We start from the raw sequence: 69,625 nt of genomic DNA, 5'->3' as shown, positions 1-69,625 counted from the left end.
TACTAAGAGCTTCCATCTTTGAAACACTAAAGAACTAAAGATACAGTAGGATAAGCTGTAAAGACACAATGCTAGAGGAAGTCAGTGTTTCCCAAATACCTCAAAAGCAATGGGAAAAAAAGTCAGAATGGTTAATTCTTACGCAGCACAGCTGCATAAACACATGCAGCTCTGTAACACAGGAGCTGATGGAGCACAATTCCAGCAGAAACTGATCACATATTTCACATAAGCATGGCAAGCTACAGCATTTTCAAAGCTCTAACAGTTCTTCAGTCAAAACAGCTACAGACTTACAACAGACTTATTCCTGCTGTAATTAGGGCCCCACACTTCTTCTCACCTCATTCTTTGGGCACAGGAGATTAGTTGATGAACACAAACGCTCTTTCTTTCCAAGCCACCAGGCACTCATATAAAGACAACCACAAACAACAGCAATGATGAATTGAGTTTTAATGTTTACAGTAGTCACTTCACAGGGATACCAATTTTATCCTCAATTCTGACATCAAAGTTGCTTTATGGGGAAAGCCGTGAGAAGACAAACAGCTACTCCAAAATATAACTAAAAAGAGGAAAAATAAAGTTGAGATCATACTGTGCTTTATAGGAAGATTACATAGTTTTACTTGCATAGCACAAGCATTCAGAAGTATGAGTTAACAGGCAGGGTACAACCCATCTCAATTCATGTTATTGCTTCTTTTTTCCTCCAAGTAACTGGTTGCTGGTCACTGCTGGAGCCAAGGGAGGTTTACTGGCAGTTACTTTTCAGTAGTTTAATTTCATTTAGCCAAGGAATATTGTACACTACAAAGGTGCATGTGGTAAGCTGAGGAGAGAGAAAAAGAAATCAATTAAGATGAAAAGCATACAACAGTGTCATTGATCATTGTTCCACACAGACCTACTCCATGATCCTTGAATATACATCACTCATACAACTCTGGATTTGGACTTCCCTAGTAGTGTATTCCAGAACCCCACGCTCAGAACCTGCTCAGGACTCATAATTTATCCCAAATTCTAACACTGAAGCCAAGAAGACAACATTTCACAATATCAAGCTACTTCCACACACTAGTTCCCACTGCTGTAAAGCTTAGAGCCTGAGTAATACTCCAGCATAGGTTCTGAGGACACAAGCAGGCAAGCTCACACAGCTAACCAATTTGTTTGTGCATGCCTGCCTCACAGTGACAGCTCAGGCAAGCTTCTAGCCAGGTACTTAGTGGATCACTTCTGTGCCATTGTCAGTTCTCACACATGCAGGCATAAGGAACATGTACAGAGAAGTACTGCCTATTAGTAATTAATACCAGTAACGAAATAACAGGCAAGAAACAGACAAAGACCAAATTAAGGCAGACAACTAGGTGCTCTAACCTGAAAAGCTACTATATTATTTCTTAAGAAAACAGCATGCAGCATGGTATAGGATTGCTGTGTAACTCAAGAAAACCAGGGTAATCCAGTTGTGTCAGCCCTTGCCCAAAGTAAGAGTCACATAAATGGGAGTCTCTCATGAAAAAGTGTTGAATTGAACTTGTTCACATCAGCGTGGGAGGAGCTGAGAAGGGTATGAGGACTTAAGGCACCAGATTGACAGACAGGAGACCTCTAAGCAATCCCTTAATGGCAAAACTTTCTCTGCATATACCTGGAATCAGAGCTATGTGTACTCATAAGACTGAGGCACATGCTCTCCTACTGTGCACCACAGTCTCCACTTAAGCATGCTGAAAGGCCTCCCTTCCTTGGTGAGCATTATCCAGCAGGACAAGTTCTGCAAGGGCAGCATCTTGCAGAGTCCAAAGGCATGATGCATTTGATCTTATTAGAAGCAGACAGAATACTGCCCATGCCTTCCCAGAGAGAAGGAAAGCACCAGGAACCCAGGGAGCATCACATCCTGCTCAGAGCCTACCTTAGCCATCTCTGGCTCCTCGTGTAATTCGCAGTTCTGGAGATCAGCTGATGACTTGGGGCAAGTTGTCCGACCAATCTCAACCTCCAGGATGTACTTGATTCCAGACACGAGCTGCAATAAGACGGCAGGCAGTTAACAGGTGTGTGCTGCAAATAAAGCTAAGAGCTCTACAAAAAGACATCCAATGGGATAAAGAAGGTCCTTTCGCTGCCACATTAGCACAACCAGCCACGAAGCACAGACAGGGCAGCGTGTGGCAGCCTTCAATCAGGAGACACGCAGCATCTCTTACCAAAAAGGAAACAGCATCCGAGTAATCAAACTAATGCAGCTTCCTTAATCGGTAAACAAAGGTGTGTTAGGTCATAAGAGAGACGTCAATATTCCAGCCCCAGCACTCCGAGCCGCCAAGCAACCGAGCCGCCAAGCAACCAAGCCTTCCCCCCCGGCCCCACGCACCTGTCGCTTGGCGCTGATGACCCGCACCAGCCGGCTGGAGTACTTGTCGTTGCTGGCCCTGTTGTACTCGGCCATGGCGAACTGCAGGGCCCGCTGCACGCCCTCGTCATTCTCACTCACAGGCACGGGAGCCCCCAGGAGCCGGGGGCGTTCCCCGCTGCCCAGAACGGCACCGGCGAGCATCAGGGCCGCAGCCAGCAGCATTACCGAGCACCGTGCGCCCGCCATAGCTGCGCACTCTGTGGTGCGCCCCGCAGCCGCCATTTTAAAGCCGGCGGGGCGGGGCGGGGCTGGGCGGCGGTCCGGACTCGCAGCACACAGCCCCCGCCCCTCGACGTGGCTGGCTGCTCCCCGCCAGGCCAAGCGCACGGAGGTGGGGCGGGTTAGGGAAACAACAAGCGCGCTCTCGGGGACGGCGGTGAAGAGCCCGCTGGGAAGCGTTGTTCCTGATGCTCTCCACCCGCTGGGCTTTGGGAGCAGCCCCGCAGCCAGGCTGCGCTCGGGGTGAACTCACTCATGGGACGGCGTGGGTGTGGGATTGGCACCGCAGGAGCGAGGCTGTCCCGTGGGGAATTACACCACCCACAGCTCTCTTTTTGGGTCGGGATGGAGGAGGCTGCTTCCCCACATGGGTCCGGGAAGTTGGAGAACTTTTCCGGGCTCTGCCTCCTCGTGACTTATTCTAGCACTTGTTTCCCTCTACTGTGGGGGGTGGGCAACAAAACCGCAGAGCACATTAAGTTACTAATTTGGCTTTTAGCACAAAACACTGTGTGTCATTTCCTATATCTGCCTCCACAGCACTGGTGTTACCTCATCTACAAGAATTGCTCAAGGTTGGAAGGGGTATCAGTGGCAAGGCTGGCTTCCCAGACAGATGGCTTAACTTCTAGTTTCATCTCATAACCACAAAGCTGTCTTTTTCTACTGTCAGGAATCCTAAGTTTGGCAAGACAGGTCCTAATATAGCACTCCAAAGCTAGTTTGAGCAAGATTTAAGGCCTTGTGCAGTTATTAGATTAAGAGAGTGTGACATTTTATGCCTGAATATCCTCAACACCTCTCATAACGTAAAGGAAAGGGCTTATGCACTGACTGGAAAGGTTGTTTGTAGCCTGCTGAGTGCCAGCAATATCCAGCATGAAAATAATCACAGGAAAGCACCCTGCAGTGGAAACAAGCTGTGCAACTAATGCTGCATCCACAGGACATTATGCTAGCTTTTACTGGTAAGAGAAGGATGTGAGCACCGCTGCAGCACCAGGTGCCATATGTTACATAGAAGGGAGTATCCGTGCTGCTGGGATTAAGGGAGCTCTGTACACTCCTTCGGAGCCAGTCTGGGCAGAAAAAGCATTACGGTCACCCTTTGTCTATCTGACAGGAAAATAACTCTTGGCAAGAGCTAAAAGTTTTGCCTGCAGTACAGGCAAACAAGAAAAGTCTTAGTCCTGCTGAGGTCACCTCCTTGGAGTCAAGGTAGAACATACCATAATCAGCCTACATCCTTCTCTTGAGTTATAGCAGCACACGCTTCAGTGCTCAGCTGCTTTCCCAGGACCACGTCCAGGTGGTCTTTGGAGAACTCAAAAGAGAAGCCTTAACATCTTCTCTGGGTAGCCTGTGCCAGTGCTCTAACACCCAGACAGCACAGGAGGACTTCTTGATGGTCAGGGGGAGCCTGCTGTGTTCAGCTGGCCCTCCAGCTTTCACTTAGAATTCCATTTTCTGCTCAGATGTCAATCTGCCACTAGCCTAATGAATAACTGAACCCACAAAGCCACTCCAAGAGAAAAGACTGAGGAAGCAGAGGAAGCTTGCATCAGTTATGTTGAGAGGTGACAGCTTTCGTGAGGAAAAGGCTTGTTGCCCTCCTTAGGCAGGTAATCATTCATACATAATGGAGTAAGTTCAACACTGGGAGTGACCATCTCACCCCCAAACAGGCCACAGCACAGGTGTTGAAAAGTGTCTTGAGTTTTAGGGAGCACAGCCTTCAGCCAGGGTTCTGTTTCTCCAAGAGAAATTCCCTAAGAACTGCCTCCTCATACTGGGAGATTGGCTCTGTGGCATTTCAGCGAGCTACCTGCAGCTACCCAAAACTGCAGCTGAGACAAAGGAACATCTGAGGAATCACTGCCGACCCTTTCCCACACTGCAGACAGCTTTCCAGAAACACTCTGCCCTCCTGCTCACATTACCAACTTTTGAACCTCTCCCTTCCACAGAAAACAGAAAGATTTGGTCATCCAAACAGCTTTTTAACTGCCTGAAGGGAGTTGCCTGTTGGTCAACATCATTGTCCTCCTCCTTGGACATCGACCATACTCAGTTGAAGACATATAACTGCAGAAAGCAGAGCTGGTCTTTGGTCAGCAGTGTCACAACACATTTCTGTTGTGCCAGGATTTCTCTTCACCTTTCATAACAGATGCACTAATATTTATTCTGCAAAACAGTGGTTTCCAGAGTCCCTCTTTGACACAGTTGATGCCTGGCTTTACTGTGCAGAGCAGCTGCAAGGGAAACTTGCAATTGGGAGTTTAGGAGTTTCCAGCCTGGGCCAAAGGCTTCCAGGATGGCTGTTCTCTTGGCTTTTCCTCATATGCGAGCCAGAAGCAAGCTGCATCTGTTTGCTGTTTCTAATCAAAGCCTTACAAAATCAGGATTTGAACCAAAGAAATTTTGAGAAAAAGAAAAAAAAAAGGGGGAGAAAAAAAAAAAAGAAAAAAAAAGGTTTTTTTTGTAAAAACTGATGCTTTACAACAGGTTAATAAAGGGGACCTGGTTCATGAAATAAAACTCAGTTGTTCTTTTATTTCTGATGGGTACAACCAATTGTCTATATCACAAGCTGCTGTTTCTTTTAATAAACAAAACACAAATTCTCAAATAATCAGACGACCCAGGGATTTAGGTAATACACCAAGCAGCTCTGGAGATAACACTGGAAAAGTCTGTGTTGCAGTTTGCTGTCAGTATTACCAGAAACAGAAAGATAGTTTCAGTGTCTTCTCGTGTCAGACCACACAGTTGGTTCAGCATCATTTGTGAAATATCTGATAGATTTTCAACTATGTTTCAGTTCCAGTCAGGATTGATAAGCTTTTTAAGCCAGCAGGCAGACTCTTTTCTCCAAATAACTGCCACATTCCTTGCCCTTGCTGTTAACTTCCCTCACCTCTTCTTTAATATCTAAAGAAACAATTATAGACATCTCTACTGGGTAGTTAACTGAAGAGCTCAGGGATACTGTGACATGTCTTTCAAAGTACAATTAGAAGAGGATGTTCGAAAAAGCAGCCAATCCTGTAATCAAGAATAGCAGTTTCTCCACAGAACTGAACTTTGAATGACCCTCAAGAGAGAGTAATTACTGTGATAGATACAGGAACAATAAGAAAAGCATGACTGAACACTAAACATCTGGTTTAGATTTCTCATAACCAAGAGATCAGCAAAAAAAAAAGTGCTAAGGCCAAGCCTATGCTGGGGCCAGGCATTTGAATCCCACTCAGTGGACCCAGAGCAGCGATAGATGGGGTGCTGACATGGCTCCCCCTCTCCTCCTGTGCTGTGTAACTCACAAAAGGAGATGGAAGGGAGGTGTTTTGTAAAAGGAGGGCCTTCAAAAACAGAAAGCCCCTTGTACAAGGTGGTCAGCAATTTATGAAACAGAGCAAGAGTGATTCAGTGCCAAAAACAAAGCCACTGCTGTTGAAGAGTGTCTTGTGCTTATGGAAATGCATCCATCCACACCTCTCCCACACCAACTGATATTCCGTGATGCTGGGAGAAATAAAGAGCCTCTGACCTTCTCAGAGACCATGACCACCACTGTCCACACCCCATTCCTGTTTGATTTTTTTCCAGATGCTAATGGAGGGAATTTTCCACACAAGGAAAATCATGGACTTATATTCTCTCTCAGCTCCCAAAGGTTGTTTCTAAAATCTAGGCAGCCAACCTGAAGCTCCCAAGGAGCCAGAACCATGTCACATCTTTTCTGCATTTACACTCCTTCCCATGCTCCCACCACAGACAGCCAAGGGTGGCTTTTATTTTCAAAAACATCTGAACATCTTTCAGAGCTCGTAATATAATATAGAAAATGTATAATATAGAAAAGACTGAAGCTGCCATTTTCCACCACCTAAGGACCATCCCTCCAAGGCACAACCATGCTTTCTTTGCTCTTCACAATTGTCTGGAAAGATCTAATGATTGTCTACTTCTAATAAGCCTAGCATTTTGGACCAAATGCTTCTTTCAGGCAATTCAGTGGGAATAGACTTGCTAGGAAACACAGGCCTAGGTGTTGAATTCAATCAAAAGCACAGCCCTAGATTTCTTGGGAACAGCAAAAACAAATAATAATAATAACCATCAAAATAATAAACCAATGAGCCAATTCGAACCAAACAAAAAGAAGCAAGTACAAGTAGCACAAAGCCCTATTCACTCATAGGCATTCACTTTTAATAATTAAATGATAAACAGCCAACAGGAGTGTTCTCAGACAGGTCAACAGTAGGCTCTGTCCCATGCTTAATCACCCCTCAGAGAGCGATTCCTCGGAGATGGGGGCAAGGTAAGGGAGCTACACACCTCTCTGCTGAGTCCCAGGCTGCTCACATCATTTGAGGATAACAGAACTGCATGATTTGAATCTCTTTCCCATATGCCAGTGCAGAAGATAATCTGCCTCTAAGAAATGGGTATTTGCATACAAACATCTGCTTTAGTAATTACTGATGTTAATCTGCTTTTGTGCCCACAAGGAAGTGCATCACTGTTTTACAGCCAAGCAGTAAATAAAGTAATTGACAACAGAAAAGCTGCATTTCAAGTAACTCCAAGCAATAGTCATAGTCAGATTGTGCAAAAGAAGCAGTGAAGCCACACTTTTGATAGCGAATGATAAAAAGTGAAGTACTGGTGTGTTTGGGATGCTAGCAAAAAATATATATAAAAATAATTAGTTCACAGTGGATAACTTTTCCTTCCCTAGGACCACTTGGTTCAGAGCTTAACAAGAAAATGATTTCTCTCCAATCCAACCAGAAGTATAAAGCATGTGCTTAAGTTAAGCCTCTGAAGAGAACCAGTGACTTCCCAGAGCTAGAAATAAGCCTAAAATTATGTTTGTGTGCTGCACGGAAGCTGGCTCTCCAGCATTCTGCTGGGGTATGTTGCACTGCCCATTCTCATATCTTCCAGCAGCACGTTTTGATGTTGGACTGATATAGACAGATGTTTCAATAAAAGTTTGTATAGTGGAGGGAGAAGCCAAATCATAAAAAAAAAAAGAGTATTTCTTCATGTTGGCCATGGTTGGCACACAACAAAGGAACAACACGTAGCAGAGAAGCCTACAAAGACCAGAGCTCATGCTCTAGGGCTTCACAGGTCCCAGGGTCCCAAAAGAAGAAAGTTTCCTATATAGCAGCACAGTGGCTGTGCAGAGCTCTGCCAGGCTCCCCAGGAGTGGGGAGCCAGAGCACCTGTACTCTATACAGCCTGAATCACACCTGTCTTCCCTTGAAAACACTCAGAACCATAACATCACTGCTACTATGCCCAAGGGCTTTAGGACATACAACAAACGTGGGGATTCAATAAACATGACATCACACCTTAAATATACATGTGTACTTTTCTGAAGTTCTCTTGTAGGGTGCAGAAGTACAACTCCCTAATGCTTGCACAAAGCCACAATTAAAGGGCTATCCACAATGTGAATTTTGTGCTCCTTCCCAGCAGAGCCAACCAGCTGGGAGCCAGAAATCAGACCACGTTTGGGGCTCTTTGGGGTTTTTTTGGGGGAGGGATTTTGTTTTTTTGCCTGCTTTGTTTTGTTTTGTTGGAGGACAAACCAGTGGTGCACAGCTTTCCTGAACTCACAGTTCCCTCTGCACTAGGTTTAAACTAGTTATAACTACTGTTTACTCAGCATTTCAGAGCAGTAAATCCCTCCTGGTTAAGGCTTGTTTATTGGTATGGTGAAGCAAAATTCTGGTCACTGAAAGAAACATTTGAGAGCAGAGAACAGGCTGTTCTCAAGGGGCTGGCTTGCCAGCATAACGCCTGGCTGCTACTCATTAGAAAGGACTTAAGCTCCCTTCTACATTGTGCCTGTTGGATTTGAAATATTGGGGAGGGATGCATAGAATGTTTTAACAATGGCAAGAGAGAAACTTCTAGGAAGTCAGCGCAGCTTGCCAACAAAACCAGTCATCCATACCAGGCAAACAGACATACTCAGTACTGAGGTTTTCCCCAAAGAGGGAAGTGAGGCTGCGAGCAACCCCAAAACTCACCCAACAGCCAGTACACACACTGCTCTATGCACATGCATTCAGCAACCCCTCAGGTTTCAGTAAGCCCAAGCACACAAGCAAAGCCTCGCATTCAGGGCAACGCTTTTATCAAGCAAGACGCTGGGGATTTGTGAGTGAGCCAGGCTGCTTCACAAGGGCTGGCCACTGGTTGGCTCAGTCACCCAGGAGGGAGACAGAAAGCCACATCAGCCCACATCAGCAGCCTATGACACAGCTACAAGCTGCCAACAGCACAATTTGAAGAGGAACTTCAAAAGGGAGCGGGGAATAACACAGGACCATTCTCAGCACCTCAGATGTCCATAATGGTCTGCGAAGCTGCTCACAAACAAAACCACACGCAACCTTTGCCCAGCAATCTGTGTAACATGTACTACTAAAAAAGGGTCCTAACACACCGTCTGGTGAGCTTAGAAGGATTTGCTTTACTGGGAAAAGATAAACTGTGTGGACATATCCCTTCAGCCACAACTAGTGGAGCCCACTTCCAGCCCAGTTGGAGATCTTAGCCTCCTCACAAACCTCAGTGCACAGACTTGACACTGTCACCGTTTTTTTGCTCAGCAAATGCCTCCCACTGAAATATTTAAGGTCAGAATTAAGGGGCTTTGGCATAGCCTTGCAAGGAAACATGCAGAGACATAACAATGCCTCCTGCATTGTCTGTGGCACGCTGCTGGCTTTTTGGCTATTAGATCTTTCAGTAATACATCAGGTAAAATTTTCTTCATTTTTTACCACTCAAAAAATTTCTTGAGCATAGAAGCTTAAGGTAAAATTATACCAAAATATGTTCATATTTTCAGAAAATCTTGCAAATGAATGTTCTTTAGCCTCCAGCCAGACTTATTCCAGTGAATCCTGTAGAATTACATTCCTAGAGACACCAACTATAGAAATGGCAGGTGAAAAGCATCCCCCCTGGAGATGGCACTCATCAACGGGCAGTGTTGCTATGGGCCATGTTCCCAAGTGTGCTTAAAAAGCACGGAAATAAACTCCAGGCCTTTTTCTTTTTTAAAGACTATACTTAACAATGGAGGATTCTGTCATTTGCTCTCAGCTTTGGCAACTTCTAACTTGTATATAGAGCTATTCACTGGGCACAGAGTTTAAGATCTTGGCAATGCTCCCCAGAATAATAATTGATTTTGCACTTGCTTGGAAGTTATCTAACCACCTCTGTTCCAGACCCACTATCTGCATTTATCTAATGAGAATTTCATGTAGCCCAGCCCTGCACTGGTTTCTACAGGTCTGGAAAGCCAACTTTCACAGCTCTAATCTCTGCAAGGCACTCAGGACAGAAACCAGAGCATGCAAAGGGGAACGACACTTTTTTCTGTCACTTAGCAACAAGATAGCAAACCTTAGATGTTGAAAAATGAGCGATAGTGCTTCCCAGCGTTAAGAGATTACTTTTGAAATATCTAATGTTTTAAAGACAACACGATCTAAATGTTTTATCTGCTTTTTAAAAAATCATTTTTCTTAAAATGTATAAATCATACAGCGTGGTTAAAGTTTCAAGTTCTCCTCTGCAAAACTGGCAGCCAGAAACAAATACAATACAACAACTGACAGGATTTGCAAACATTCATATCACTCAGCGGTGATATGAAAAAAATAAACATTCATCCACTCCAGTGGTGAGATTTCTTGAAGGAATCAAAATCCCTAGAAACTGACAAGCTGAACTGCCATGCAGATGTTTGAAGAGCTACTTCCTGCTCAGATAGGTGGTCCTGTTTGGGGAACACTGACATTGTGACTTCAACCCTTCTTCTTTTCAAATGCCAGAGACCACTACGATCAGAGGGAACAGAATAAAAAAGAAGCAAGGCAATAAGGAATTAGTTAACCACACTGATTCTTGGTATTTTCTTTCTAGGCATCCTGAATCATTTTGTGTCAGGACAAAAGTATTACACTAGACACTTGGATTCTGGCTGCTAAACTTCAGGACTCCAGCTAAACAGATTTACAGCTACTAAAAATCACTCTTCAACAAGGCCTTATTTACCATGGTTACAAAAAATAGAGAGTGGCTGAGCATGCCTTGAGGCAGTCGTTAGAAGCATGCCACAGCCACTTCAGCATCAAGTGGCACTATCCACCCAGGAGTCCCTCTGCACTGAGCACAGTTTGTACTCAGCAAGAAGCCTAAAGGCACTGCAGTCCAGCATTCCAGCTTTGGGAATGAAAACACAGGCAGTCAAACAATGTCAATCTGCACTGTGAGATGATGTTTTCTTTGATGCCAACAGCAGAACAAGGCTTTACTCCTTAAAGTTCTCCACAACATTCAAATATGAGGATATGTCCCCTCATACACTGTTGGCTCCCCAGGGGAAAAAGAAAAAATCACTTCTCCTCCAAAAGTATTCATTGAAACTATTCCCAAAGCCTACTCCCTAATTTCCTTCTAATTCCAGGACAAAATATTGCTTTGCTTTGATAAGGTGGGGGGAAAAAAGTACTGAGTAGGAAATGAGTGCATTAAAGCTCTGCCTTCCTGCTGCTCACCACCATCTCTCTCTCCCCAGGTCTAGTTATTCGTGTTATACAGCAATTTGAAGCTCTCTGAGTGCTGGATGTTGTTTCAAATGTTACAGCATCTGTAGACAGGTGATGAGTTCAGCGTTTAGCTGCCACAAACTATCTGGAGTTCACTGGACTGAAGTCAGATGGCACTGAGTGAAGACCTGTCCTGTGTGATCCTTCTGCACCTTTTTTGAAGATTAGATCTTCCCTAATCAAGAACATTTTGAATTCAGGGAGCCATCAACGTTCCTATTTATTGAAATTCTAGTTCAACTGATTGCTTGCAAAACCAAGCTGAACACATCAAGTGATTTTTGAATCAGGAGAGGGAGATCAGAAATAAGCCTTAATACCGTACATTTAATTCCATTATTATTTCCATTATTATTTCTTTCTTTCTGCCCTCAGCATATTTCCCTCCTTTCATAGAGAGAAAGTCTCTCCAGGAAGCCATTGCTAATGAAGAAAAAGGCATATTACTTGTAATTCTGATTGATTAGCATTAACAACTCACGGCATGCCATGCACTAATCCACCTGCACACACAATTAATGTCCATTTTAATAACATTAGGAATGCAGGCTCTCTTCCCCCCACCCTGAAGGATTTGGGCCACAAAAAGATCCAACATTTCAAGGTCACCCCAGAGTCGGTTTTGGAAATTATTTACCCTTTTGCTTACACAGATTTGCAAAAGGAAAATGAGCAGTTCTAACTTTGAGCAAGACCAGGACACCTTCTTCCCCCTGCCAGATGAAGGCACTTGCTATGGTTTTGGTTTCCAGAACCACAAGAGAAACTAAAACAGCCTCCTATTTTCTGTTATGAATACCAGTCTTCTGTAGGAGGGAAAAAGCAGACATTAGACAGAAAAGATGGAGACAACATCTACACAGCACCTTGGCTGCTAGAACCCTAGGGCCGCCAAAACCTGAATAACTGTCCCGTTCACCAACCACACCAGTCCTCTTGGAGGAAGCTCAAGAAGGAAAAATGAAATTGAAGAACTTATTGTAGAATATATAAAGCAGGGAGAGGCATGCATCTTGCAACAACCCCTAACTGGGCAGGGAGAAGGAAGAAGTGAGCACAGAAAGAATTGGATCTATAAGAAACTTCTTTCAGAACAGATCACAGCTCATAGATAAGGGCTCTAATGACCAAACTGCCACATACAGTGGAGTCTGAGGAGAAGATGAGAAAGCGTGTGAAGAGAAATAAAAATCTGGCTATTTCATTTGTTCTGCTACTGAAGGTACATCTTGCTCCAGCAAGCTCTCCAAGTCCCACCAGCCCCACTCTAGTCATGCTATCTGCTAAGTCTTTGCTTAGGAATTTTAAGCAGCAGTTCAGCAATGAGTGTTTTACTAAGTGGGTAGCCAGTTGCTCTGGAGACCAGCAGTTCCACAGTAACTTCATAGCCTGGCCATGCCACCTCTAGCTCTCTATGTCTCTTGCTGCCCTCTCAAGTTTTTCTAATCACTATTTGCCACGCAGCAGTTACCTCTGTAACGTGCATGCACAGCACTTACTAAAGGCTGGCAAACACAGATAAGCAAGTCCATGCTATGAGGCTTGACCTGAGGTGTGGCTCAAAGGAATGCCTCTCTCCTCTTCTCACAGCCCTTCCACTCTGATTTGTTGGCTAGGCAGATGCTGGCAGAGCTGGGATTGCTCTTAGGAACTTCCATGGCCTCACCTGCTAGCAGGATGCAGCGTCTGTTTCCACCTCTAGCAAGCACCCGACAATATAATGCTATTACATTTATCAGAGGATAATACATGTTTTGGAAGAGATTTCTGGAGGTCATCAAGTCCAACTCCTTGCTCCAAGCAGATACAGTCCAATCAGGTTCCTTGGGATCTTGTTCCATCAGCTAAAATGGAACAACAAACATAAGATTGTGCCTTAGCTAAACCTAGGAGGAACCTCTCTGTTGGCTTAAAATGGGAGTAAAGTTAACTCTACTCTGACCTGCTGGCAGCCTGTCCCATACATTGCTTAATGCAAGGTTTGGTGATTGACTCATGTATATACACTACCTGGTGCATACAGGGCCTTTTGAGGTTATTAAATCAGGAAAGGCCTAAACTGAAGAGTTTAACTACTGTCTATATGGCCCCAAATGTCCTGTACAGCCACAGAAACCCAAGTACGGTAATAACAAACTGTAATACAGGTAATGACATTCAATCATCATCCCCATGCCATACAAATAGGGGATAAAAGAGACAAAGATCTCCTTGCTTTTCATCTTCCAACTTTTTTTACACCATCCAACAGTTCTGTTGGCAGTACAGCCCCCTACAGGCCCTCTGGTCTACTTGGAGGACACAAATTCCATCCCCCTAAATTTCTGCATTGTGCATGCCTTCCACCAAAAATTTAGTCATCTCTGGAAAAACAAAACAGAACAGCAACTTCCCCAGTCACGAGAAGATGAACTCAAACGAGACTTCGAGTGACTGCACTGAGCCACTCGGAAACTATGTGCACGCAGCCAAGGCAAGGCAAATCTCCAGGTGCACCACTGCCTACCCAAAGTGGAACTTTCCAGCACCAGCTGAAACCAAAGCTGGAAAGTAACAGATCAGATGAAGAAGATACAGTGAGGAAAGGAAGAAAGCACCAAAGCTGAGGTCTACGTCAAAACCAAACCAAACTGAAGTGTCCAAGCAGAAACATTAAAGCCAAAGAGGAAAGAAGCGTGAATGAAAAGAGATTCAGAATGAAATTCTTAACTCAGAAGAAAATGTGATAAGAAGCAAAACAAGAGGAAAAGTGAGATGGAAACAATGTTAAAAAAAAAAAAAGTTGAAAAAGAGGTGTTCTAACTAAAAATATATACATATATTCACAGAAATGATGACTTTTGATAAAAATCAGTATTGTCTAACCAAAGAGAGGCTAAAATGATTCTGAAACCATATGTGCCCTCATGCCAGCAGCCAGGACCAAAAAGTGAGATACTGATACATTTCCAAATGGCAGTCTAAATCAGTCTGTTTATTTGCTATCTAGATTTTAAAGCTATGAACTAAGTTTTCCGTTGTGTTTGGGTTTGATTTCAACATCCTATCTGGAACATTCAGCTCATGTTTTCATGTTTTTCTAAGCAACCAGGAGGCTTAGAAATTTACTTTTTTTTGAATGAGAAAATGGGGATTTTTATGTAATATCTTCCTTCCAGCAAATGAGAATTCAAGAAAAGATAAATACAATATCTCAAGACTGCTGACACAACCATAATGCTTCATAACAATATGCCATAAAAAAATGCTGTCCATTTCCTCTCCACACATAACTCTTATTTTTATAATTCATTCTCTCTGCCAAAGAATTTACTGCAGTGCTTACTGAACCAACGCACTAAAATGAACTATTTGTAACTTCTTTAAAGAATTTCCATCAAAGCACAACTTGGATGGCTCAACAAGGAAATATCAGCGATACTACACCTGTCACAGACAAACAACATCTGTGCTTGGATGTGATCAACACGTTGCTTTAAGAAGCAGTGCTCCCAAGACCGTCACAAATCCACATGGTGCCTGCAAGTGCCAGATTTTATGTTCACATCTCAAAGTCAGCTCAAGCAAGTGGAAAATCACAAGTAGACACCGAGTCCCTTAATGATTTCATCAATTGCTTAGAAGAGTCCTGGACTGTGTTTGTTCTGGCAAGTACATGAAATATCTAAGCCTCAGGAAAATGCAACTGTGTTGGAGCTTGTAAATAAATGATGAAGCAAGTTCTCCCACTCTAGAAGAGCCCTGGGTCTTTTTTTGCGTGTGAATATTCACACCTGATTGCGTGGTGGCATATGTTGATCTTGCAGTATGTATGCCCCCAAATGCACTCTTAACTTCTGAAATATTTCCCCAGACCCTCACCAAGTTTACAACTGCAGGTGTTCTACTGTTTGGAATTACCTTTTGGAGCAGAATTCCTTCCACAATGCCTGTCTCACCAGTGCTTTGGTGCTGTGATGAGGTTATGTTGCAGCTTTGTTGCAACAACAGGACTCCTCCAAGCTAAGACCCTGTTCTGGTGATCTCTGACAGTACATATTCCTTAGGGATAAGTTTTTAGTGGAAATCTGAACAACAATGCTTCACAAAAATGCAAGCTATTTCAGCTTAACGTTGAACGAGATTAGCTCACAACTGCTGCAGCATTAGAACCAATTCTCATCTATGCTAATGATCTTTTATGCTGTTCAGGATCCTCCAAGAGGCACCAGCATAATTTGCACCCCATTTAAAATCCCAGCATACTGGTGAGAATCAGGTGCTACACCCAGAGCAGGTCAGTGGGGACAAAGAGCACTTTGCCTTAGTAATTCTGCCCAGCCCTGAGTTCCTGAGAATGTACCCATCCCAGGATCTCTCATACACGGTTCTTGATGGATGCTGCCTCTTAAGAACCTCCAAGAAAGAACATTCAACTTTCAAAGAATCTACTTCACTTGTTTTCTATTATCACCTGCAGAAACATCTTTCTAATCCCACACGTCTCTTTCTGTGTCCTAGGACTAATACAGCTTGCCTTCAGCTAGCATGAATGCAAAGAACACACTACTTTCTCCCAGCTGACCTCACTTCTGTTTGGAGATTGCCATAAACTCTTGACTCCTCCCTTCCTTAAACTAAGCAACCTTCCAGCTCCCTGTATATTCCCTTGAAGATCATGCTTTTTAGATTAACACGAGCTTTTATCTTTAACTGCTGACCCCATTTCCTCCACAGTGTGGCTGCAGGCCATTGTTCCATGGAAGATGCAGGCAGCCCACCTCCCAAGACCAGATGTGGGACTCTGACAAGATGCGCAGTGAGGAACAGCCCTAAGTCTTCACCAGACTCTTTTCAGGGCACAATCAATTACTATGAAAACTCCCAGCAGACTGAGCTGTGGCACAACATGCTGCTCCAGGAAGCATGAAGCTTGGTGGTTCCACACCATCTTCTCCAGCAAAGAAGAGGAATGATGTATATGTGAATGAGACAGACAGAAATGGGGATGGAAACCAGGTGCTGGCAGGGAGGAGAGCAGCAGGTAATAAAGGGGAGAAATAGATTGTCCTGGTGAGTTAACGTAGTAATCAAACAGGTGTTATGTGATTACAAAGTCACATTAGTATCGACCAAAACCTACTTCATGTGATAACACTGTTTTTATAAGCACAAGCCACAAATGCAAGTGCCATGTTCCTCTATGGGATGACTTACAGTGGGGGTGTGCTTCAGACAAAGCCACTCATGTCCTGCTGTCCCATCAGCGAGGCTGTGCAAAACCATCAGAGAGAAAAGCTCTCTGCTGCCACCAGTTTTCCACCACTCACTTTGTTTCCTCTGATTAGCCAGTCTCAACACTCCCAATCTAAAAATCTCCCTTCTCATAAGAAGCCTGCATTGAAAGGAGAAAGTTCATCCAAGCACTACAATCTTATAATAAGAGCAACAACAGTAATAATAATGAGGCAGAGCAAACACGAAGTCCAGCCCTTACTATGAGTGCTGTTTGTGGTGGAGACCATATTCTCACGTTGGCCAGCACTTCCTCACCCTTGGACTGGTGAAGGATGGGAGCTCTCTGGTGGCAACATGTGAATTTGCAAAGATTGATTTTCAATGGCCTCACTGCTTTTCCCTGCCCATGGGGAAGGCACACGAGCACAGTGGAAAAACAGTCCTGCGCTGCCCTCTCCTAAAAGAACTCAACCAAAGCACGTCTCCGCAGAGAGCAGCTTAAAGTAGAAGATGCTTTTGTCTGCAAGGCTGCATTTGGTTACCTAACAAAACCACACACAGGTCAGATGGGTGTTTCTAGGAGCTGCAGCAGCTCAAGTCCAAGGAAAATGGGGGACAATGCCACTCTGGGAATCTGAGCTGCTAGTGAGAGAGCAGGAAAGCTGATGGGATGTCTCATGGGAAGGCAAGAGCAAAGTGAAAAGGAAGGGGGTAAAATCAGTCTGCTGTATTACCTGTCAGCTGAGGGCAAAAACGCTTCAGTTATCCCCATCCAGATTTTACAGAACCCACAAGACCCAGACAACGAACATGACAATCTATACAAGAAATAGCTTGGACTGTCATTACTTCCACAAAATAACAGGCATCCGCTTTTCCCTACCTGACTTTTGGTACTGCTTTCTTAAGAAACAATGAAGATCAAGTGTCCAGCAGCCCTCATACTGCTGTGGCCTCAGGGGATCTGGAGGAGACAAACCACCCCATCTTGTACAGATGGCTCACACACAAAGTTCACTGCTGGAGGTCCATGTTGACACCCAGTTCACAGCTGTGTACCACTGATCCTCCTTGGCTGGGAGGAGCAGATCCACAATTGGGACACATCTGGAGTATCTGCTTGCTCTCGAAAGGACCTGGAAAAGAAAAACACTGACATGCTGCCAGTCCTTTGTGGCACAAGGCCCAGCACACAGATGAATGATACCCACCTCCTGGTCCTTGCAACTGTCCCTCTGCAAGGTGTCATGAATGCCTGGAGTCCTCCTAAGTTCAAATAGTGATTAATCTAACCAAGTGAGAATGAAATCCCTGAAAAGTTATTCAAACATCACAAGAGGCATTACATCAGTCAAGATGTTTCTGATCTGCACATTTGGAGGCTGAAGACAGTTCAGCAGATCTGCTGCTGGCTCATTGCCTTCATCCATCCTTCTCAAGCCACACTAGCTTGGATGGCCTCCCAATGAGACCTTAGGCAGCTCTGATGGAAGCGGAGCTGTCACACACCTGACCCTAGCAAAGCCTGTCCTTGGAGAGTTCTCTCTGCAGCCTCATAATGTTTCTTTTCTCTCTGAGAAACCATGTCAGGATCCACCTAGAGCTTGCCAAGCCAGCTAGCCTAAGCCTCTCTGGAAGAGGCTATCCCAGCAGACAGAGAAACAAGCATGTTGTACAGGTAGGGAAAGCCACAGGGGGAGTAAAGGCAACAAAAAAGAGAGTTGGCAACTTCCTTGTTGCATCTGGCTAAGAAAGTCTGCTCCCCTACAGATGTGCAGAGAAATTACGTTCATGCCACAAGATGGTGCCCTGCCTTCACGACTGGCCTGCACCTCCTGCTCTGTTCCACCTGCGCTTGGTGGGCAGTGTCCTGCAAACCACGGCAGGAAAAGAACCTCAGCCCCATTTTGCCTGCCAAGCAGGCAGTCTCAGGTGGTCTGGGACCCTCTGTACTCCGAACAGGCTGAGCTGGATTTGGGTCCAGAGCCAAGAAGCTAGAGAACCATGACAGGAAGGGCAAATGAATGCCAGGCTGGAGGCACAGCCAAGCTGAGAAGCACCTTTCTGAGCACTGTGAAAGTGCTGTGTGTTTGGAGTAAGATTTCAGAGACAGGAGGAGCACGGTCCGAGGACTGGGTTTTGGTTACATTCGATCCTTATAATTGCTGGGGATGGATGGCATGAGAGCCTGCCCGAGGGAGAAGCTGCTCCAGCAGGCCAAACTGCCCACACAACACCGATGGGCTGCCTGTGCTTCCTGATCTCTGGCAGTGCAGCCACAGCCATGCTTGTGCCAGCAGCCACATATGGCAGCCATGACTGTCTGCCTGAGCCCTGAGCTGCCTCTGCAGCAATGCTCACTGCTGGCTGACGAAGGCTACAAACACAGCAACACTGAGCAGGCCATCTCGACAGACCTCCAGCCAGCACACCAAGCGTGGGCCTCAACCACGAGGCCAGAATAGACCTAAGAGTGGAGTGGGAAAGGCTTGTTGCATTCACTGATTCTGTCTGCCAGCAGAGGCTGTTGCACAGCCACTTCCTTGGGCAAGGCCAACCACAGCAGGACAACACAGCTCATCACAGCCCAACCATCAGCTCAGCTGGCTGGTAGAATAGCTACCAAGCCACTCGTGACCCCATTCTTGACCTACCCATAAAGACCACATCCTGCAGGCCAACCATGCCCACAACAGAGAGAAAGAGAAAGCTCAAGGGACAGCCAGAGCTCCCTACCCAAGGATGGCTGTTCCATGAGGAAGCACAACTGGCCCTCCTCTTTCTCAGAGCCCATGCCCACAAAGTCCTTGCATTCCTCTGACGAGTACCACCTCGCCTCACTCAGTCCACGTGGCAGGAGCAGTGGGAGTGTTGTCTGTACACACCTGAGGTCAGTTCACCAGGAAGGTAACACCCTTTTTTACATTACCCAGTGTATCAGAAGCCAAACAGAATAAGCAAGCACAAGTGGTGGGCAGATGTGTCCTGCTGGCCTCCCCACTGCGCTCCGCAGGCACTGGCAATGCTGCTCAGCCTGCAGCCAGGGCTGGGCTTTGGGAATGAATAAGTGCCTCTGCATACCTGCCCCAAGTAACCACCCTGCACTCCCAGATCAGCACCTTCACACAACACTTTCCCAAAAAATCACACGCAGTGTTATCATATTATCTTTGAAGGGGACCTCATTAACCCCTGGCAAACCTCCCCCACGACCTTCCCAGCTCTCAGGCTGCTGCTGATGAACACCCTTGATGCTGACAAATATGGTCTTGTTGCTTCCTTTTTCATTACACCATGCTCTTCTTATCTTATGGTTAGACAGTAAGCCGATTAGGGCAGGGATCTGCCAGTTGGTGACTGTGCAGCACCTCACACGATTGACAATACTCATGGTGGCTAATTCTCATGCCACCACATCTTACTTTCAGAAGCCCTTCTGATAATGAACTCCTGATTCTAGCCCCCATCATGCTCCCCCCATTCCCAGACAGGTTCAACAAGTGGCCCCAGCCCCGAGGAACACAAACAATATCTGCTAGCCCTGGAGTTCCCAAGTCATAAGAAACAGTTGCTCTGCAGAAGCAACGCACCGCCAAGAGGTTCTGTCATTATTCTGACGCTGCCAAGTGCAAAGCCTATCACGAAACACAACCTGATGCAACACATTTCTTCCTGGGTTGCTGCATGAGAGTAGTGGGAGTTAATTTAGTCAGGAAAAAATATATATATTAATGACACTGCAGATAGATGTCAGCGGGAACCACCTCCACCCTGGAACTAAGCCCACATAAGCCACAAGTGCTTATTCTCTAAGAAACTCTTGCAGCTGTGCTGCTTTCAACAGTATTATCCTTACATGCTCAGAGAAGAAATGGCCTAAAGGTCAGGGTGTTACCCCATAAATGGCAACGAAGGCTGCATCAGCTTCACCACGGATCTCCTGCCCAGGGCTGGGAGCCCTGCCCCTCAATAAAATGGGTGACGAATACAGCCCTGTGTCACAGCAAAAGCTCAGGAGCGTAACCACACTCAGCACAGCAAATCATTGAGATAGTACAGCCAGAGATACTGCTTAAACCTTTACCCACTGGCTAAGAACAGTTCAAGGCCTCAGTGTGCTTAACATGCACTCCACATCTCAGTCAGAGCAGAATTTAATATGCAGTTCATGCCTGTGCAGGAAGCCAACACATCATTTTAAGTTTTGCTTGTTGCCTATTTTGATTATTTAAACGAGACTGGAGCAGTGGTTAGTCTGAAAAGTGATTCTGGGGCAGGATGTATTTCATTCTCAGCATACATAGCTACTCTGTTGGCAACAACAGGAAAAAAGAAATAAATAAGTGAGGTAGGAGAGTAGCTCATTCTTGCATTTTTAAATTAACACAGGGCTATTCTATTTCCGAGCTGCTTTCTCATTTTATTCCCTCCTTTGTCCTTCTGGTGGTGAAAATGCCACTAGGTGCTAATGAAGGACCCAGACACCTTCCCCATCACACTTGATCCAGAGTGGTTCTGATGAGGTTGATAAAACCGGCTGGGATTCACAGCAGTAAGCAGGGTCAGATTCTGCTCCAATTGTTCACAGCCTTCAGTTTTCACCCTATGGAATTTAAAAGGACCACAACCTGCAGCAACTGTGGAACTTGAGAGCAAATTAAAAATTAATACGAGTTGTGGAATTTATCTGTAGCAAATTACGACAGCCTTTTACCAACTGTAAAAATAAGCAACATCTAGCTCTGATCTCCACTAGAGGAACATCAGCACTTCACAGATAGGAAACTAAGAGGTAAGACAGCTTGCTAGCCTCACCCCAGAGGCCAGGGCAAGGGCTCAGGCCAGACTCCAGGCTCCTGTACACTGCTGGCTGTGCATCATCTCCTCAGAAAGGGAATGAAGCATCACAGCAGCTTTGGAAAACACCTTTAGGAGCACCTCCTCCCATGAAATTTCCCCACACATTTTGATTCTGTTGCATCTAAGCTCAATACTTCAGCAATGCACCGCAGTGGGTTTCTCCCTGCTTTGTTTCAGCCAGTGAAAGAGCTATGACTGTAAGGTTTACAGAGACTTTCTGTTCCTGTCTAAAATTATCTTTGCTGAGCCTTACGATGCCAAGAGCACAGAGCCAATATTCCATAAAACCTATGAAAAAAACGGACTCGTGAATTTCAGGCAGATAGAGCAAATTCAGTTACAGCAGCATCCATCAGGCATGAGCAGAGCTCACAGCCCCCGCTTTGCACAATGGGACCACCCTGTTTCTTTGCTGCATGAGAGCACACAAAGGCAGGGCCTGACTCTGCCTGCCAGGAGGGCTGTCCAAGCCAAGAGGAGTCTTCACGATCCCCACTGGAAGAGTGGCAAACTGGGGGAGCAGGGCAAAAAGGTATGAAAAGGCAGCAGGTGGGGACAGACAGATGGGGAAGCAGGGGGCTAAGGGCGAGACAACAGTAATTAGCATAAGCAGCAGCAGCCTCAGCTCACCAGCTGCTTCACCAATTGCATGCCTCCTGATTTCCAACAGCAAACAAGCAAATTGCCTAAGAGTAGCTTAAACTGCCCCACTGAACTGAAAGTACTGGGGAAAAAAAAAAACAAAACCTGATTTCTGTGGTACAAAAAGCAAGGCTCGCAGGGCTGTCATGTAGAGGTTTGACTAAGTAAGGCATGGAACAGGCAGCTCAAAACAGCCACCAAATACTTGAGAGCGAAAGGCTAAAAAAGGAAGGTTTCAGAGGAGGAAATGAGTCAGTAGCTTGGAGACAGAAGGGGGTGTACACATAGCCTAAGGCATACAAAGTAAGCAAGTAGTCACCATCTCAGATGCTAGCAAGACAGTGAGGTGGAGTTAGTACCGATCACGTTAGATTCCTGTAGGTGCACAGGCAACCGTTCACGCTGGTCACACTAGAGATGGAAGCAGTCCTTCACTGAACAGAAAATGGATGGCTACAGCTCATGTTGGTTTTTTAGACTGGAGTCAAAGGAGAAAGCAGCCACCAGGAGTGATAACACTGCTGAGACTTCCCAGACTTGCTCGTGGGGAGAGGGGTGGACTTTTTGGAGGGAGATTTCAGGTAAATTGCAGATGCAGTTTGCCGTAAGAGAGGAAAGGGAATACATGGGGGATTCATTTTTGAGGTGCTTTGTCTGAACATCCAGCTTCAGCTTTCTGCCTGGCTTATTCAGAGCACTAACACCAGGAAAAAAAAGGCAAAGATTATTCAGTACCTGAAAGACACAAATTTATTTTTAAGAAAAACCTCCATTTTCACAATGCAATTGTAGCCATCAGCAGTGTTCACTTCTTAATAACTCTGCATTGCACTTACATCCTGGGACCAAAGGGGAAAAGTCTCAGCTCACGGAAGCCCTGCTCGCCAGCATGCCATCACAGCAGCTGGCTGTAAGAGGCATTAGCAGAGCAGCAAGCCACAGAGGGTTTGTGTCAGTGTGGCAATAAACCACCACAGGACACAATTTCCTCACTGCTGCCCCAGGTCCCTGCTCCATCAAAGGGCAGGACTGATAATAAGAGGAAGTAAAAAAGAAGCACCAAAATTCCTTCTCGCCCACCTCAAAACAGGGAGTTTCTCCTTGGCTCAGGCAGCTCTCCAGTGTCTGTGTTGGTACTGGTCTCACCACAAGCCAGGCAGCTGCCAGTGCCCCTTGGCTTCTTCAGAGCACGACAGCCACAGCTGCTGTGCCTCACCATGCTATGCTGCCCTGTCTTTTGGTAAAGAGTCTTTGGTAAAGTCTTTCAGAAAGCCACTGATTCTCAGTAATGTGTCCTTTGCAGAGCAAGCACATCTTTCACATCAGACAGAAACAAATGAGTCCTTGCTCAAGCTCCTCCTTGTTGAGTCTCTTGACTTGTTGAGATACCTTCCCGACTCACTGCAATGTGCCCAGAAACACAAGACCTCTTGAAACAGGCTGAGCCAACAAGCCAGTTTCAATTCATTTTCCCTTATAAGTATACAACAAGAAACAGCCCCAGCCCTGTTCTCATGCCCTTACATCATCCCTTCCCCTTCTCCCCAGGACGCCTTATTTCTGCACCCTTCTCTCTTATAGTAAAACCAAATCATTAAGAGCAATCTGAGAACAATGATAGACAAATTGCCCACAGCAATTGAAACCAAAAAGCACAGCTGCCCGGGTTACATCTTACAGCCCTGTGCAGAGGCTCCAGCAGCCCAACAGCATGGAGGCATTCAAGAAAGGCATAGATGTAGCACACAGGAACATGAGTTAGCAAGCATGGTGGTGACAGTTTGATGGCTAGACTGGATGATATTGAAGGTCTTTTCCAACTGTACAAGTTCTACGATTCTATCATTTTCCCTCCCAGCCACTCAGCAGGTGCTACCACAGAACCATCTGAGTTGGAAGGAACCCTTAAAGGGCACCTAGTCCAGGTCCCTTTCAATGAACAGGGACACCTACAACTCCATCAGGTGCTCAGAGTCCTGTCCAGCCTGACCTCAGATGTCTCGAGGGATGGGGCAACCATCACCTCTCTGAGCAGCCTGCACAAGTGCCTTGCCACCCTTTCTGTAAACACCATTTTTTGGCCACAAGTTGCGCCAGGGAAGATTTAGATTAGATTTGAGGAAACATTTTTTCTCTGAAAGAGTGGTCAGGCACTGGAATGGCCTGCCTAGGGAGGTGGTTGAGGCTCCATCCCTAGCACTGTTCAAGAAGCACTTAGATGAGGTGCTAAGGGATTTGATTTAGTAGTTCAGTGGGTAGGGATGGTGTTAGAGGAGACTGTTTGTACTAGATGATCTTGTAGGTCCTTTCCAACCTAATGTACCTATGAACCATTTTCCTTATATCCAGCCCAAATCTCCAGTATTTTAGTTTGGAACCATTTTCCCTTGTCCTATTGCAACAGACCCTGCTAAAGAGCCTGTCCCCTTCATTCTTACAGCCCCCTTTTAGATACTGAAATGTACATTAAAAAAAAATGTCCCTACTCCATTTTTATTATTTCCATAAACAGTTGAGAAATTGCTTGATTAAATATTTAAGAAAAGAAGCACGAGGAGTAAGCACCCACCCACTGCTAGCAAACTGTTGATCACTGCCACCTCATTTCAGACCCCATGTGATGCAAATGCTCTGCCCAAAGGGACCCCTGGCCAGAGCAGGGCACGACGCAGAGCTCACTGGAACAGGACTGCTTTTTCAACACAGCCACCTTCACTATGTGATCTCTCAGCAACACGTACCTCCTGCCAGCAGGCCTAACAGCATCTAAAAAGGGAACCTGCCGGGGTATGCAGCGAGGGAGACAGAACAGGATGTCCCAGTAGAGCAGAACAGCAATATGGATGAAAGCAGCGAGGTATATCTTACACCTCCATTGCTGCTGCATTACTCGAGCAGTAACCCCCCCCACGCGCCCGCCGCGCCGCTTTGTCTGCGAGACGGACGCGCCCCCACCCCGACGCGCCGCTCCTCTCGCGGGATTTCCCCGGCCCTCCGCGAGAACAGCAGCGGCAGCCAATCAGCAGAGGCCGACTGAGATCGCACCAAAGTAGGTATTAAAAAACGCTCAAAAAAAAAAAAAAAAAAAAAAAAGCACCGCACTTCCTCCTCCTCAGCTGCGCTGCCCAACTCCCCACCCCCCCGGCTCCATTCGTGCCGCCTTCCTCGCACCTTCCTCGTTCTCTCTCCCTGTGCTCTCCTCACAACTGCCGCTTCCCTCACGACCGCCTCCAGCCCTTTTGCCCCCCCTGCCCCTTACAGTTACAAGCTCCCCTCAGCCCCCTCCCCCCCCACACACACCTTGGGGCAGGTAATCCCGCCCCCCTCGCACAGTGCCCACCGCCATTGGCCGGCCGGCACGCGGCGGCCATCAATCACCCAGCGGCTCGCCCTCTGATTGGACAGCCCACCCACTCCCCCCTCGGTCGGACGGGCGAGCTTGGGGCGCGTTCCCCCGGGTGCGAGCGGTGTGTGGGCGGTGCGCGCATGCGTGAGGCTGGGGAGGAGTGGGGAGAGCGGGCCGGGGCGTTGCCACGCAGGGTCCCACCATAACAACCGCTTCCTCCGCCGGGCACGGCGGCTGTGACGTCGGCAGCGTTTCCGCCCGGCTCGCGCCCTCGCCGCTTCGCTTCCTGCTGCCGGAGCCCGCGCCGCGCCCAACACCCGAGGGAAGCAGCCGTCGCCGCCGCTCCGCCGACACCATGGTAAGAGCCAGGGGCTGCGAGCGGGGACGCCGCTTTCTCCCTCTCCCCTCCTCCCCCACCGCCATTGTCCGTGGGGTGCAGCTGGGGGCGGATGGAACCGCGGCATCCAGCGGCGGCATCGCGCAGCCCTTCCCTCAGCCGCCGGGCCCAGGGCTTGATGCGGCCGCGCTTCTTCCCTCTCCCCTTCTTTATTCCCCCCCCCCACGGTGGAGCGCCCCCCTCTTCCCCGTCTTTTTGAGGCGACGGGACCGCCCCCCCTTCCCCCCCCCTCCCCTCGTAGGGCGGTGGTACGCGCCGCACGCGGGCGCGAGGGGCAGCGCGGCCACGGGTTGGGGGGGGAAGGAGGGCACGGCGAGCAGGGCGCGCGCACGGCGTGGGGAGGTGGGGGGGGGGGGCGATGCGCGCTCTTTCCCCGTGCCGCAGGGCGCGGCCACGTGGGGGAGGGGCTGCGGGGGGGGGGGGGGGGAGGGGCGGGCAGGAAGCGCGGGGCCGCATCCGGCCGCGGGGCGGGAGCCATCTTCCCGCAGCACGGGGGGTCGGGCCCGGCCATGGCGGAGCGGGGCGATGCGGCCGTTCGCAGCGTGTGCCGCTCGTGCCGCTTCCTGCGGAGCGGCTGGAGCGCTGCGGCCTGCCCTGAGCGCGCGGAGGGAGCTGCGGAAGGTCCGACGAGACCTGCGGTTCCTGTTCGAGGCAGGCTTGTCTGAACAAGCCAGCCGCTGCAGGACGCACACCTGGTTTGAAGCAGCTGCTCCATGTGTCACGCCTCGTCCTGCTTCAGCAGCAGCACGCAGTTCCCAAGTTGGCTGAGCCACGTATTTCTCATAGCTATATTTTTGTTGGAATGAGCTTTAGGGTTGGTTTTTCTTTTTTTGTTCCTTTTTATTTGTTTTCAGATGCTTTCTTGTTGCAGCACATGAGCTCGCTTTTAGGCAGCGTAGGCCCTTTGCCAATGCCAGCAGGAGGGCATCACTGGGTATCAAAGGAGCATTGCAATTCCTGCTTTTACGTGTCCTGCCATAAGGTTTAGTTTCTTTGGTACTGGATTAAATGATTACACAGTCCTTGGAGGACCGTGTAAGTTATTTTCCCTGCTTATTATTCAGTAGTATTCCCAAATCTGTGTAAACATCCTCTTGGACAAAACAGCTTTCCTACAGTTGTTTGGGTGGGTGCCTGGAATGTTTCTACTCGTGCTGCTGGGGTATTACTGGTTCCTGCAGGGAGCAAGGGCAGACCCAGGTTATCTCATGCAGGAGAGCTGTGGGCTGGCAGAGTCTCCATCCAGAGCTGCTTGGGGGCTTCTCAGTTGCCCAACACTTGTCCATTTCCAGGATGCTCACCTTCTTAGCAAGTGTCTGGGTTGCCCAGGGAAGGCCTTCAAAAGCCATTTTTAAGGACAGATGTAAGGTAGCCATAGAGTTGTGGAGGACTGCATGAACGTTCCTGCAGATACTTGGCTCATAAGATGTGATTTTTGTGCTGAATGTGTTCCCTAAGAAGCTTTGCTTTCCTGCAGGAGTCTCGTTGCATACCAGCTTAGATCCGCATTACCTTAGAAACACGTGTTCCAACGCAGGAATGAGTGCTTTTCAAAATTTGTGCTCCCCTAGTGGCTGCTGCACTTCCTGTTTTTCATAGCAGTGGCCGGGATTGCCTTTCTCAGTGGGGATTGCCCATTCTGCCTGCCTGGGTGATTACCAGGAGCCAATTTCATGGTGGCTGGGAGAAGGTGATGATTTCCTCTGACTAAAAGGTGAGGAAATAACCTCCAGGAATGCAGAAGATACTTTTTTCTTGTCATTCTGTGACAGCTCTCCTCATCTCTCCTGCTTAGTCGATAAACTTTTTTACTTCAAGAAGAAAAATAAAGCTGAATGGTGTTTTGTTTCCCTTTCCTATGTCCTCCCCTCTAAAGAGAGATCAAATAGTGAAAAATAAATTAAAAAAAAATTGAGTCAGACTGGCAAGATGCGCCTACAAGTTGTGTGCAAATAGATCTCTACTTTTTGCTGGTTTATGGTGTGTAAATAATGGCCTCTTACACAACAGCAGTAAAAAAAATAAAAAGGGCAGTCATGTTTCCTATCGTGCTTCAGATCTGAAGCGAAGCTTTGGACTTTTCCAGATGTGTAGTCTGCCTGGTGTAAGTGTGCATGTCTGTCTGGCTGCTGCTGGTGGGGGAAGTGGGCCAGCTGGGGGTTTGGAAGGGCACTGCTCTGGCTGTGCTGGCCTGCTCTGCTGAGCAAAGTCATAGCAGCTGCTCCACATGTTGCCTCCTTCCCTGCTCTGTAAAGCAGAAGTGCTAATATCAAATGGGCTTGGGTGCTCTGCTAACAGATGAGAAGCAAAGCAGTATTTAAGCTCGTCACCTCTGTAGCCACTCGTGTTTTCAGGCATCTTGCTGACCACGGCTGCTAGCTTTAGCTGATGCTTATTCGAGTCTGCTGTGGAATGATGCTCTCCCAGCAGGTTCACTGCAGCCAAGCTGCACGAGCCTCCCTCCCTGCTGGGTGCTCCACGCTAGCTGAGCTTAGTTCTCACTTCTCCCTTCAGGTCTCAGCCCTGGCAACATCCCAGGGTGCTGCGTGGCAGTGTAAGGAACAGCTTTGCAGAGTCTCCTGTCCTGGAACAGTCAGGGGGTAATGGTTCTGACTGAAAACGTGTGCTGTGACACATTAGTGAGTCAGATGAAAGCACCACATGGTCACACAGACACTTCTGGCAGTGGAAGGGGATTTGGAAGGTGGTTAGGAGGGATGGTATGCTAGGGGAAAACAAGATGCTTGCACAAGAAACCCAGAACCAATTATGTAGCAGTGGTGTGACTGGTAAATGTGGATGCACAGAGTTCTCAAATCTTGGCCTAGCTGTTAAACCAGGCATGCTTCACTGTGTTCTTGGTGTCAGTTCTGGAAAAATTGATGGTGCTTTTTCATCAAGGGGAAAGTTTCCACTTGAGTAGCTGTGGATAGTCCATGCTGAGGTATGCAATGTGTGCATGGTTCCCAAACAAAATGAGGCGAGAACTGGTTCTTGAAATGCCTGTGCTGTTATCTACAGAAACATTACAAAGGAAGTCTGCAGCATAAAATTGGTGTGCTCTTAAAGACAGGTTTAATCTGTCAAGCTTCTCCTGAGACACTTAGTCATTAAAGTTGTCTGTCTTACTGATGAGGATGGAGCAAAAGCTCCCTAGGTGAAGTATTTTAAGTCTGAAATCAAAATACTGGTGTTCACAACAATTTCTAATAAAATCCAGTGTAGATTTCATCACAGTTCTGTTTCAGTGCAGGTTTGCTGCAAATCCATCTACTGAGGACTTGATATGTCTCACTTAAAATCACTTTCTGTACATGGGGAGGAAAACTTTGGATTGTTCTTCAGCATTACCACTCCATTTTATCACCCAAAAGTCCTATTCAGATGAAATTCAGACTGCAGGGTACTGTTAGTGGAGCCAGCTGGAGCCAGCCATCGCAGGCAGAGGCCTGTGAGACAGAAGGCTCTCTCTTCAGCTGTGCTATTTGGGGATGGCATTCTGCTCTCACAGGGCTTCTGCAGTGCTTTGCACTTGAGGCAGGAACGATGGCTTTGTGAAGGGAATAAGAGCCGCTGTGTTACTGCAGTGCATGCTGACAAGGCATTTAATGCAACCATTACCTCATGTGCCTACAGCAGTCTATATGAAAATACAATGGGGTACTGGTGTGAGGGCTCTGGAATAATGTAGGCGGCAGTACAGCCCACAAGGCGTGCTGCTTTGGCCATAGCTGCATGGAAGTATGGGGGGAGAACTCTTTCTAAATCCCTGGGGGAAATTGGCACATTTAGGGAGATGTGCTGGTGAGAATATGCTGTCCTGTCATCATTTTTTTTTTCATCTGATAACAAGGTGGCTTGCTTCCTTGTTGCTGCCTTGATGAGCTTAGCTGGCCTTGACACCCACGGGAACAGCCTGGCTATTTGCCTGTGGTTTGCTCTCTTGTGTCCTGAGAATGGTTTGAAATCACTGTTGCACGTATTCAAGGGTTGCTCTGTCCTGTGCAGCAAAATGCAGCCAGCTGATGGCCTTGAGTTTCACCAGCACCTGCCACATGCACTGCTCAGCCACCCATGTATGCTGTCCTGAGTTGGATAATTGCTTTCCTATTGAAAAAGGAACAGAAGCAAGCTATCTGTCCTCAGCAATGCAGCATTCCTGCCACCATGCCTGGAAAAATAATGAACGTGCTGTATTGAATCCTCTGAGCTGAGTGATGCTGGGCTAGAGAGAATCCAGGCTAACTAATAAATGCTTATTCTGTCATTAGTGGCAGGTGGAGGCTTCTCAGCAGCTATTCTCCAGGACAAGTCAGCAGAGACATGGTTAAATTACCACTCAAGAACATGTACTCAGGAGTGTGGCGTTCCTCCTCGTGCCAGTGGCCCTCACAGTCATCCCGTTGCTGCCCTGCCCAGAATGGCCGTGGCCAAGTTACAGCAAAAGCTACCTAGGGTTGAGTTTTTTCCTTTTTAGGTATGTTTAGGAAGCCATCGTAACCGGTGCAAACCTGGGGCTGGAGAGGGAGGCCCTTTGTTTTGCAGGAGTATGCCACCCTCTTGGAAGCAGTTGCACTGGGATTTTGTAGGCTCATCTCAACCACACGCTGTGACACAACTACAGCGTTTTCTCAGAGTGAAGGAATCAGTGCTGTCCCCAGCAGTTTAACATCTGGTATCAGCTTCTGAATGGCTTCAGAGGTGGCGTAACAGTTGTGAAAAAGAGCAGTACCAGCTAGTAACACTTTGCTTTAGAAAGTTAAGAAAAAAAATCCAGTTCTTACTGTTGTCCCTTCAGCTTCTGGTCAGTCCCAGTGGTCAGCTGCAGAATAACAGTGAATTTTGAGTTTCCAGACTGAGTGCTCTCAACATTTTTGGAATCTGAACCAACTTGCCAGCAGTGTTCAATTCCTTTATAAGGAAATACATTTCTCCAAGCTGGGAGACAAGTTTTCTGGCTGTGCATCTGCTCCTGGCTGCACAGTTTGCATTGACTTGCAGCTCCATTGCTGCTGCTTTTTTCTGGTGCTCTGCTGAGTGGTAATGCCTTCTTTCAAAGTTAACTTTGTGGTAATAGGAGTCGGCACACATGGAGTGGTGATCTTGGAGCAAAGATCAAGAGTTGAAGAAGGTGGATCTGGTTGATACCAACTCCTTTTATGGTGTTAGTAGGCTGTGCTGGGTCAGACTTTGTGCATCTTCTGTGTAAACTCCTTTTGCAACTTTAAAAGCTGGGACTTAAATCTCCGTCAGCAGCTGAGGTGCCATTATCTTTAGAGACAGATCTCATAGAAAGGAGGGGAAAAACTGGTTGTCTTGAGTTCACTGCGGATTAGTCTGTAGTGAATGATGCAATAGTTCTAGTTGCTGTGCTGTTTGCATTATTAGGGCAAGCCTGTATTATTTCCAGTCCTCCCACAGAGCTCTACACCAAGCACAGTGATGTAGAGGCAGGAAAAAAAAGAGACCTGTATTTCTCATGAGTTCCTAGACACACTGACAGAGGTACAGTCCGTTGTATAGAGGAGGTGATGGAGGAATGCATCAGTTTGCAGTAATGTTTGCACTCCTGCTTGTATTTATTCTAGAATAAGCTTTCTCTGCTTAATTTCCTTGTGATGCTGGAGATGTGCAGCAGGATGGCTGCCTGCCAGGCAGCTGAGGCACAGTGACTTCCTCCTGTTCTGTGGGCCTGCTCCTCTCCCAGAGCAAATGCAAGGGATTTGAGGTAGATTACCCCAAACAGACAATCCGTGCATTGTAAATTCTGAGGGCCCCTTTGTATTGGAGTAAGCTCCTAAAGAGCACTGTTCTCCGTGCTGGAGAAAAGCTTCCATGTCAGATTTATGGCTGTGTAGCATTGGCATCTAGGTCTCTGGTAGAAAAAAGGGGGAAAAACGTGGACATGTGCATTGGTCAGGCTTTAGGGGGGAAAAAAGAAGTTGAAGTAGTAGCTATCCAATCCATAGCATCTCGTAAGGACAGGAAAGTTAGCACTGTTACGGTTGACCTTCACCACTGATTTCCCTGGCATTCCAGCTGAACTCTATGTGCTTATACCTTGAGTGAGTGCTGTGATATGATGTCCTCCCACAGAGCGAAGCCATGAGGCACACTTCTGGGGGCTGAGCCGAAGAGAAACCAAAACAAGGAACAACCTTTAGTCTTTTTCTGTTGGTATCTCTCACGTGATGCTGTACCTGCCTGCATAGCAGTACTGACTGTGCTCAAAATGATGACGTGTGGCAGTTTACGCAGAGGGAAGAGAGTGACTTTCCTTCCAGTATATGACGTGCTGTATCTGAGGATAATGTCACTTCTGGAAACTCCAAAAGCAGCAGGGAGAGAGGCAATATTAGGAAGGAATCTCACTGTTTACACGGCATGCTGTGGTTTGAACAGATTGATGAGTGTTGGGCAGGCTTTGATTTGATGTTTACTGCTCTATGATGTTTTTCCAGCAGTATGGCTCCCTGTATTTGCAGTATTCTCTGTTCTAGGGCTGCCTTTAACCTCTCAAACTTCATTTCATTCTGAGCATAAAACTCAGATATAAATACTTGTGTCCTGCCACCTCTTTTGTTCCCATCTCATTCCTAAAAAAGGAGCAGACTGAAAAAGCAGTTCAGCCTCTTGTCATTCTTGCTAAGTCTTGTCCTCTTTATCCCATGCAGCTGCATTTAACATTAGGTTGGTAATGCTGGATCCTCAGATCCCCTATCTCAATAGGGGGATACTGCTAAGTAACCAGACTTTCTCATCAAACTTCCAGGAGAAGAAAAAAAAAGAGGTGGGGGTGGGGGTGAAGAAGTTCTTTTAAAGGCAACTTGCTTTGAAAACTGGAAGAGGAACTGCTGGGAAGCTTACAGATTTTTTACAGATGGACTTGCAAGCTTTGCTTTTAAAGCACTGAAGTGAGAACAACTTCAGAAGGTTGGTTTGTTCATGGCTGAGAACTGTATTCCAGTGCTCCCGCTGTTTGACTTCTAAACAAACCCAGCTGACAAGTGTGGGATTTGACTGTGTTCTACCTCTGTTCCCAAAGCTGATAGCAGATAGGCCGGAAGTGGCCTGGCAACTGAGTAGAAGTGACCCTAGTTAATGCAGCTGTCTGCCTGTCCTGAGATGCCAAGCAATGCCAGAGTATCTGCCACAGCTGAATCTCAGAGGACAGGGGGTGGGCATACATGTGAAACAACCCTAACAACAGTGTTCTACTACAAGTAGGATTGTGCCTTGTTCAGAATAGTTTAGGTTTGGCAGCTTGCTGTAGGCAGCACTGAGGCTCCAGGTTCTTCACTTGGTCTGCAGAAGGGCCTGCAGCTGTTGTGACCACGCTCTGAGGCTGTCGGTGGCTGCTGCAAGTATTGCTTGTCTTCTAGCCTCAGCTTGAAGGCAGTACAGTAATGTAGTTGTGAAACTGCTCAGTAGTAACCCTTGAGGTCTTTGTTGTCACCTTTGCAGGCATCTGGAGTACAAGTTGCTGATGAGGTGTGCCGTATCTTCTATGACATGAAAGTGCGGAAATGCTCTACGCCTGAGGAAGTGAAGAAGAGGAAGAAGGCCGTCATCTTCTGCCTCAGTCCAGACAAAAAGTGCATTATCGTGGAAGAAGGCAAAGAGATTCTAGTGGGAGATGTTGGCGTGACGGTCACTGACCCTTTCAAGCACTTTGTGCAGATGCTTCCCGAGAAGGATTGCCGTTATGCCTTGTATGATGCGAGTTTTGAGACCAAGGAATCCAAAAAAGAAGAGCTGATGTTCTTCTTGTGGTAAGCACTCTTTGTAACTCGCTTGTTCCTAGCGTGAGCCCCAAGCTGTGCTGAGATCTGTGAGCATTTGTTTTGTCTATGGGAGGCTTAAAATGAGCCGGACAGCATGATACTTACGTTATGAGCCATTAGAATTTCCTTTGTTTATAATCAGAGGGATGCTGTTTGTCTTGTTGCTGGATAATAAATGTGGCTAATCGCACTATCTCTGTGTATTCCATCAGGGCACCAGAACAAGCACCCCTCAAAAGTAAGATGATCTATGCAAGCTCCAAGGATGCAATCAAAAAGAAGTTTCAAGGTATGTAGTGAGCTGACGCTCCTAGCTGCCCTCTGTAACACTTACACAGCAAGGCTTAACTGTTTGCTAATTGCCTTTTTATTTTTTTTTTGAGATGCTAGTGAGATGAGAACCTCAGCAGGTGAAATGCCCTGTGACAGAGCTCAAGTAAGCTCTGGCTGAAACTTCAAATGCCCAACCCTGGGCTTTGGAGGCACTAGAACCAAGCTCAGAACAAAAGCAGGCTTGCAGTGTACAAGGGTAACTACTGTGCAGCCTATAAACGTTACATTCTTAACACTGACCTGCATTTTGTGTAGCACTGTGTTGGTGCTGGAGCACTTTCAGCCCTGTACCCATTGAACTACAGAATTAAACTGTAACTGTGCTGTACTTGAGAATAACGATTTGCTTGATTTAGAGATGCAGTTGTGATTACTCACTGCATCTCCGAGTGAAGAAGCAAAGTGAGGCTCATCCTGTCAGGCACCAATGTCCAAGGAGCTGACCTTGCTGTAGCATTTGGGATTTTCATTCTGAATAAATGACTGTGATGGCATAAGACAGAGTTGGGTCTGGCTCCCCAACCTCCAGGACAGAAACCACTCAGTTCTGTGTACCAGCACAGTCTGTACAGCACGTTCCCACTTTGATGCTGTCAGCCATCTCAGTGCTTGTGGGTAGCAGCTCCCTCAGCTGAGCATTCAGGGTAGCAACAGAAATGACTGTTTCCCTCACAGGTTGATTGAAAAGTTGACAGCCCGTAGCACTGATAGTAGAGAAAACCTTCTCCCTGACACGTGTTGGTTAGTGATGTGTGTCCAGATGTCTCCTGTGATGTATGGGGGGAAAAAACACCCAAATTCCTTAGTTCTCCTGAGTTCAGGCAGGATTTTGCAGCTTGAGTGAGCAGACTGCCTCTTCTAATGTTACTAACTGTGCTTCTCTGGTTGACTACTAGCATGTTGAAATACTGTGTTATTGAGTGTTCTGCATCTTTTTTTTAGGCATAAAGCATGAATGCCAAGCAAATGGGCCAGAGGACCTCAATCGAGCTTGTATTGCTGAGAAGCTAGGAGGCTCCCTAGTCGTAGCTTTTGAAGGAAGTCCTGTGTAGATGTCATACAGTGCCACAACTCTACAAGCATTCCATGTTTTAATATATCAGTTATGTAAAGCAACCATTCTAGGCAAGGGTTTCACTAACTGTAGGGAAGCTGTCTTGTAGAATAAAGTAGATTTTGGAGATGTAGCTCGTATGTACAAATGACCTTAAATAAATCAAATTAAGGATTTATCTTGGTGTATTAATATTCGCATTGGTTGTCCATCCCCGAGGAATTAACACTAAAGGTCTCCAAAGATTTTGTTCCGATGCAGCAGCGTATCTTGGGGTGAATGGGGCGGGGGGTGATGAGAACAATCTGGTTCCTGTTCTTTTTCTAAATTGTAGTGAGCAAATCTCAGTCTTTGTGAGGCTACTGGCCAAATTGCCAAACTCTAAACTTTCCCTTTGAACCACTGAATGCAAAACTTCAAACCTGGAGTTAAAGTTAGGCACCTAAACAGAGCTAAATTCTTAGCACTTGCAGTAGCAGGGCGTTACTTAGGAGGTTAAAATAGAGGCTAGAACAGGCCCTCTCTTGTAGAGGGAGTCCTAATGGTTCTCATTAACTTGCTGCGCAGTAATATTCAAAGTTTGCTTGTTCTACTGGTTACAATTTGTTATGAGGGGTCTTGAGGTCTGCTCCAAGGCTGAACCGTTATGAAAACTGCTTTCCCTTTGACACTGGTTGATCTAGAACTAACTACCTTTGTTTCACTAATACACACTTAGTAGCAGATCAGATGCTTCTGAGGCTTTTACAAGTGCAGATTCTTCCATCAGAGCTCTCCAGCTGTGGGTGGTGCAGTGAGAGAGAAAGAACCACCTGGCAAAAATGGTGAGAGATCAGAAGTGGTGTTCTCAGCCCTGGTCTTTGGTCACTCGGTCCATTTGTCCATAATTATTATTGATTTAACTTAGTAGAACCAATCAGCCTGACTAATACGGCTTGATCTGGGCTTTTTGTCTCTTAGCTTCTTTAATTCTGTAGAAATGCATGGAAATATCACCTACTAGAAAGTTTGACCTGAAATGCCTTTTGTATGGGGGGGGTAGAGAACGTTCCTGTGCCAGCTACAGAGATCTTAAAAGCTTCCATGTTTCACCAGTGGTTGATTAAAGCTGTTTCCTTTGTGTAATGTGTACATGGGAGTTGCATAGAGTTTTCCTGTATGTCTGTAGAGAAAAAAAAAAGAAAAAAAAAAACCCTTAGCCTCCAGTGCGTTACTGTGCTATGTTCTGTGTGTGCCAAACCTGAATGGCTTCAATAAATGGGGTTTCCTTCCCCTGGGTCGGTGACTGATTCCTCTCCAGCTTCCAGCGGGGGGAAGAGAGGCTGGAAGGAGAAGTGGGGGAGAAAGCACGTCCATCTCCCCGCACAGCACTGATGTCCTCCTTGGCCTTGCACACCTCAGGCTCCACCCTGGCATCTGCTCCCTTCCTTCTAGGCTCTGGAGCCACGTGTCCGCAGGGAGGGAAGCGTCTCACCTTGGTGACCTGTATCAGTTAGAGCTTTCTCTAGCCAGCCCCAGGAAGTTAAAGGCCTCCTCCTCTTCTGTGAGTGCCAGGTATGTAGGGACTGCTGCTTCTCAGCAGAGCACCTCCAGGGAAGCACTGCTCCCTGGCCTAACGCGGTGTCTGTGCTTTTTGGCTGTGCTGTGTGGCTGAAGCTTTTAATTAAAGGCAAGCATTGTGGTGCCCACATGGAGCACAGGAGTTCTTGGTATGATCTAGCACCGTGAGGTCTTAAGATTTACCAGAAGAGGAAACTAAACTGGTGCTCCCAGCCTGTTCCTTCCTCGGCCTCACACAAGGGAGTAGCCATCCCCATAAAAACAGCTCTTCTGTACCTTGGTGGCTGCAGACCTGGTGTCTGTCCAAAGTCCAGGCTGAGATAAGAAAGCCAGTGACACAGCGGGAGTGGTGCTGCCTGACAAATAAAGGAAACTCCCATCCAGGAATCAACTGATAGCTAACACCTCCAGACTGCAGATAAGTTCAAAGAGCAATCCAGCCCGAGTGGATTCTCCCTGGGATTTCCTTTTTTGGTTAGAAAATAGCTTGACCAAAGGGGGAAGGAAGTCAGATGTGCAGGCAGGAGGGTGCTTCCCACGATGTGAAAGTATTCAGGTCAGGGACCTGGGTGCAAAACGCTTCAGTTGTGGGACTGAGGCAGGAAGTAGAGCTTCTGGTTGTGGTCCCAGCTTCAGTTAGGACCCCCAGAGCAAGCCCTGAGGCACAGGCCTGATCTCTGGGATACATTGGCTATTACTTTGCCTTCAGCTTTGCTCATCACAGCATGGAGTTCCTCAGCAAGCCAAGCAGCACCAGCCCCTCTCCCTTCCAAACAGCATCTGGGTGACGTCCTGAAGGGCAGCACGTCCCCACGGAGCACACACATCAACCCTCTTGCTTTGGCTGTGTATTTCTAGAGCTTTCTCACTGCCCCTGTGTGAGCACTCATTGCACGTGCTGTTTTGCACAAGCGAGCACAGTGAAGGAGCTGGTTGTTGCGAAAGCAAAACCTGAAAACCAAAGGGTTTCATCACTTGGCTGCGCTGGCTGCTCTGGGGCCCTGACCGCCAACTGCTCTTTGTAGGTCGGCCACCCCCTTACCCTGCACTCAGCGGCTCGTCCCGACCTCGGGTTGCTTTCTGTTGGTTTTGCTTCTTTAACTTGTCACTGCCTGTGGCAGCAGGGCATCCCAAAGCCAGAAGGGGAACCTGATTGCTAATCGTGGCTGCAGGGGGAGGGCTGGGACAGTCATCCTTCCAGCAGCCTGTTAAGGCCAGGCAGGAGCCAGGCACTCGGCCCTCCTGCACTCAAAGGGCTGGAAGCAAGCAGAGTGGAGGGCAAGGGGCACGAGGTCACCAGCCTGCAGCCACCAGCTCCCTTCCAGACAGGAGCATAAGCCTCATCCCACATCAACAGCCCTGGGGTAGTGGGGTGGGAAGCACTCAGCCTCACCCTAGGTGCTGTTCGGGTGGGTTGCAGAGTCCACACACCATCAGCCCCTGCTGTGCACCCCTCAGTGCAGCCTTGAGGTCTCAACCACGAGGCCGTGTCTGGGATGCCCACCGGCCACAGCTGTGTGAAGTGTCTGCTGCCCTCACCAGCAGCAGGGAACGCCTCCATACCTGTCCCTGGGAGCAGCCATCCCACTGCACCCCCCGTGGCCTCAGCCTCTGCACCTCCTTACTGGAGAAAACACAGTGATGAGAGCTGCTACAGCACAGCAGGGAGAGCAAAGTTTCCACTTCCAGCCTCAGCAGGGTCATCCTTCAGTCACGCCCAAAGCCCTGCCAACATGAAGAATAACCAGAGAAATAAAGCAGGAACAAGCTTCTTCAACTACGTCATTTTAATTGCATCGACACCCAGAAAATACACAAAAGGATCCGTGCCCAGAGCCGCCCATCAACAAGAGGTTTCCTTCCATCGTGGGTCTTACTTTCACACTTCTTTCACTCCCCCCAAAAAATAATATATATATATTTATATATATAATAATAATTGCACCATTTGATGTACAAGCACAGCCTTCCCTTTTTCACACATTCGTGGGTTCGAGGAGGGTGAAGCCCTGTCCCCAGCCTGGCCAGAGCAGCTCCCAGGGGAACAAATGGTTGTACAAAACAGTATGAAGAGTTTCTTACAAATGTACGCCTGCACTGTTTACTTTTTTTTTTTTTTTAACTTTTTTTTCCCCTCTTTTAAGTTTCAAAACTAGGTTTTGGGTCACTAATGGCTTGTATTGTATCTTATCTACAATAAATTCAGCATATATTTTTGCTTTAGGAATGTGTAAGGCATTTGGTTAAGTTGAACGGTACGTTCTAGGTCACAGACTCGTCAAACTGAAGTCCCTTCCTTCGAACTGTCCTCTTCCCCCTGGAGAAGGAGAACAGAGGGGAGTTACTCGGTTGGGTCCCAGCCTTATTCTTGCTGTAGGATAAAAGCAGCACAGCAGTTCCCATGTGGGTCAGATCTCCCCTTGCAGACAGGGAAAATGGTGACTGCCCCCAGCAAAGCCAGCCACGTGCCTTCCAGCACTAGAGGACCCCCACTGCATCCCATTTTAAACCACCATGTGACACACTCTCCTGCAGCCTCCACCAGTGGCAGAAGGGATGGCCAACTGCCACAGCCGGGCACCCGTCTGAGCGCAGGGAACGAGTACCTGTTCATGAAGCTGTTCTTTCAGTTTCTTCACCGTTTCTCTCTCTTTGGCCAGTTGGTCCTGGGTAACCTTCAGTAGCTCCTGTAGTTTGGTTGCTGCCTGGCCCAAGTCCTTTGTTAGTTTTTTTTCTTTTTCAAGTCTTTCCTAGATGGGAGTGAAAAGAACCCACACGCCTCAGCCTCCCTGCTCGCAGGGGACCCGCTAACCCCAGGAGATGGTGAGGGCTGAAAACATCAACAGAGCACAGTGACCACAAAAGTGGTCATGGCAATGAGCTTGCCAGAGTTCAAGGAGCTTTCCAACATAGGCTCTGAAATTTGGGTGCTGCTGTGCAGGGCCAGGAGTGGGCTCAGTGATCCTTATGGGTCCCTTCCAACCCAGGATATTCTGTGGTTCTGTGACTCTACGGGAAGCCCCATGTGCTAAGGCAGTCAGCTCCAAGCATCACCCCACCCTGGCCAACAAGGGGCTGTGACTCGCAGCCTGCTGTCCTTCAGCTCACAGACAGCACAGGGGCAAGGACTTCCTTAGGAACTATCTACCTCACCCCTCCATCCCCACCAGGGATAAATCGTTCCCAAAGTTCTGCCTGAATATAGCTTTGGCCATCTTGGCTCAGCACCACGCACAAGGGACCAGGGCAGCCGCATCACCTTGAGATGCTGGGCCTCCTCCGTGTCCGAAGTCGCCGCGTTTTCAGCCAGTCTCAACTTCTCCAGCTCCGCCTGCAAGCTGCACGCTGAGCTTTGCGCCTGGAAGGGGGACACACACTCGTTAAACACCAGCACAGCAGCGGGCACCTCCTGCCCCACCGCAGCTGGGCTGTGGAGCCACCACCAGATGGCTGTGGGCACTGCATCCACCGCGACCGCAGCACTCAGCACCAAGAGCCCGGCTGCCAACCCTGCCGGCCCAGCACGCACCTCCTCCAGCTCCCGTGCCAGCTTTTGCCTCAGCTCTTGCTCCTTCTCCATCAGCGCCTCGTTCTGCTCCAGCTGCATTTTCAACTGCATTGAGAAGGGAAAAAAACACTCAGAAAATAAAACAAAGGGAGAGCTGATGAGGACGACTCGGGAAGCTGGGCTGTATCGAAGGAATAAAGCCTGGAGCTCTCCCCAGGGCACGGAAGGGCAATGGGTACAGAAGTTGTAAGGATGCCCATGGGGAGCCTGGGCATCGCCAAAGTTTGCTTGCTTTTTGAGCAGCACGACATGGGAGGATGTATGTGGCAGATCCTCGTGTGCGCCACAGCAGCGCCCAAGGGAAGGTTCCACAGTTAACAGGATTAAAGGAGAGAGACAGAGCCCAGCGTGCAGCAGCCACCGCTGCCAGCGAGAGCTGTTAGCCTACAAGGCAACAGCCGTGGATAATGCCTTCAGCCCAGCTCCAGCAAGATTTGCAGAGCCTCTGCTCCTACACAGGGCCTATAATCCTAATCCCCAGCCTGCTGCTGGAAAGGGTGCCCGTGCAGCTGTGTCAGGATGTCTTCTTCTGCAGCCTGCCCTGCTTCAGAGAAGACCTTCAACATGTGGCTGAAGGCAGCGAGGCCTGGCTTCCCACAGCCTCCATGTACCAACCCCATACACACAGGACAGGAGACAACAGCAAACCCACGTGCAGTTTTCCATGCAGTTAGAGACAAGGGGACAGGACAAGGGACACGGTTAAGGGTCAGTGACCCTGAGGGCAGCAATCTCACCACCCTAACCTCGAAGGGCGTGGGACTGCCCAGGGCAGCCTGTGACCCCTCTACTTCTCCATCCTGCACGTGGCTCTTCATCTCACTCAGCTGCTGCCTGACCTGGAGGAAGGACCAGCAAGCTTGCCTCAGTTACACAGCCCTGTGGCAAGGCCCACAAGGACCTGCAGCCCTGTGTTGTCAACCCTTTTGCTTGCATACAAGCTGAAATGTTGGCAAAACTATATCAGGTTCTGCATCTAACACAGCAAGTTTGAAAGATGGATGTTTGTACTAAGCATAAAACCCTGTGCAGAAGAAAGGAGAGGCTCCCGAATGAACACAAGCATGTTTAGTGCTTACAGCCACCTGCCCAACTAATGAGATTAAAGCTGATGACTATCCAGCACCAAGCTCCCCAAAGAGCAAAAGCTGCACCAGTTTGTTCAGTGAGTCAGACAATAGTGGCTTCCAAAGAACAAAGCATTTCCAATATTCAAATCCAAAGGAGTAACTCCTGTCTCACAACCAAATTACTGATTTTAAAAACAAAAGCCCTCACAGTTTTGGCAGGTCTGTTGGCTCTCCTGGCCCTTTATGCAGGCCTCTCTCCCACTACACAGCCTCATCTTTTAGTCTTCTAAGCAACTCCTATGCAGGAGGCACACAGATCCTAATTCATCCCACCCAGGGCCCCAGGGCAGCACTCAAACCCCCACTCCAAGCGTTTGTGAGGTGCAATCAGTTCCCACAGTGGGGAAGGCTGGTTACCCTCGTGGTGGCCATGCCTTCCTCCCATTTCCAAACCTGTAGGGAGGAGAAGCAAGGCACCAGCAAGCAGATGAATCCTAGGTCATGATTTGTGAGCTGCCCCGAGGCCAGGCAGCAGTCCTACTTGCAGGCAGACAGGTCCCAGTGGTGCATCACCCCTTACCAGGGCCAGCTCCTTGCTCTGCTTCTGTGTTTCTGTCTTTGCTGCCTCCAGCTGCTCTTGGGACTCCAATAAGAGCTGTCTCAGCTGTTGAAATGAAACAGGAAGCAGAGGTGAGGAAGAGCATTAGGGTTTGGGCTTTTATCTCCAACCACACCTCTGAGCACCTGTGGCCCACCTTGCAATACAGAAGTCCAGTTCTGGCCACTTCCCACCCCACTCTGCTGCCCCTGGTCCCTCAGCCCCATCACCCTGGTGCCCTCAGAGAGGTAAAAAAGGCAAACCCACGTATGTACCCTATGTTGGAGCCCTGCAGCCCAGCATAGATTGTTACAATGCAACACCATCTCAGAGAGGCAGTGATATTATCAGTTGCTGAAGGCTGCTCAGAGAGGCAACTGTGGGACAGCTCTGCCTCACCTGAGCCACAGAAATCCCACAGGGCACTGAAATGCAAGGGGCACCTCCATGTAGATCTCCATCAGTCTGACAACTTATCCTGACAACAGATGTCCACAACCCAGACCAGAGCAAACATCTCCAGCTATTTTCTCCTGCTCTGCAAAGCTGCACAACCCTGGGGCACTCCTCAAATCCCCAAAAAGGTGGAGAGGAGGTTTAGAAGAAGGAACATTTCCAGTAACGGCTGCCACACTTACGCCTTCAACTTCTTTTGTGTAGTTCTGGCGTTCAGAACTGGCTGTCTGCAAGTGATTTTCCAGTTGTGCTTCCAGGAGAGAGATGTATTCCTTCAGCTGGATGAAAAGGGAAGATTGCACAGGGGGTTGAGGTGCCTGGACCCATCCCATGCTGCAGCCCATCTTCTGCAGGGTAGGTCAGGAGATGGGTTCCCATTCAGCCCAAGCACAGCACCCATCTGCCCAGTGCCCACACCAGGAATGCAGAAGGCCAAAAACCTTACCTGGTCAGTGCTCTGCAGCTCTGCTTTCAACTTCTCTATCATATCTTCAAGGGATTTCAACTGGAGTTGTGACTAAGTGAGGAAAAAAAAGAGTCAGCAGAAGGCATTCCTGGATTTATTTTTGAGAAAAGGACTTCATGGTTGCTGAATACTTGTACAGAATTATTCCCCTCTTCTCCACAGAGAGGCAGAGCTGTTCTGGGCCTGCCTCAGCCGCCACGTCCATCCCAACACACACACACACACACACACACACACCCCAGCAGCCACGTCATCCCCAAGCAGCACAGCTGCAGCCCTAAAACCCACGTGACGGGGAGCAACCAGACCATGGGAAGTAGTTTTATTTCAGTTCTGCATTCAAAAGGTTTCCGAAGTCAGAGATAACTGAAGTCACATTTGCAGAAAAGGTGTGAGCAGCCAAGCCCTCCCAGAGCCCAGCTAAGTCACAGGAGTTCAGGACACACGCTTTCCCCCAGACGCGTGGAGAGCGCTGGCGCTTTGGCAGCAGCAAGCTGGCTTTGTAACCAGTGAGAGAGGTACCCAAAGCTAGACAGACAGCTGGACAAAAAACTATGCACAATACGTGGCTTGGACCTCAGCTCCTTTCTGAAACCTCAACCAAAGCCAAGCTCAACCTACATACCAAGAGCAAGCCAAGTCCCTGGAAATAGGAGTCCAAGAACACGGCACGTGCCCTGCCTCGGTCAAGCCAGCACCCACCAGGAGGGCTGAGTCTGACTTCCAAGTTTGAGAGCTGGGATTAGTGAAGCAGTAACGCAGTTTCCCAATGACCATGCCTGTACCAGAGAGCTGTAACCCATTCCTCCAGCATACAGTGGGCAGGGAGGTGAGAACAAGGGTTCAAGTGAGTTTCGTGTCTGTTAATTTTGTGACAAGAGGTAGAAGAGAAAGGTCTCATGCCTCAGAGTCCAAAGCTGGCAGGAACAGACAGGGTCACCATCCAGTTTGCAGCCAACAAACCCTCTGCTCCACAAGCAACACACCCAGGTGTCCCAAAGCACACACCTTCTGGAGTTCCTCTTCAGAGACAGTCAGCTTCGCTTTCCACACCTTCTCCTCCTCCTCCACGCTCTTCTGCAGGTCTCGCAGCATCCCTTCCTGTTGGCAAAGCCCCAGCTGAGCCCAAGCCTCCTGCAGCCCTCCCAGATGGAGTACCATGGCAGTCACCAGGGCTGAGTGCCACAGAACATCCATCTCTTCTCAAAGGATTTGGGCCAGCAACAGAATCAGGTGGGGCTGGGAGCACCCAGTTCCCAAGCTGCCTCAGCCACTTTGCTTACTGGGGCCCTTGCATGTGCCACTGTGCCTCAAGCAACAACCATGAAGGTTTCCATCTTGATGTGAATGAATAAAAAAGCTCTAGAAATTCAGGCTTGTCCTCTTCCCCTGTCTCACTGAGGAATAATCCTCCCATGGCAGCCCTAGCATACTGTGCAAAGCCCACCAGCAGCCCATGAGCTGCTGGGAAATTGAGCTGCATTTCCAGCAGAAGACCAACACGTTACGAGCTGTAACTTACTGTCTCTGCAAGGATAGCCCTGTACTGCTCACATTCTGCTTGTAAAGTGCTCTGCGCTTCCTCTGCTTCTTTCAGTTTAAGTGCTGAATCCTGAAAAGGGAGATGGAGAAAGAGAAATGAAGAAAAGAAAGAAGCGACTCAAGAATTCTCTGTCCCTTCATTTCCCAGCCCCTCCACTTACCACAGGCTCTGTCATAATTGTGTGTTGCTTTAGCACGTTCTCAGCCTTCTCCTTAAACTCTTGTAGCCATGCCTCATAATCCTGAGTATTAAAAACAGGACAAGGAGAGGAAAAAGAAAGAAAATGATGTTTAGATGCCTGTCATTCCTGCACGGCAGAGGCTCTAAAAGGGGGGCTGGAAAGTAAGGAGCTCACCTGCTGTGACACTGTGACTTCAGGGAACGCAGAGAGCAGAGTCTCTTTGGTTCGTGTCTGGAGCACATCAAGCTGGTGGGACAACTCCTCCTGCAAAAGGGACACACTGGCATGGGGTGGAGGACTCAGGTGCTCACGAGCCAGGCTGCCAGCACCAGTCTTGCTTTTCTGTGCACACACAGGTAAGCTGGCATGGGAAAACCAGCAAGCAGAGGACACTGCCTCTGAGAATCACTGAAATATCCCCCCCCCTCTGTTCACAGTCCTGGTTCCCCTGCGGTGATCTGCGGTGGATACACAACCTCAAGACAAGACCTGGGGAAGCTGGTGGGAGGGTTAAACCAGCACTGTTCCTAAGGCAAGGCAAGCAACCCAGAGCAAACAACTGGTGGTTCTGGAGAGGCTGAACACTTCCCCTACAACACTGATGCCACTACTGAAGAGAAATACCAGGCTCACCTTTGCTTTTGCAGCAGCGAGCAGCTTTTCCTCACACGCCTTCTCCACTGTGGTCAACGCTTCCACTGCTTTCCAGTTCTTCTCACGAAGGTCCTGCCGAGACCACACACACAAGCCTTATTGCCACACAGCACGCTGAAGGCCGCCAAGCTGCTTGTTGGCACTGCGGAGGATTTCAAAGCCTCCCTTCAGGAAAACGGGCAGCCCGCCACTTTTGCCGAGGATCTCCCATCCCACCACCCACGTGCATTCCTTTCTCCCCCATCCCTGCAGCTGCCCAAAGCACCACGTCGCTAGGGCGAAGCCTGAAGGCTCAAGTCTTCCTGCAGGAACAGAGCAGAGCAGGATGGAGACAAGCTCCACAAGCAGCCCTCGGAGCTGCCTGAAGGAGACACAGGCCTAGCAGAAGGGGAAAAGTAGCAGAGAGGCAACGAGGAGCTGCCTCAACCCTACTGGACAGCATAATAGGTCCTGAGCCCAGGAAAGGGACACCTCCACCCCATCAGCTCGAGCACTTCAGCAGCACTCTGCCAGGGCCCTCTGGCTCCCTGGAAGATAAAGTGATACGCCAGTGCTCCATGGTGCTGGAAGAGCCTGTGCTGCACCGCAGAGCAACGGTTAACATCCTGACCCCAAAGATTTGGGTTTTTATAGCGAAAAGAATCTGAGCAGCAAAAGCTGAGCCCAGTTCATTCCACGTACATTGTTTTTTGTCTTCTGTTGCTCCATCGCCTCTCGCAGCTCTGCTGCTTCCCTTTCCAAGGACAAGAGCTGGTCCGTTTTCTCCTGGAGCCTGGAATGGCATGATGCATGAGTGAGCTTCCACCTCCACCTCCCACCCAAGGCAGTGAGCTCTGAGTAAGGGAGCACAGCCCTACTTGGGATCTGCTCTGGGATCTACAAGCAGTGGGAAGCTGCACGTGGATGCAGAGAGAGAGGGAGCAGACTGTACTTGTTGGGATTAAAACCAGGAAATGAAAGACCATGGCAATGCTGGAGTGAGATGCAGTTTTCTTAACAGCAATAATAAGCGAGTAGTTGGCTGGCTGCACATCTAGGACAAGAGAAAGAAGGAATTCGAGCCAAAGGCCACAAGCTCTGGATCACACGACTGGAACCACTCCCAACACACTCCCATTCAGGGCTCATTAAGCTGAGATAGCCCACAGCTCTGCATTTTGAAAGCATTATCCTACTATCTCCAGTAACCACAAATCAGCTCCACCATCTAGGCACCTTGCGGCCTGCAGCTTTCCTCCACACCCTCTGACCCATCTCATCTGCCCTGAAGAGACCCTCATCTTGAGCAGAACAAAGGAGATTCAAGTCCCTGACACAAACCGCTCAAATATCTTGGGGTCCCAGGACCTCAGGTTGAGCAGGTTTCCTCCTTCAGAGGAACTCTGGGTGCTCGCTCACAGCGAGGGCACCTCAGAACTCCTTCTGCCACAGGCAGAGACTGAACCTTCATGGAGGTGCCCAGCACACGAGAGGCAGCAGCCACTATTTGTGGTGTGGGAAACTCCAATGAGACACCATGAAATCCTTTTTCTCTGATGCAAGTAGATGTCAAACAGAAGAACAGGAACCCAGAGAGGTGGTGAATCTCCATCCCTGAAGATATCCAAAAGTCACCTGAAATAGCCCCCCAAACTCTTGCTCTGGATAGCTCAGCTTTGAGCACAGGCTTGGATCAGAGACATCACAGGTTCTCATCCACTTCGAGCCCTGACACAACTTCCCCAGCCAGTTCCACAGAAACAGCTGTCACGTGCCAGACAGCAATTAAATTGTCACTTCAGGATGGATTGGCTGTTACCTGGGGCAGACACTGGAACCAATTAATACTTGAAACAGCTGCACTGACCAGGATTCACCTCATCTTCCTGGGTTCACAGAGTCCCCCAGGCTGTCTAACAGGGAGAGCAGGAAGTCCTCACTCACACAGCTCAGCACTGGGCAAAGTCTGGGATGCACGGACAGCAAATTGGAAGAAGCAGCAGTTTATGTATGCTAGAGAGCACCCAGACATACCTTAGCTGCAGTTGCTTCATTTCTGCTTCGTTGGCTGCCTGGAAACAGAGAAATCACTTTCATTATCTGCCCTAGACAAGCGATGCAGATCAGCCATTTCAGTGGCACCCTAGAGAGGATCCATTAGCAGAGATAACACAGATACTACTATAAGAGTGCAGAAACATCTGGTTGGGCCTGGTGCTACAAGCTGAACCACCTGCTGCCAGCTGGGCACGGGCAGATCCCTTCCACACCTGTCACAAAGCAGTGCAACCCCCTCTCCTCCTCTCACCCAAATTAAAAACGCACAGGACCTGCAGGTCTCTGTCTTTTTCTGCCTCTCTCATCTGGCCTGCTTCCAGCAGAGCTTCGATGGATTTGATTCTCTCCAGGAGCCTCGTGTTCTCCAAGCTGGCATCCTGAAGTTTCCTCTTCAAGCTGTCCAACTCCAGCAATTTGCTTTTAACCTCTGTTTCGGAGCTCAGCAGCTTGGCCTGCAGCTCTGTCGGAGGAAGGGGAGAGAAACGCACTAAGGTAGGTGCCAACAAACTCATAGACTCCCCATCCTGCCCTGCCCTGCCCTAGCATGACCCTTGGCCAAAGAAGCCTTGGCCACGGACACTTTGCAAGAGGATAGAACAGGCAAGAAGGGATGTGCGACAGGACAGAAGGACTGGAGTGGCAGCCTACAAGAGTGGCAGCCTACTGTTCCTGCAGTACCAGCCCCTTTTGTCTTGCTTGTATTGATGCCAGAAAGTTAAACTCATCCCCAGGACTACTTTCCTTGCCCTCAACAGCCCCATCCAACAATCAGCCCCAAAAGCTCAAAATCTGCTTTGTGTTCCAGCTGCCCCACAGCTGTGCTGTGTCATGGTCCTCACCAGCAATGCTCTGCTGCTGCCCTTTGGCCTTTTCTGCATCTGCTACCAGGCTCCTGTAGCTGGTCTGGGTTTTGCGGAGCTCATCACTTACTTCATCCAGCCTCTTCTGCAGTGTCGCCTCCACTTCTCTTTGAGAAGCCTGCATGGCAGAAAGAGAAGGCTTTGAAGAGTATACCAGGAACACAGAGCAGCATGAAGCAAAGCTCAGTGCCACATGACACTATTTTCAAGCTGTGTTTTGGGACCAGAAGGGGGGAAGGCAGGGAAAGTCATCCTTTCCCCACACTTCCACTCTCAATGAAGTATCCCCCTTTTGTGCTCGTGTTTTGTAACTCACCAGCACTCAAGTGGCAATCAGACAACAGTTTCAGTCTCAGTTCCAGGCCAAGACTACTGCTAACCTCCCCACAGTCTGCAAGGGAATGCTGAAAACCCTCTGAAAGCTCTGGTCACAGAAGCATAGAGTCATTAAGGTTGAAAAGGACCACTAAGATCATCACGTCCAAACGTCTATCCCCGCCACTAACCACATCCCTCAGTGCCACATCTCCACAGTTCTTGAGCCCCCTCCAGGGACGATGACTCCACCACCTCCTGGGCAGCCTGCACCAGCACCTCACCACTCTTCTCAGAAGAAATGTTTCCCAATATCCAACACAAAAGCATTCTAACACACGCCACTGCAGGAAACCTCCCCTTTGCAAAGCCCCAGTCGATGCTCAGAGCCCAAACACTGCACACTCAGCAGCATACACACGTCTCTGAACTTCTCTGCTGCAGGTTTATTCTGGCAGGCACTGCACAGCTCCATTTACTGACCACACTCACAGACACTGCCATACTGTGGGGAGAGAGGAGAATGCCCTGCCAGCAGCACTCAGGATCTCACAGGTGCTCCTTACACCAAGGAGGATGTCCTCAACATTTTTAGCTCTCAGAAAGCAGATGTCATGCAGGCAGTTGATGCCTCAGCCCAGCTTGTACAGGTCTGACACTGCCATCAGCAGGCCTAGACACCCAGCCACGTGTTTCCACAGGCAGTGGAATGTTTTATGTGGTTTGGGCCAGAGAATACATTTTTCCATCTTAGAAAGCAGCAGAGAAGAGGGCTGGCCAAGAGTATTGCTTGGAGGGGGAAGGTAGAGAGAGAAGCACGAGGCACGTGCTAAAAACCAGTAGTTCTGCACACTACACTGCTGCAATGCTTTGTGTGGAGAGGACAGGAAAAGGCAACCAGCAGCCCAGTGTTCATGGGCGTGATGCTTCCAGAACTGCTCTGAGGATTTAACATCATGTCCTCAGCTCAGAGCTCCAGGCAGCACTGGAAAGCACATTCTCCCTATCACCACAGGCACTTGAACACATTGGCTTTGAAGTTTTGCAGCTAGTACAATGGTTAATGTGACTAGTATGAAGGCATGCAACAAGCTGACAGCCCCCAAGAAGCTCTCCCTAAAGCATGCCTAAAAGTTGGTGCCTTAAGGCAGCTTCTGCCCTCACACCAGCACCATGCTTTCATCAGCAACCAGGCTCATTGCTGTTTCTGCTACTTGACTGCAAAAGCAGCAGGGGCTCAAAAATGATTGAAAGGAGATCTGCACCCTCAGGCATGAAGAGATAGGACACTGCGTGCCCACACGGCTCCCAGATCCTGGCTTACCCAATAAGCACAAGCACTACCCTGCCTGAAGATGCTTCCCCTGCACACCAGCAACGTGCACCAACCACAGCCTGCCCCATGTCTGTGCTTGGGAAGTGGTCGTTGAGCACCCAAAAAAACAAACAACCCGGCCACACCCTGGTGACAACAAAAAAGCCACAGCCCTATCTTCTGTGCTAGCATTACCAGGCCTGAAAACAGCATCTGTGGGTTTGCTCCCTTGCTCTCTCATCTGCATGAACACAGACACAAGCTGACTGGGACCAGTGTGTTTCCCATCACATCTCAGGGGGTTTCTACAGAAAAGGAAGGGTCACTGTGGCAGAAAAAGCCCTCCTTCTCCCAGCTGCTCCTCTCCCTGCTGCTTCCAAGGCTCCAGCCACCACCAGGAGGTGGTGCCTGCCAACGTCTGGTCCTGCAGGGACCGGAGGCATGGCCAGATGCTCCCCACCCATTCAGCACCAGGTCTCCCACAACACCTCCACACCAGATGTGTGAGAAGAATGGTTTTTACTGAGTCTCATGCTGCCTGGGTTTTGCTGGTGATGCTACAAGAAAGCCACAATGCACGTGACAACTAACACAGGGGAGGCTATTAAGAAGAGATCTGCAAAGCAGTTTGCTTTCCAGCTGTCAACAGTCATCTCTCCCCAAGCTCCTTCCATAGCCAAGTCTCCAGATCCCATGCAATTCAGTTACCCTTCATGACATCAGAGCCTCTTAGCCCCTAACAAACCTGGAAAGAGACAATTTTACTGAACAGGGTAAGGCGAGTGCACGCACATGGGCACAAAGCAAGTGTGCACACCCTCAGGAGCATGCACACAGCCTTGTCTCTCAACAGCTGACTTCAGTTTCTTAAAGCCAGAATCCTTCATGATCACTCTCCCTGCAGAAAGGGGGGTGGGAAGTCAGTGTCTGACATGAGCACCTTCCCTTCTGAAGAAAGGCACAGGGAAGAGCTGTCTGTACACAACACTTTACTCTCAGCAGCTGCCCATTTCCACTGGAACAATAAAAAATAAAAAAGACCTCCTAAGGTCACAAACCCAGAACACTGCAGGACTTGGCTCTCGTGGCAAATCCTCTCTCTCTGTCCAACCTTGTGCATGCAGTTCACAGAGAGAACGACCAGAAACACATGGAGATTAAGCAACCCAGACAAGATGAGGGAAAACATTTGGCAAAGGCCCGAACCCCTGGCTAGCTCAAGCCAGCTGTCCCCCACCCCAGGCTGGAGCAACAGTGAATGCAGACCCTCCTGCAAGACACTGAGCCCATGCTGAAGGACCAGGCTGGCAGTGCCTGCCTGACCTGTAGCTGCTCGATCTGCTTCTCCGAGGCCACTGCTTTCATCTCCCAGCTCTTTTTCTGCTGCTCCTCTTGCTGCAGCACCTCCGATTTTTCAGACAGCTCTTTCATCAGCTTGTTGCATTCTTGCCGTAACTTGGCCAGCTCAGCGTTCTGCCTGGAAAAAGCAGGGTTATCTTAGCCCACAGGACAGTCAAGCATCCTTGGTGTTACTTACAGAAGAATACAAATGCTTGTGGGCCTGATATGGGACTTGAAGCATTTTAGTGGCCACATTTTCCTATTTCTACGGGCCGCCTGGTCCTTCAGGGAGGGGGTGGAAAGTTGACAAATCACTTCTTAAAAGCCGTATTTCAATCACAGGAGACATTCCTTTCTTATGAAGTAGAAGACACGAGGATCTGTGTTCCCAGACACAAGAGGAAGTTCTCTAAGCATCTGGAGTCCAGTCTGTAATTATTTTAGCGCTGTTAATCACCAGCTATTTCATATTTTCTATAAAAAGGAGTGTGAAATTCTTCTATCTAGCTCATATTTGTTCTACAGGCATCAGGCACGTCTCGGCTCCCTGCATCATCACTTGTTTCAAAGAGCCAGCTGGATTGCTTCTTGGGTCGGGAAGTATGAGCTCACCTAAGCAACAAAGGGCCCCAGTGCCTCCTGCTCCCTTCTCCCTCCCGCTGCCTGCTGGTTAAAGCAGCAGCACAGGTAGCCCTGGGCTCACAGCAGAGCAGGCTCCCCCTGCCCTCCCACAACATCACAAGCCACAGCATGGGAAAGGTATCTTCATTTCCCCTGCCTGCCCCCAAAAGCCATTTGGCAAACACTTCTTCACTCCATTCCCTACCTCCAGCCAGCAATAGGCTTTGCAGGGGGAGGTCCCTTCAGTAAGTGGCAAACCAGCCCATAAACCACTGACAGTGGGAAAAGCCAAGCCCAAAAGAGAGCTAATCCTTGCTGGCAAAGGCAGTCCCAGCCTCTGCTCCCACCCCAGTCATGGACTTACTTGCTCTCTGTCTGGCTGGTGGCCTGGTTGAGTGCATCCCTCAGGATGGAGTTCTCCTGCTGCAGGCGAGCGAGCTGTGTGTTGGGGCCATTCTCCAGCTGCTCCTGCAGGGCCCGAATCTAGAAGAGCCCAACAGAAGTTATGCTGCTTTGTGGGGTGCATGCAACATTTCATTCCAGCCTTGGACACTCGCACAAGGGATGTGCCACAGAGCTTTGCCCCCTTCCCCAGTTCACAGGTACCAACGGCCCCCAGAACACACTATCTCATGAAGATGCTCCCAAGCATTCACTCTCCCTTGAGCAATACAGTTTAATAAAGCCCCTATTGAAGAACTGAGCATAAGAGGGTCACTCCCACATCCTCAAGTCTCTCCTTGCATCACTCTGCATCTCCATGAACCCCGGAAAAGGTATTAAGCAGCCAGAGGAGGATGTCCTGTAACCTACCTTTCCCTGGAGCTGCTGTGTCTCATTTACATGGTCCTGGTAGCTGGCCTGCATCCGTGCCTGGACAGCAGTGATCTCCCGCTCACGGGTGACCAGCTGTTCCTTCAGCTTGCTCTCACTGGCCACTGCCTTGGTCCTCTCAGCTGCCAGTTCCTGCATGGAGAGAATCTGCCTGCTTAGTCCTCAGGGCTCCAATTTCCTCCTCACGAGGAAACATAAAACTTGACTGCCTAATTCAGAAGATGCAGAAGTTGAGCCATTTCAGTGCCACCAGGTACCTGGGCACCCCTACACTAAGGCAGCACAGCCAAGCTAAGTGGCAGCACTTACATTTCTACCCGCATCTTCTTTTGGGCTCTGTGGCCACTGGATGCCACTATTGTTCCACAGTGGGCCAGCTGGGAGACAGCAGCAAGACAGCATGGACTTTTTCTCCAGCTCATCATAAAAAATATGGGCACAAAGCAGGAGGAACATAAAAAAAGAAGAGTACCCTCCACCCCTTGCAGAGGCAGAATTAATACTTGATCCAGCAGCTGGCAGCCCTGCCCACGCAGGGGGTTGCAACTAGATGACCTTTAAGGCCCTTCCAACCCAAGCCATTCTGTAATTGAATGACTACTGCTGGGCAGCTGGACTACATTGTGTCACTGTCCCACACCGCCCATACAACTGTTCTGAATGGCTTTGCCCTTTCCTCTCCCACCTGCTACTCCTGGTCCTGCTGGCAGCAAGGTAGAGGCAAATGGACAATGGCTGTGGCCACCCCAAAGGGATGAGATGTAGGGACTAAGAGGCCTGGCTGCTTCATCAAAGCGGGGTGAGCCACCGGGACAGTGGGCAGGCTGCACAATGCTTACCTTGCTCAATTCCCGCAGCTTGTTCCTGGCAGCAGCTGCATCTTCCTGCTCAGCAGTGAGCTGCTTCTCCTTCTCTTCCAGCTGGCGCTTCAGGACAGCGACTGGGTCACCCTTCTGTGTAGCCTGCAAGCATGAGGCAGCACGTGAGAGGGGACCACCATCTCCAAACCCACTCTTTCCCCACAGGCAGGAGCCACCCAGCATGCTTGACACAGGACTTCCAACAAAGCTCCGGCCTCCACAACTGAACCACGGGGTCAGTGGGACCCCCAGCCCACTCAAAGACTTGGAGCTCTCCCTGCCAAGGCTTGGCAGAGGCAGGGTCAGAAGCAGCAGCATTGGGTGGCCATGAGAATGCCCGCAGCCCTACCGTGTGCCAGGTGTCCTGCACGATGCCCGCTCTCTCTGTCAGGATCTCGATGAGCTGCTGGGCTTCTCCTTCACTGAATGCCATGCTGCTGATGGTAGACACCAGTGTCTTGTAGGGCAGGTAGAGGGGCCCATCTGAGTCAGCAGGTGCTAGGGAGGAAAAAGAAGGAACTGGGACCACTCAGGTTGATGACAGAGCATTCAAATACTTCAGCAGGCTTCAACCCCAAAACTGATGCTTCAGATCAGCAACCAGCCCGATGTGTGCAGCCAAGAGGTGCCAGCTGACCTCAACCACTCTGCGATTCTGGGATTCCCTATTGCTCTGCTAATGTGAAGGATGAGCTTGGGGCCCCTGGAGCTGGACAAGGAGCGGGCATCGAGGCCACCCTACTCCAGCACGTGCTCTGTCAAGGGCACAAGGCCCTTTGCCAGGCTGTCCTGGACCAGTTCCACTACAGGGCCCAGCAGTCACACTGGTGGTGGCACCTCATGGAAAACACATTTAAGAAGGGGAAAAACACTGCACTGCTTAGGAGCCAGGCTCACATTTCACTCATACACATGACAGCGTGGATGCAGGACAGCACATCACCTTCCTCAGCTCGGTTTCGCTGGGTGGAGGAACCCATCAGCAAAATGTCACCCATCTCCGGCCAGCATTGCGCAAGCAATCTTTGCACAAGGAGGGCATGACACAAACACCATCTCACAGCTGGCAAACGGGCCTGGGGCAACCTGCCAAATCACAGCACAGCGGCCAGCTTCATCTGGACCCAGTTCTGCAAAGGGAAATCTACGCCATGCCGAGCCCATTCACCAATTTTGAGGTGAAAACCTCACACCCTGCCCAAGGAGGCAGCAAAGCAAGAAGCCCTCACACAGCATTGCTCTGGTAGAGCTGCTGTGGGGGAGCACAGTGGGGTTTGAGCCATTTCTCAAAGCCAAGGAGACACAGATCACTTCTTGCCTGGAGCCCCAAGAACGGAGCTCATTCAGCACTACCACATCAGGTACCATCACCATGTGTCAAGGGGAGCAGCTCCTGCTATCAAAGCTCATGACCTGGGATCCAAGTACACATTAACTGCTTGCAAACAAGCTTTTCTGCAATGCAGGAGGCTGAAAACAAACCACACATTTTTATACCCCAAGCCACTCCTGTCAGGTTTGGCATCTGTTTCAGTGCTGAGGACGTGTCTTCAGACATCTCAGTTTTTATCTGCCACAGGACGGTTTGTTGCTTCTGTCTTCAATAAATGGAAGAGACCACAGCGGGCACCAAAAGGCTTTCCTAATGCTTTGGTACAACTATAGACAACGTTGTAGCACAAACATTGGCGAGAGCTTTCTTTTGGAAAACCCCACAGGAGCACGTAAGACATCAGTCCTGGCTTTCAAGAGATGCAGGACCTGTACTTCACATCCAAAGGCACAGACCTTCAGAGCAGCCCAAAAACTGCCCAGGTGAACAAATGATAAGAGTTCATTTCCCACCCACATTGCATCAGCCTACAAGTATCGTTTACCCAAAAAGCAACCAAAAAAGACCAAAATAGAACTGTTTGTATTGGTGCAAAGAGTGGCAGGAATCCAGCTACAGAGCTGTGCCTACATCTATTTACACCCAGTGGGTTCGGAAGCCCCTCTTCCTTGTTTTCCACCCTGCTGTACAGCAAGCTGGCAGCTGCTCTTCTCCCAGGAGAAGTACCTGGAGCTCCCATTCATTCCAGGTATACAGAACTGCTCAGGGATCCCCAATACAACAAGGAAGGAACCGATATCTGTGCTGAGCCAAGGAGACAAGCACCAACCAGGGCACCCAAAGCAGGAGGCAACACATTACAGAGTGAAAACAAATCAGTAAGTTACTGACTTCAGTTCTCCTTCTCCCAGAGAGAAAGGCAGTCCAGAACAAGTTTCTCCCAACCAACCTCAACACACATGGCCCATCTCACCAGATGCAGTCATTCAACAATTGCCCTGTTACCAACAGGGAAGAAGGGAAAAAAAAAAAACATCTCCGAACAGGGCAGCTCTGTTTTAGCAGTACCAAGATGCTCTGTTTGCTTAGTCAATGGGAATATACACAGAGGTATTTGGTCTTACCTGGTTCAGCCTTCTTCTTGGATGCAGACTTCTTCTTGACAGGCCCATCGTGCTTCTGCTCCTCGTGGGTTGGAACAGCCTCAGGTTTTTTGATGGGGATGGATCTGACAAGTGGGGCACTCTGCTGCGTGCCAACTGGTGGCACTGCCACAACAGGCACCTCCTTAGGGGTCACCTCCAACACGGGAGAGCCTTTGGGAACACTGGCAGGAGGAGATGCCAATGCTGGGCTAGGAGCGGGTTCTACCTTTGCCACCTTCTTCTCTCTCTTTCTCTTTTCCTTAGGAGAGGAAGCAGGTTTCTCCTTTTCCTGGGGGGGCACTGACACTGCTGTGGTCGGAGGCTCAACAGTTACGGGCTCTGGCACCACAGCAGGCTCAAGAACCACATCCTTGGGAGACTCAGTCACTTCCTGAGTAACTTGCTGCTCCGGTATCTTTCCATTAGGTTTTTCTTCCTTTTTCTTTGCTTTTCCTTTTTTCTCAACAGGTTTCTCCTTCTTCTTTTTCTCTATTTTGTGCTGGTTGGTCTTCTCAAGCTCCTTACGTTGCTTTGCCAAGGCTTCCTCATAAGAAGTCTCCTTCATAGAGAATGTGGACACCAGGAAGATCCCAATGGCTGATATCACCATAAAGCCTCCAAAGACCACAACACCGAGCGTCTGAGGGTCGTACACATCCATCCTGCCTTCTTCTTCTGTGCCTGCAAGACACCAGAGCAACAGTGAGGGGAAAACCCAAAAAATGCAATCAGTTCTCCAAGGGAATTCGAAGGGTCATTTGTGTTTCCAAACACCACCTTGCACTGAAAAGACAAACGCTCACACATGTTTGGGGAGGGCTAAAAGTTACAGATCACTACACCCATATTGGCTATTCACAGTGATCCAGTTATACTGCTGCAGCTAATTTCACTGGTAGCAACGTCCAGAAGAACAAAAAAGTTAGAAGGAAAAGAAGAGGAATGCAATCACAGACACCAGCAATCACCTGCTGCACATCTGCTGGGGTGGTTTAGCATGATTGCAGGACAATACCTGTGGCACTTCTAACAATTAGGATGAAAGCACGTGCAGGGCAGCTCTCCCTGTTTGCTTCCAAATGCAGAAACAACCACTCTGCAACAGTTCTTGCAGCACGGATGTGCAGTGATCGCATTCTGCCAGATCACTGCTCACAGGGAGAAAACGCAGCGCCGAGGCTGTGTGCACGTACACCATGTAGAGAACCAAGTCCCAACCATTTCCTTGAAATGCAAATAGCAATAAAAGTCATAAGTTCATGCTAAAAAAAAAAAACAACAAGAAAAAGAGTCATAAATTATCTCATCTCCCCAACAGACGCCAGAAGGAAGAAGTGAGTGAGACTCGCAGACAGAGTGCTGGATGTGGCACTTCTCCTTCCACCTCTGCTACCAGCCAGCAGTTTGTCCACCCAAACACAACAAGCAGCATTGGATGCTGAGACCAGGCAGGCAGAGAGCCACCACTGCAAGGTGTTGCCATCTCTGCTCTGCTCAGTTCTTAATCAAACCTCGTCCTAAGCTCCTAAGCCCATCACTTCCCTGCTGTCCCACTCAGGTTCTTCCTATCAGGGCACAATCTCCACAGAGCCCTGAGCTGGCTCTGCAACCCCGACGGGAATGCTGAATTGGGCCATCCATCTGCAAAGGAGCGCTTTCCAGGACGTGCCAAGATGTGTTTTTTTGTTGCTGTGCAAATATAATCAGAAAAACACAGAAAGCTCCTGGCTATCAGGAGTTCCCATCCCCACACTTAACTGTAAACATTATCAAATTTCCTCTGTATAAGGGGTTGTGGGTTGAGGAGGAGGGAGGGAAGGAGGTGCTGGGAGGGGAGGAGGCAAAAAGAAGAATAAAACTAAGATCAGCATCTTTGCAAAACCTCAGTGCCTGAAAGCAGAGAGCTCGGAGGTTTTTCCTTTCTAACAGCTGGAGCAGGGAACTCACAGCCCTGTCTGAAGCGAGCAGGAGGATCTCCATGCCAGCTGGACCCAGCCACCCTGCACAGACCAAGCACTGCCCAAGCTCCCAGTGGGGATCACAGCCCCTGCCCCAGTGTGCTAAGTATCCCCGCTGCAGAAGAGAGGGCTTTGGGATCTTCCCCACCAGGATGAGCAGACTGAACAGATTCCTCATAGAATCACAGAATGGCGCAGGTAGGAGGGGATCTTACAGATCACCCAGTCCCAATCCTCTGTCACAGGCAGGGCTGCCTCCTATCAGCTCAGGCTGCCCAGGGCCCTATCCAACCTGGCCTTGATTGCCTCCAGGGATGGGGCACCACAACTTCTCTGAGTAACATGTCCCAGCCTGCAGGGCAAAAAGGAGGACTTCCCCAAAGTAAATGGAAAGTGAGGCTGAAGAATGCATATCCACGATCTAATGCTGGTTTTAGGGTTACACCAAAGCATCCATCAGATGTCGGAAGACAGAACGAAGTGACCTGTGTTGGTAAGAATAAACCCTCCTCAACACCACACTATCATATAAGCACATTTCGAGCCAATTTGGTGCTCCAGCTTAGGGCAGGCACTTTGCCAACTCCTGGTAACCACCACCCAACCCCACCAGCTGCTGTCACCACCTCCAAAAGCAGCCGCATCGAGCCAAGGAGGGAAAAAGAAGAAACAGAGCAAACCCCAGTCTGGCACCAGAACACCTCTCCAGAGCCCAGACAAAACCTCATGCCCAAGATGACGCAGGTCCTGGCAGCCCCGCTATGCAGTTGGGCCATCCCAGCAGCAATGCCCACAGCAGCCCCTCTATACCTGTCCTTAAACGCAGAGCAGAGCAGAGAAGGGCACACCATTTTCTCCTGTAAGAGCCTTTTACAGCCCAATGCCCACACAGTGGTGCACGGACATGACTAGCCTTCCATGTCCAAAAAAACAGAGCTCACATTCTGTAAACCCATGTGAAGAGCTGTCCTTTAACTCTTCAGTGTGCTTTTTGCTCGTCATCCATCAAATCTCCCCAGATCCCAGATAACAGCCCAAGTAACCCTTCCCACACAGCGCCCGTGCTTGCCCTGAGCAGAAGTCCACAGAAGCAGAGTTGGGAACACTTGGCCCTCCTCGGGGTAAGCACAGAGCAGCACCCAGCCCTGACACCTCACACAGAGCTCCAGCAGGTCACACAGGAGCCACGGAGACCTCAGTTCCCCGCACAGCCAAAAGAGAACGGGTGGGCTGCCCTGCCCTGGGAAAGTGCACCAGATGGGGAAAGATGCTCCTTGCAGCCTCCGTGCTTGGCCACAGCATCACAGCAGCATCTCCCGCTGGAGTCAGGAGGTGCAGAGGTGCACGGTGCTGCGGGGCAGCGAGCCGGGCTCTCCCTCTGCTTTCCCCCAGCAGCAGCCTGGCCCAGCAGACGAGGCTCGGAGCTGAGATTTCAGCTTCTTCCCGAGCACAAAACCGCGAGCGTCTCCTGAAGTTTCTCCCCGCATCCTGTCGCAACAGGAGGAGGGCATGCCGAGGTCCTTTTTTTTCAAGCGCGGTGAACGGAAAAGGCACGATCATCTCATAGCCGTGACCTTCTGTAACCGCGGGTAATCAGCTTACGGGATCCCATCGGGCTGCGGGCCCAGGAATGCGGCCGGGACAGCCGGGACCGCGGCACGGAACCCCGGGGGTGTCCGGGGAGCGCAGGAGGGGTCGGTCGGAGGGAGGAAGAGGCGGCGTAGCCGCGTCCATCATCCGGCGGTGCGGGCCCCTCCCCGGCCGCCTGCACACGTCGCCATTCCGCACCGCCCTGCACGCCGCGGGCCATTCATCCCGGCCGGACGCTCCCCCCCCCCCACCCCGTCCCGGCGGAGGGGCCGCGGGGCGGGACCCCTCGGCGCGGGACCCCCGAACACGCGTGTGCGTGGAGCGGGCCCCCCCGGAGCGCTGACAGCCGGCTAGGGGCTGCCCGGGCGGGAGCGGGGTCCGCTGGCAGCGCCGCGGGGCAGTGCGGGAATCCCTCCCGCTGCGCCGCGGGGACCCCCGCCGGGAGCCGGGGCCGCGTGCAGAGCGGGGGTCCCCAGCAGCGCCCGCCGCGGCTCCGAGCGACGCTCCCCCGGCGCAGCGTCCCCATCCCGCCCCGGCCCCCGCCGCTACCGCCTACCCGCCCGGCTCGCTCCCCGCTCGCCGCACGCCCGTCTGGAGTCGTGGCACTTTCTGCCGCTCGCTCGCCGGGCGCGCCGGGCCCGCCCCGCTCCGCACCGCGGGACCACTCAGCGCGGGGGGCGGGCCGGGCGCGCCGCCTCCTGGGGGCTGTAGGCCCCGGGCCGGGGAAAGCCGGGCTCGAAGCTGGCGGGGCTGGCGCGGCGGGAAAGCGGCTTCCAAGAGGCTGGCTCAAGAGTCACAAGTGAAGGTTTGCGAGCCGGCCCCTGAGCAGGTCGGCCCGTGGCGTGCAGCTCTGCGGACCTTTGGCCGAGTGCTGTTTGCGGGGAAGAAAGAGGGTTTGATTGCTCGGGAAGCTGCTGGGATCAGCACGATGCGCTCCGTGCTATCGCAGCAGAGCCTGATAAGCTGTGGGTCCCAGAGCTGCGGCAGAACCTTGCTCGGAGCTGCCCACGGCGTGCAGTGATACCCAGCATGGTGGGCACAGGGGCACGTATGCCTCCTGGCCTGACTGTGAGGTCCTGTGTGGGACAAACGAGAAATGGGATGTACTACTCAAGTATCTATTTGCATCAGAGGGAATTAGCTAGCAGGAAATTATGTAAATGCTTCAATATCTTAGAAAGAAGTTGAAGGGACTCCATTCACAATAGAATGGAGCATCCATGGCTGAAGTGATGGAGAAGAGCCAGGGCACCCTTTGGGAGATGCTGTCACCTGACAGCCTGTACCATGAGACCTGTCCTGAGTATGACCAAAGGCCAGACTCCATGGGGCTGTATCTCCAAAACCACCCAATAGATCAACCACCATGCTCAAACAGCCACCCTGCAAACAACTCAACCAACCATCTCTCCAAGAAAAAAAAAAAAATAAACCAACAAACAACCTAACCAATCACTGTAATTAAAATAAATAAATAAATAAACAGGAACCATCAGAAATGAAAAGGGCTAGGACAGAGGTTTGCTGCCTGCTGTGTCACCCAAGATTGCTCGAGCTACCCTTTTCACACAAAGCTGCATGGTGGGGACAACTCCTGTGTGCACTTCCAGCCAAGCTCAAAGCCCATCTCTCTCCCTTTCCTGCTCCACTCTGGCCCTGTTATGGAGCACTCTGGTTTCTGCACTTACTAGGCACTGATCACAGATAGAAATCTGTTACAGAAGTAGCTGGGAAGGAGGGATAATCTGACCTTATCATAGGGGCTTCTAGTCATGGAGGCAGCGAAACTGAGTCCCAGGGAACATCAAGCACTTGAGCAGAATGATACTTCGTGTGATTGATGAGAAAGGGGGATAAAAACATGTTAATGCATTTCAGTGGCCAGAGCCTCTCATGGAGCGGCCATAGCGGCTGCTCTTAGCAGTGTCACTGGGACTCACACCAGCTGCTGCTGCACCATCACCCAGCACGCACAGAACAAGCTGTGCTTCTCAGACCAACTGGGATCAGCAGCAGGTCCTGTCCACAGCCTGGTACAACTCAACACAATGGCAAGGACAATAACTGACTGTTTCATGAAGACAAATGTGATGAAATGAGAGAGAAAAAAAAATAGGCTAGTGAAGAAACATTTCAGCTAATTATGACAACGTGGCATCTGCAGAGGGACCTGAAATAGACAGATCAGGCATGTGGACCACAGTGGCACAGACATGCCCTCAGGCTCACTGTGCGTTAATTTCTCAGCTGCCTGAAGCCCGTGCTCATTCTCTGCTCACCAACACCTACATGGTCCCAACCTGACCCCAGTGCCTGTGGTTTGCCTATTCTCCCCTTTTTAAGGCATTGCATCTGGGTAGGAATAGGGCTGGGAAAACTGAACTCAGCCCAGCCCTCATCCCAATGTGGCATCCAGTCAGCCCAGCCCCTCCGGAGCGCTCAGTACCCTGGTGTTAAAACAACCAGAGCACTGGCAGTCATCCACGGTCATCCTCACTGCTAGAAAGTTTTTCTTGGGCTCAGTCTGAAAATCCCCTGCTCCAACTCTAGTTTTTTAGACCCTAGTTATTTTTGCATCCACAAGCCTTTGGCTGTTGCTGAAGAAACTGTTGTTTGGCCCTGGAGCGGCTCCAAATTTTTCTGCTAGATGTATTAGTTATCCTAAATCCATAGCCGTGGCTGGGATATATTTAGCTCCTCAAACAAGCCCTGCTGTGGGTGAGGGAACGCTGCATGGGGCTCCTAGGTCCTGAAGGAATCAAGAGCTGAGATCTTCAGTTAAGCAAAATGCAGGCTGAGAGGGAGCAGGATGGGAAGCACGCAAAAGCAAAGCATTAAGTTAGGAGTTAAGAGACTGTGCTTGCAAAGAAACAAGTGTGTACCTCATCAGCTTTTCAGCCTGTTAAGACAGGGGACCTGGCAGGGCTTGCTTGTGCAGAGCGTGAGCACACAGCCCAAAACCCAACTGCAATGGAGCAAGGGGCTTTAAGACAAGGATATCCCAGAGCAGCTGTCCTGGATGAGGTGACTCCTCAGTTCTTGTCCAGTTCTTGCTCATCTGTAGCACATCTGTATGGGCACCCACACCCAATCAAAAGAAGCACATCTGTACTTCAGCTTTTCTTTCCATCACCTTTCCAACCACTCTGTCCTGCAGAAATGGCAACAAGATGCCAAAAGTTCAGTGACTTTGTCCTTGGGATGAGTAACAGTAAAGCTATCGCAGAAGGAGATGGCACTGATGAGGATCTGGGAGTTAAATTAGCTGACAAAGTTCTTGAGGAGATCATCTCTTTCTTTCCTCCCCAGCAATTTCTCACTTTACCCACTGACCTCATCAAGAAGATCACATCCCTGTGGCATCCTTTCTTCTCCCCCTGGCCATGCCAGAACTCCTGCTGTGCAAGTCCAGCTGAAATCTGGTGTCAGATTGCTCTTTAATGGAGAGCAAGGTCAAATACCCATGTGGTTCATCAGCTTCTCTGTCCTCTTTGGAGATGTTTTACATTTCTACAGCAGCCCAACAAGCATTCTTCAACAGGGGACTGCCTTTCCACCAGGCTCACATGAGGTCTCAGTGAATGATCAGGGCAACACAGGCACAACTCCTGCCTGAGCAGAGGTTGGACCAGGTGAGTTTCCTTCCTTCCCATTCTGGCCATCCTGCTGCCCTATGAAAAGCACCAAGCTGTCCTTCTCTCCACATCAATCATCCTCAGCGCTTGGTTTTATCAGGGTCAGGATCTTGTCTCGCTCTGGTTCATCTCTGGTGCCACCTCAGTGGCTGGGACATAAGCAACATGCTGGCACGTGGAAAGCTGTGTCAGTGTGCCAGAGCACACTTGTGACAGGAAAATCCAGCCAAAAGGTAAAGCTGGGAACACAAGCTAATTTGGGAACACAATGGTTACGCTAGTCAAAACACCTTCCAAAGGAGGAGGGAAGGAAATTACCTAATGCTTTACCATGCAGTTAGGGCTTTGCACAGCTTGGAAGGAAGGGCATTCCCATCCAGGCAAGGAAAATGTGCCTGAAAAAGGCACAGGGCCCTCTGCATCCTCAGGATGGGACATTCAACGTGGGAGAGCACTTTCTCTCTCTATTCCCAGACTAGTTTCTGGTCCAGGTAACTTTATGGCTCTCTCAAAAGTCTGTCTGGACAGAAGTTCATGTGACTTTAGGAGATGATGTTTAATAACAAGCACCAAATGCATACAAAATCTGCTGAGACAGTACAGAGCTATACAAACTTCTCTTCCTCCACTGCCACCAGGCTGCAATCAGACTTTTTCCTCGCTTCCCATGTTATAAGAAGTCATCTCCATTGATTGACTCAACATCTGGAAATTATAGTCCAGCTGAAAACAATCCAGGAAGGATCTAAACAAGCCACCAACACAGCTCCCAGCTTTGAGAACTCCCGTTGCATGGGCCCATATAGAGAATGGCTGTCTGAGTGATGACACCAATAAATAGGCACAGACACTCTGAAAAGGTAGTCATAGATTCAAAGAATCATAGATCATTAAAGCTGGAAAAGACCACTAAGATCATCACGTCCAACTGTCACCACCATGCCCACTAAACTGTGTCCCTCAGTGCCACATCCACACGCATGCTGCATGGACTATTTCCAGTACATCACTCCAAGTGGTTGTAAAGTACTTGGGAGAGAAAGGCAGCAGCATCAATCCCACCTTTCACAGGAAGCTCAGGCAGGAGGAGGACAGCCTCTCCTGGGTGGTGGAGACATCTCCCGTGTTCTAAGATGTTCTGGCTCCCCCTCTGAGTATGAGGCCATCCCTCCGTTCATAACTGTTGATGCAGAATGCTTCCTTCCAGAAAACCATGTTCCTCACTCATAAAATAAATACACCCTAAAAGGAGTGTATTTCTTCTGGGGAAGAAAAATGCCTGCTTTGAATATGTAGTTCTCCCATCCATACACACCTTAGAATGAATATCCATTGCTGGACATTGAAAGCATCCAATATGCCCACTATTGCGATAGGTGCTTTGTGTAAGAGTGAGCCTCTTTTGCCTCTGCAGGAAAAAACCTCCTGGAGAAGTCCTGGAATCTGCCACATCAGCACAGAAATACATCCAAACCTCTCTGAAATAGGCACACCTCTGAGTGGTTATTTACCCAGAGAAGCAGAACAGCCATCAGGGGAATGCTCTGATCACACCACCTCCATCACAGCACCCACGAACCAGATCCTCAGTAGTATCATAGAATCATTGAGGTTGGAGAGACCAACCACCAACCCATCCCCTCCATACCCACTAACCACGTTCCTCAGTGCCACATCTCCACATTCCTTGAACACTTCCAGGGATGGTGACTCCATCACACAGAATCACAGAATTGTAGGACTTGGAAGGGACCTCTAGAGATCATCTAGTCCAATCCCTCTACCAAAGTAGGCTCCCTAGACCAGGTTGCACAGGAAGGCATCCACCTCCCTGAGCAGCCTGTTCCATGTAGAAGATGAAAAAGAAAGAGAAAAGAGAAGGAAAGAGAGAGAGGGGAAAAAAAGGAAAATAAATGTTAAGCAGTTTTCCATCCAAAAAATACAGTTGGGAACCTCAGGCCTTGGGAGAAGTTAGACCTGCGTGCGAGGTGGCACCAGGGTATGCCAAGGTAAATCCCAGCCCTGAATTGCTCCTCTTAGGGCAGCAGTGCGTAACTGCATGCCGCCATCTGAGAACACGCTGTACTCACCATTCAGCCTTAAAACAACACCTTGTGCTCAGGGGTTTTACAGCAGCAAACAAACCAGAGATCTCCTAGTACACATCCAGACTGCAGAGTTTGGGCCAGCCTCAGGTGAGTGGTGAGCAGAGCAGCAGCACCATGGGCTTCTGCCCAGTGATTGCTTTGGTGAAGGGGAAAGGCAGCAGTCAGCCTTTGTCCAGAGCCCTAGAAATAAAAGCAGGCCACACAAATACTGGACACGGGGAAGCCAGGGAGAAAGGTCATTGAAACATTGGCCAGTTTGAGGTGCTCTGACGCAGCACTGATCCACCTGTGCTCCCCCCCAGCACCCAGCAGCAGCACCCTGAGGCATCATGGGGGCCTAAAACTCCTGCCCAAAGCGCTGTCCTGCTCACAGGGACAGCTGGAGCTGGGCACACCGAGCAGCACACTCTGAGTGCTCTGAGGGAGGAGGGATTTGCCCAGCCAAAGGCTTTGTGCAGGATCAGTGTGGATCCAGCTCAGCCAGCAGAAGCGGTTTCTGTTTCCACTGCCAGAGGCTATGACTCCCGAAAAGTTAATTAATCTCTTCACACGACATAACTGAGCTGTGGAAGTCGCCTGTAAAGAACAATGTGTTGTAAACCTCAAGCATCGCAATGCGATGTATATGCCAACATGATATTAGTTAAAAAAAACAACAGAACACTGAATCCCTTCACACGTTACATTTGAGGTCCTACTGACTCAGCATCACAGGCTTAAAACTTAGCACAGGGAAGGGGGTCACAGGCTTGTTCCCAGCCACCAAGGTGGGAGACAGGCACACACCTGGTTGTGAGTGAGGCTGCAATCTCACACCCACATGATGCCATAGGAGCAGCTTTGAGCAGAGGGCTAAAGGAGGTCCCGGCACCCCAACAGCAGAGGACAGGGTAGCACTGACCCAGAACAAAGCAGGCACACGCACTGTAGTTTGTCCCTGGTTTTATATACGTGCAAGCTGTACTTTGACTCTGTGTGCTCAAGGGAAATATTTACCTTGAGAGCAACAACGTAAAGGTTGTCTGCAAATCTACCCCTGCTCCTTATTGTAGACAACTCATCAACCTTTGAAATGCAAATCACGAGTTAAAAATAAATGAATGAAGCTCAAATTAGACTCCAAGTCCAGGAAAAATGGTAGTCCAGGGCCAGACAGTCCTGTGTTAAAACTTTCTCCAAGAAATAGACATCATATGCACAAGGGCTGTCCCCACTAAGAGTCCAGGTCAATGCAGGGGGCTCATATGGGTCATGGGCATAGGTGGGGTACGGTTTAAAAGCAGCTCTTTTCCTTTTCATGCACTTTCCAAAACTGAAGGACTATCTTGACTCCTGGATGAAAAACTAACATATTTACCTGAAAGAGTCAGATTTTCATCAGCGCCTAAAAAATGGATAATAAACATCTTTGGATCTGCCCTAATCCAAGGGGGAAAACAAGTTAAACAGTGTCTGTGAGCCCACAGCTGTTACTGAGGGCACTTTGTTCCAAAGAACAGACCAAAGGTTCTGGGACGCTGCCTGGATTAAATGTGCGTTGGTAGTGATTCAGGTAGTGTTCTCAAAGCTTTGCTCAATCATCAGCATCTCTCAGGTGAGAAGTTCAGGCACGGTCACTGCTTCCCAGCCCTGTGGCTCCTTGTTTGTCCATGTACAGTCCTACAAGAGCTCAAGGAGGGCCTGCAAAGAACCTGTCTCCAGCAGGGCCCATGGGAGAGTAGAGGCTCACATGGGTACGGCGGGCAAGCACTGGCATAGACAGGGGTTAGATGGATGAATGATGGCACAGTGGATGAGCTCAGAGCAAGCGCATCCCCTCACAGCCACATCATGGGGAAAAAGGGTCAAAAAGAAAAACAACAATAATTATTTCTAACACTCTTGAGCTTTGTTTAGCTGCTCCAAATGCTTTGGACCCCCTGCAAGCAGCACACTCATCACAGATGTGATTTTGTTAGAGGTGCACAAAGCTAGACAGAGGACACCCATGGCTTATCGCATGACAGCAGTGTGGCCCTTCAACCAGCCACTGCCGGGAACTTTTTGCAATCCAATGGCAGGACTGAAAGAAAAAAGGAGTCTGGCAGTAAATATACTTAGCAAATTCAAACAGTGAATGGATTCCAGGAAATTGAGATAACCCTGTAGGCACAAAGATCCCAATCCAAAGCCCATGGAAGTCAGTGGAAAAATCACGTTAGCTTTAGCAGGCTTTGGATAAAGCCCAAGGAAAATCAAATAAGAGATGATGTCCCAATGACTCACTAATTCTGCCCAGTTAAATACCACCCAGATTCCCCACACCTTCCCTGGCAGCTCCTGACCCATAGCTTCACCCCACACTGGCAGTTTGCACTCAGGGTTATGCATGCACCCATTTTTTTCCTTGTAAACTTCTCCTGTGTCTTGCTCTCCTGGCAGCTCTCTGGCATCAGTGCCTTTATCACAGGGCTCTTTAGCATGGCTCCCTGAGCCTCCCAAAGCTACAGGGACAGCTGAAGATTTTGAAAGGTGACAAATACAACCTGACAGGCAACCATCATCTTCCCTAAGGAACAGCTTTGCAATTTTTAGGGGGAACCTTGCCATCAGGTTTGCCATGAATCATAGAATTATAGCTTCGGCTGGAAAGGACCTCAAAGATCCCCTAGTTTCAACCTCTCTGCCACTGACAGGGTTCTCAGCCACTAAATCAGGCATCAGATCAGGTTGTCCAGGGCCCCATCCAAGCTGGCCCTGAACACTCCCAAGGTTGGGGCATCCACAGCTTCTCTGGTCAAAATCACAGAATGGCTTGGATAGGAAAGGACCTCAAAGATGGTGATCCAACACTCCTGCCTTGGGCTGGTTGTCTCTCACCTCATCAGGTTGCCCCAGGTTCCCATCCACGTGGCTGTGAGGTTCAGCATGGGGGTTGCAAAGCAAGAGTTTGAGTCTGGCAGGAGAAATGTCCTTTGGAAAGTTCTGCAGATCTGACCTATGCTGCCTGTCTTTAGACAACAGGAGGAAGCCCGGAAAGGCTTAAAAAGAGGGGAAATCTGCTTGATGCAACCCAGTTGCTAAAGACCCCAGAAATAAGAGGATAGCATGATTTGGGAGGGATCCCGGATGCTCATGTGTTGGGAAGAATTCAGAATTGCACCTCATCTATTTACTTTCTAAATGAAATGTGTGCTTTTTCTCTTCATTTCCTTTGGAGGTGATTGTCTATATAAAAAATACCAGTGGCGCAGTGCCTGCTCCAGAGACCACTGACATCAGCAGCAAATTTCTGCTGCCTTCAGTGGGCTTTGAATCAGATCCCAAGTATGCAGCCCAACCCATCCACATCAGCAATACCACAGTCAGCGATGAGAAGAGCACCCTGGAAACCCGGAGGGGTTGGAGCAAAGCCCAGCATGACATCTAGGAAAGAAATGTGCTTCAATCCTGCAGTTGCACTGGGCTGGCTCCCAGGTGGGACCACTCAGCACTGGGACATGGCTGGCATGGAGACTTTGGAAAGCCTTTCCTGGAAGCAACTTCTTTTCCTTAATGTGGTTAAAGCATAGTTTCTTAAGGCTCTAACATTTAAGCAAGAGCTGTGTCTGCTCAGCACTCCCATCCACCGAGCCATTCCTAACAAGTTTTGCAGAGGGCGTGAGTTCCTGAAAATAAGAAATGCCCATGAGTTTTCTGAGGACAGGAGAGAGGTGGAGAAGAGCTCCCACAAAGCAAGGCTGGAGCATGAGCTCGGCCACCATCAGACATCACAGAAGCCTTTCCTGGGTACAGATCCACGCACCAGGCATGAGGCTGGCACAACCACTGGGAATGGCCCAGAAGAAACAGACATCTCTGCATTAGAAGACAGATCCTTGTCAGGACAGCTGTCTCCCACATCCAGTTCACTATTACCCAGCCAGAGACTGCTCTCCATTAACCCAGATGTGCAAGTGAAAGGCTCTATGAGTCTCGCATCTCTGCAGTGGCTCAGATCAAGTGCCTGCTAAAAATGTGTTTCTCTGGAAGTCAAGAGCCAGGGGCACTATATCCCTTTCTCCCTGAAGGAGGTTACTGCAACTACTTTGAAGAAGAGGTGAGCATGGTATTTCCTTTGCCTCCTTTGCTGTCCTTGCTGGATGGCTGGTCTAGCAGGAGAGGAAAGGGAGCAGCACTGCCCATTTCCTAAGGCTTGCTTTTTGAGTATATTCTTGCTTAAAAACAAAGATTTCAAGCTCTATTTTTTTTTTCCAGAGAGCCACATGGGCAACTGTTGGAAGGTCTCAAGCCAGATCACCTGCAGATACACCTCTGTCTCTCTGAAAGCTGATGTGCTTCTGCTCGTCAACCAGGTCACCTCACACCAGAGAAAGACTTGGTTCCCCTTATTTTCTTACTCTTCAACATAGTATTTTGAAGCATCAAATAGCTTTCCTCATACACAAATGCATTTTCCCCATTCTTGGGCAGCTCAAAACCTAGGAATGTCCATTTACATTGAAAGGAAGATCAGGAGGAAAATCTTTATAATAGGAAAAGGCATCTAGTGAGGAAGGCTCACTACGTCTCCCTCAGACACACAGGACATGAAGGTCAGACTTAAAAACAGCAATCACAAGTCACCTTCCCTGTCCACACCACAGCTTGGGGTG

At 49.2% G+C, this 69,625-nt stretch overlaps 3 protein-coding genes across 6 annotated transcripts; 1 reads left to right on the top strand and 2 right to left on the bottom strand.

The window, feature by feature from the left end:
* Positions 1 to 439: 439 nt before the first annotated feature.
* Positions 440 to 2,642, bottom strand: LOC136060842 (cystatin). Its single transcript, XM_065755677.1, has 3 exons — positions 2,393 to 2,642; positions 1,931 to 2,044; positions 440 to 835 (listed from the first exon to the last, which is right to left on the bottom strand). The coding sequence occupies exons 1-3, from the start codon at positions 2,618 to 2,620 to the stop codon at positions 758 to 760; spliced, it is 420 nt and encodes a 139-aa protein (XP_065611749.1). The 5' UTR covers positions 2,621 to 2,642; the 3' UTR covers positions 440 to 757.
* A 22,909-nt stretch (positions 2,643 to 25,551) lies between these two features.
* Positions 25,552 to 35,121, top strand: DSTN (destrin, actin depolymerizing factor). Its single transcript, XM_065755568.1, has 4 exons — positions 25,552 to 25,733; positions 33,237 to 33,544; positions 33,769 to 33,845; positions 34,832 to 35,121. The coding sequence occupies exons 1-4, from the start codon at positions 25,731 to 25,733 to the stop codon at positions 34,939 to 34,941; spliced, it is 498 nt and encodes a 165-aa protein (XP_065611640.1). The 5' UTR covers positions 25,552 to 25,730; the 3' UTR covers positions 34,942 to 35,121.
* Positions 35,122 to 38,280: 3,159 nt separating this feature from the next.
* Positions 38,281 to 64,986, bottom strand: RRBP1 (ribosome binding protein 1). Of its 4 annotated transcripts, none has more exons than XM_065730580.1 (24): positions 64,974 to 64,986; positions 55,680 to 56,381; positions 53,572 to 53,720; positions 53,202 to 53,324; positions 52,342 to 52,494; positions 51,893 to 52,011; positions 50,890 to 51,043; positions 47,916 to 48,054; positions 47,349 to 47,536; positions 47,053 to 47,090; positions 45,721 to 45,811; positions 45,019 to 45,111; positions 44,560 to 44,649; positions 44,365 to 44,445; positions 44,184 to 44,273; positions 43,670 to 43,762; positions 42,641 to 42,712; positions 42,378 to 42,473; positions 41,722 to 41,805; positions 40,818 to 40,910; positions 40,033 to 40,116; positions 39,763 to 39,861; positions 39,110 to 39,253; positions 38,281 to 38,820 (listed from the first exon to the last, which is right to left on the bottom strand). In XM_065730580.1, the coding sequence occupies exons 2-24, from the start codon at positions 56,359 to 56,361 to the stop codon at positions 38,782 to 38,784; spliced, it is 2,994 nt and encodes a 997-aa protein (XP_065586652.1). In that variant the 5' UTR covers positions 56,362 to 56,381; positions 64,974 to 64,986; the 3' UTR covers positions 38,281 to 38,781. The 4 variants fall into 4 exon arrangements, with proteins under 4 accessions (XP_065586652.1, XP_065586566.1, XP_065586419.1 ...); XM_065730494.1 differs by lacking the exon at positions 64,974 to 64,986 and adding an exon at positions 59,805 to 59,869; XM_065730347.1 differs by lacking the exons at positions 40,818 to 40,910; positions 64,974 to 64,986.
* Between the last annotated feature and the right edge of the window lie 4,639 nt (positions 64,987 to 69,625).

This window comes from Cyrtonyx montezumae, unplaced genomic scaffold (genome assembly GCF_038088225.1).
Source record: "Cyrtonyx montezumae isolate F1298 unplaced genomic scaffold, pur_monq_1.0 scaffold_0, whole genome shotgun sequence".
NCBI classification, from domain to species: domain Eukaryota; kingdom Metazoa; phylum Chordata; class Aves; order Galliformes; family Odontophoridae; genus Cyrtonyx; species Cyrtonyx montezumae.
The sequence above is the reverse complement of the archived record's forward strand: the minus strand, read 5'-3'. Positions and strand labels throughout refer to the sequence as shown.

Coding starts and splice junctions, on each gene's coding strand:
- DSTN (XM_065755568.1), top strand. Junction 33,545..33,768: donor GAGCTGATGTTCTTCTTGTG/GTAAGCACTCTT, acceptor GTATTCCATCAG/GGCACCAGAACAAGCACCCC. Junction 33,846..34,831: donor AATCAAAAAGAAGTTTCAAG/GTATGTAGTGAG, acceptor TCTTTTTTTTAG/GCATAAAGCATGAATGCCAA.
- LOC136060842 (XM_065755677.1), bottom strand. CDS start 2,620: ATGGCGGGCGCACGGTGCTCGGTAATGCTGCTGGCTGCGGCCCTGATG. Junction 2,045..2,392: donor TCATCAGCGCCAAGCGACAG/GTGCGTGGGGCC, acceptor GTCTTATTGCAG/CTCGTGTCTGGAATCAAGTA. Junction 836..1,930: donor AGGAGCCAGAGATGGCTAAG/GTAGGCTCTGAG, acceptor CTCTCTCCTCAG/CTTACCACATGCACCTTTGT.
- RRBP1 (XM_065730580.1), bottom strand. CDS start 56,361: ATGGATGTGTACGACCCTCAGACGCTCGGTGTTGTGGTCTTTGGAGGC. Junction 51,044..51,892: donor ACCAGCCAGACAGAGAGCAA/GTAAGTCCATGA, acceptor TGCTTTTTCCAG/GCAGAACGCTGAGCTGGCCA. Junction 47,537..47,915: donor GCAGCAGCAGAGCATTGCTG/GTGAGGACCATG, acceptor TTCCTCCGACAG/AGCTGCAGGCCAAGCTGCTG.